The 72,089-nt window shown below is 39.8% G+C and overlaps 2 protein-coding genes across 2 annotated transcripts; both read left to right on the top strand.

Annotated features, from left to right (window-relative positions):
- Positions 1-10,426: 10,426 nt before the first annotated feature.
- On the top strand, positions 10,427-10,774 carry LOC138883664 (uncharacterized mitochondrial protein AtMg00820-like). Its single transcript, XM_070164364.1, has one exon. It carries the CDS (start codon positions 10,427-10,429, stop codon positions 10,772-10,774), a length of 348 nt encoding a protein of 115 aa, XP_070020465.1.
- A 37,633-nt stretch (positions 10,775-48,407) lies between these two features.
- Positions 48,408-51,377, top strand: LOC104222444 (growth-regulating factor 3-like). Its single transcript, XM_009773677.1, has 4 exons — positions 48,408-48,633; positions 48,718-48,912; positions 49,643-49,952; positions 50,769-51,377. Exons 1-4 carry the CDS (start codon positions 48,447-48,449, stop codon positions 51,172-51,174), a joined length of 1,098 nt encoding a protein of 365 aa, XP_009771979.1. The 5' UTR covers positions 48,408-48,446; the 3' UTR covers positions 51,175-51,377.
- Positions 51,378-72,089: the final 20,712 nt, after the last annotated feature.

Raw genomic sequence — 72,089 nt, 5'->3', positions numbered from 1 at the left:
TTTGGGCTTCTGCACCAACGAGCTTCAACAAGCTCTATGGGTTTCTTGCATTAGCAAGCCCAAGTTCAGGTCTAAGCCAATGAGTTCACGAGAAAAAATTCACAATAAACCAATACTGAATTCTAGTAACATGAGACCTTATGACGAAGCAACATAAAAGAGAAGAAGTAAAAAGGAAAAAAGTGAATTAATAAGTGCCAGCAAAGAGTTCAATTGCCTCTGAAACTATTATTATAACTGAATTAAATGACTAAAAAAAACCTATGATTTCTAAACCCTAATTGAGATGAAGAGGAAAAGAGGGATACCGGTTAGATCGACGGCTCACAGGTGACATCCGGCGAGAAAAACTCAACCCATGGTGTGAGCTGTAGCATGAGCACTGACCAGAATGGCTTGTGCTCTTTGTCACAGCCCTCAACACGGGTCAAGAACGAAGAAAAACCACAACTAATGGCCTCTCAGATATTTGCTCGACCAAACTCGGCCATCATGTACTGATCGAACCCTAAACCAATTGGCTTTTTTCACTTAAAACTGGTCGATTCAAAAGTGTTATTATCAAAGAGATGCCAAGTGAGGGAGGAATCAGAAGAGGGGAAACACATTGGGCTTTTTGCCCTCTCAGATTTGGGATTCGGAGAGATTGGGTAATTTTTTGGGGAAATCAACGGTGGATTTGGAATTTGGGGGGGGGGGGCAAAGGAGGTTGTATGGTCAATTTTTGGTGGGGTTTGGAGCTCCACCACCGCCGATGGCGAAATCCGGTGGGTGGCAGGCGGTGGTGAGAGATAAGATGTAAGAGACGATAGAACAGGGAACTTGGGTTATTTTTTAGGGTGTTTGCTTAATTTTAAGCAAAATGGGGGAAGTCTTCAGGGTCGTTAGATGAGATAAAATGAAGGGCCAGGATTAACTTAACACTACTGAACTCAAAACGACGTAGTATTCCCCCATACTACGTCGTTTCAGGGGTCTCACGGACTGAAGGCTTCGGACCGGGTATGGATTGGGCCTGTGCGAAATTGCTTAGGGTTTCACTGAACTGGCCCAATTTCGGGCTTTAAAACAAATTCTCAACTTTCCTTCTCTTTTATTTTATAATTATTTTCTTTTTCTTTTCAATTTTTTTTCTCTTTCTTCTTTCTAAATTAATAAAAATCCTAAATTACCCCAAATTAGTCCAAGTTTTAAAATTAAACTAATTATCAAATTACAAAATTTATAAAAAGATTATTTGATCCTAAATCAAAAGAGAAATATCAATAATCTAAAATTAAAGATAATAATTGTAAAAATGAGCCAATTTTGTGATTTTCATTTTTAACAAAACAAATAACTAACTAATTAATCCTGAAATTGTAGGATAAAACCTAAATGCGATGCATGATATTTTATATTTTTTCATGATTTAAATAGAAATAAACATGCACAGAAATGACAACAATTAGCACAAATTCCACAAAATCCTATAAAATTGCAAATAATGGAAAAATTTTATTTTCTTGAATTTTATAGGGGTAATTCATATAGCGGAAAAATCACGTGCTCACAGCTGCCCCTCTTTGCTTGGAAACACGAAGAGTTTTCGTGCAAAGATAAAGTGAGCGGATACGAGCGATTTTTGCCTGTTTGAATACTCCGTGGGAAGCATTTTTGAAAGATTTGACCGCACCCTACTTCCGAGGTTGCCTACATATCCTTGGCTATAAAGGAATCAGGTTAGTGTAGGTCGGGAAATTTTAGTAGCTGGGACTACCAGGAAGCTGTGATTTCACTGTTGTTACTGCTGCTACTGCTTGTTGAACTCCTTATTACACCAGGACAAAATAAAAAGAAGCTAGACTAAACTATGATCTATGAATTACAAGAACCCTATCTAATCTTCAACTTGATCTTGCAGTCTCTGTTGCTCTGTTGACTTGTACTCTCCAGGTGAAATTCCTTTGTTGCTGACCTGAATTGTATTCTGAGGTGCTTTCCCTTTGTTCTCCAGGCGGGCGCCTAATTGCTAAACTTGAACCGTCTTCCTTTGAATTTCCCTTTGTTCTCCAGGTGGGCTCCTGATTACCAACATTTACACAGTTTTCCTCGAAACTTGAACTGCTTCTATTTGTTCTCTAGGTAGGCTCCTGATTACCAACACTTGAATTGTTTTCCCTTTGTTCTCCAGGAGGGTGCCTGATTACCAACATTTGCAATATTTTTTCTCTAAACTTGAACTACTTCCCTTTGTTCTCCAGGTGGGCTCCTGATTATCAACACTTGAATTGCTTTCCCTGAAACTGCTGCTTTCCCTTCGTTTTCCAGGTGGGTGCCTGATTTCCAACACTTGAATTACTTTCCCTTTGTTCTCCAGGTGGGCTCCTGATTACCAACACTTGAATTGCTTTCCCTCTGTTCTCGGGTGGATGCCTGATTGCCGAACTCGAACTGACTCCTCTGAAACTGCTGCTTTCCCTTCGTTCTCTAGGTAGGTGCCTGATTTCCAACACTTGAACTGTCTTTCCTTTGTTCTCCAGGTGGGCGCCTGATTGCCAAAACTTTAACTGTATTCCCTTACTCTCCAGGTTGGCACCTGATTGCCGATACTTTCAACTGTTTTTCCTTGAGACTTGAACTGCTTCCCTTCTTGTTGCTTGAAACTATTTCTCCTTAAAAAAACTTGCACCATTTTCCCTTTTTCTCCAAGTGGGTGTCTGATTGCTGAACCTGAACTGCTTTCTCTTGAGACTTCTTTTCTTTGGAACTGTCTTCCCTTTGAACTATCTTACATTGTTTCTCTAGGTGGGTGCTTGATTACAACAAAACAAATAAAACAAAAGAAACTTTTCTGCCCCAGTTTGGTAGCTGGGCACATCTGTGAGTGTTAATTGAATCATGTTACCCAATATCTCTAAGAATTTAAAATCTAGATCCCAATATCCAGGAAGGTCCTGAAAATTAAAATCAAATCTCATCTTACGAGTGACAACTTTAAGGCTAAATTATATTTCCCTACGGCAGAACTTACGCGAAATCTTGTTATCTAATGGAGGTCTTAAAGCTAAGTCCCATCATTCAGGAGGGTCCTAAAAGTTTTCAATTGAATCTCATCCTAAGAATGAAAACTTCAAAACCACCTTATATTTCCTCAAATTAGAACTTATGCTAGATCTTGTTACTAATGAATGTTTTGAATTTTAACTAGGTCCCATTGTCTAGGAGGGTTCTGAGAACTTCAAATTAAATCCCATTATTCAGGTGGGTCCTGAGAGTTTACGGTCGAACCTATCCAGTACATGCTTTCCCCACAGAGGATTCCCTGGGATAAACGATTTTTCCTGCCCCTGTTTTAATCAAAGAAAATTTTATCAGCTTAAAAATGTGGTGGTTAGCTTGCAGCATTCTTGCTGAAGGTGGCCTTCCCCACTGTCGCGCTTTGTTCTAACTGGCTGCTTTGAACTGGACAAGAATTTGTTTGACTTTCTGACTGGATCTCAACCGCAGGACCCTGAATGTACCGAGTGCTCTACACCCAACCCGTTGTTTTATGTTTCTATCCTTTCTACCTGAACCTCTATATCTCCCACAAGATTCCCAAAACAGTCGCTCAATGGATCTTTCACTAACACCTTATTTTTCACTTTGCATCATGTTATCTCTGGTATGTTTTGGCCGCACTTTGATTTGTGCAATTTGGAAGTTGGTAGCAAGCTTTGAAATCCTTTATTTCTTGCTTAAACGAAGCTGACATTCGGAAAAACCTTAGAGAAATAAACCCAAAAGAAATGAAATGCAATGACTTCGAGAGTTAGGAATAAAGAAGAAAATTCAAAACTGGATGATTGTTCGAGGGAGAAAAGGGAAAGAGACTTATCTGAGTGGAGCAGCTGGTACCAATGATCATGACATGCATTTCAGATTAATCAGCCCAGACTATTCAACCAATCAATTTTCAGCTATCATATTTAATGCCCCGGGATTTCCATAACCCAATCTCTTCACCAAGTCACTGACCTTGTTCGGCCTACGGTGCCCTGAAGGGTTTTCACCACCAAACCTCTCTCATTTGTTCATCTCTCAACTCACTGTCGCCTTACAGTTCCTGTGAGGGTTTTCATTAATAAGACTCTCTCATTTTTTAATTTCTCTCCGCTTTCATCGCCTTACGGTGCCCGTGAGGGTTTTCACCAACAAGACTCTCTCATTTTTCATTTTTCCTGCTTAGACTGGGGTGTTGCCCCTGATATGAATCACACCTCTACTTTCTCGACTTGGCATCTCTCGAAGACTGATCGAAAGGTCTTTCTTTGGACTATAATGTGGGCTTTTGGATAGATTTAGAAAGAAAGGGTATCATGAAGGCTCAAAACAGCTTGAATGGGTTCAAAATTATAACTTTTAGAATTATATCTCTTATGGTAACCACAACTTCTGCCCCAGTTTCTTTGCTCGGGGACTTTGGATTTTGTTTTGATGGGACCGAACCGTGAGCCTGCCTACGTATCCTTAAAAGGAATCAGGTCGAACGTAGTTGATGTCATAGGAATTACTTTGTTGTTGCAATTTTCTCTTTCTCTCCTTTCCTTTTCTCTTCTTCTTTTTCTTTCTTTTCTTCTTTTTTTTTCACTCTGTCCCATTCTTTTCTTTCTCTTTTCTCTTCTCTTTCTCTCTTTTCTTCTTTACTTACTTTTTACGTTTGTGTTCCTGAATTTTACTACTGATTTTAAAAGAGGGGTATGAAAGGAAATAAACAAGGCTCAAAGGGGTAACAAAGGATAAAGTGTTTAGATGGCGGAATAAAATACCTTCGTAATTTCAATCTTCAAAATATGCTCAATACAAGCAACAACCATTTAAACCAAAGAAATCATACATAATATCTTTTGACTACATCAGAATTGATAGTCATATCTACACATTTGCCTTTTATATCTGTTAAATACAAAGCACCATTGGACAACACTCTCGTTATGATGAACGACCCTTGTCAATTTTGGGCGAACTTGCCTTTTGCTTCAGCCTGATGTGGAAGGATGTGTTTCAATACTTGCTGACCCACTTCAAATTTTCGGGGATGCACCTTCTTGTTGTATGCTCTTGCAATTCTCTTATGATACAACTGGCCATGACATACTGCTGCCAATCTCTTCTCATCAATCAAACTCAATTGCTCCAGACGGGTTTTGACCCACTCATCATCATCAATTTTGGCTTCAACGACAATTCGAAGGGATAGAATTTCAACTTCCGCGGGTATCACCGCTTCTGTGCCATATACCAACAAATAAGGAGTTGCACCTACTGAAGTGTGAACAGTAGTGCGATAACCAAACAATGCAAATGGCAACTTGTCATGCCATTGCCTGGAGCCTTGTACCATTTTCCGAAGTATCTTCTTTATGTTCTTGTTGGCTGCCTCGACTGCCCCATTTACCTTGGGCGGTATGGGGTGGAATTTCGATGTGTAATCTTAAACTGTTGACACACTTCTTCCATTAGATGACTGTTGAGATTGGCACCATTATCTGTGATGATCACCTTTGGGATCCCGAACCGACAAGTGATATTCGAATGAACAAAATCAAACATTGCTTTCTTGGTCACAGACTTGAAAGTTTTAGCTTTAACCCACTTAGTAAAATAGTCAATGGCCACCAAAATGAACCTATGTCCATTGGATGCTGCTAGCTCGATTGGTCTGATAACATCCATAACCCAAGCAACAAAGGGCCATGGTGAGGACATTGTGTGCAATTCAGACAGCGGAGAATGAATCAAATCTTCGTGTACTTGGCATTAATGAAATTTGTGCACAAAACTGATACAATCTCGCTCCATGGTGAGCCAAAAATAACCCGCTCGAAGAATCTTCTTTGCCAGAACATACCCACTCACATGTGGTCCGCAGACTCCGGAATGCACTTCAGTCATGATAGTCGATGCTTGTCTAGCATCTATGCATCTTAACAATCCAAGATCTGGAGTTCTTTTGTACAAAACTCCTCCACTGAAGAAAAACCCACTTGCCAAACGTTTAATTGTTCTCTTTTGATCCCTTGTGGCTTGTACTGGATATACCCTCATTCTGATGTACTCCCTGATATCGTGGAACCAAGGTTCACCGTCAAGTTCTCCTTCCACCATGTTATAGTAAGCATGCTGATCGCAGACCTGAATATGCAAAGGGTCAACATAAGCCTTATCTGGGTGATGTAACATCGACGCCAGAGTATCCAAAGCGTCAACAACCTCATTGTGGATCCTAGGAATATGCCTAAATTCCACTGATCTGAACCGTTGACAAAGATCATGCAGACATTGCCGATATGGTATAAGTTTTAAATCCCATGTCTCCTATTCTCCTTGATTCTGGTGCACCAGAAGGTCCGAGTCCCCTAAGACCAAGACTTCCTGGATTCCCATGTCTACTGCTAACTTCAAACCCAAAATGCACGCTTCAACTCAGCCATATTGTTGGTACAATAGAAACGAAGCTGAGCTGTGACTAGGTAGTGGTGCCCTATTTCAGAAATAAGTACAGCTCATATCCCGACAACTTTCATGTTGGCAGCCCCATCAAATAAAAGTTTCCAACTGGGCTTTTCATCCTTCTCAACCTCATCGATATGCATAACCTCTTCATCAGGGAAGTAAGTATTCAAAGGTTCATATTCTTCATCCACCAGGTTCTCAGCCAAGTGATCGGCTAAAGCTTGGGCTTTCATTGCTTTCCGAGTCACATATACGATGTCAAACTCTATGAGCAAGATCTTCCACTCTGCAAGCCTTCCTGTGGGCATGGGCTTCTGAAAGATATACTTCAAATGATCCAAGCGAGAGATGAGGTAAGTAGTTGATAGGTTTTTAATATCTTTGCTTTGTGTTTTGATGATCTAACAAACTTAATGTCAAGAACCAGATAGGGAACCAGTCTTACTTGGATTACACTACATCTAACGGATTCCAGCCAAATGTGAACTTGCGATAGCTTCATGAGGTAGGAACCTAGACAAGGAACTGATACTCTTGTGGGTTTCTCACGGCAGCACAAAGTCAATTGGACACAACTGGATACGAAGATTCTACCGCACTACACTATTTCTAGCGCCCACTCATTCTCTGATCAACTAAAGTACAATGCTTCAAGTTACTCAACTCAAGAAAATCTGGGCAGTGTGTACAAGTACCAGATCAGGAACCTGATCCCTTGGTGCTCCCCTAACAGAAGTACGAGTCAACTATACAGCTGGATCACAACTGCAGAAAGTGATTGTCCGCAATTATACAAAGAGGAACACAATAGGGACCTAATCCCTTAGGGTTCTCTGATAGAAGTACAAATCAACTATACAGTTGGAACACAACTGAGTGACTGTTCGTAACTGTACAAAGAGGAACGCAACAGGGACTTGGTCCCTTAGGGTTCTATGACAGAAGTACAAAGTCAACTACAGCTGGAAAGCAACTGCAGAAAGTGACTGCCTGCAACAGTACAACAGACAGAGCAACAGATGGTGCAACAGACACTTTCCATTGACATTGGACATCACCATTGTGAATTGACATCACTAAGGTAATGTCTTGTGTAGTATAAACCTTATGCAAGGCATAAGATTCAGGTACAACACTTGCAAATATAGAAAACGAAAATTCTCTCAAGTGCTCAAGAACCTCTCTCAAGAACAAAGTTGTTGCAACCTCAAGGACCTGATCCAAAATCGAAGATATTTTAAGTCCTTAGGTTTGTGGAGTCTTTGTAATTTGTTCTTCATTGTAACTCTTATACGGCTTTCTTAGAAGCATTGATTAGGTTGAGTCATAAGCAAAAGCCTTTGTAACCGTAGTGTGACAAAGGGGCTTATGGTGGAAACATCACAAGTTAGTCAAAACCTTTGTAACCACAGTGTGACAAAGTGGCTTGTGGTGGAAATACCACAAGTTAGTCAAATTCTTTGTAACTAGGATAGTTATAGAGTGGCTTGTGATGAGAGCATCACAAGTTAGTTGAAGTCTTTGCAATAGGGTTATTATAAAGTGGCTTGTAATAGGGAGATTGCAAGTTAGTAAAGTTAAAAGCCTACAGGTGTAGGTCGTGATTTTTTGATCCCCTTGTGTGGGATTTTTCCACGTAAAAATCCTCGGCCTTATTTACATACAGCTTTACTAGCATTTACAACAGAATCCTATAAAGGACCAGGTACTCTACTAATCGGTGGACTCACACAAACTTAACACTGTACCAAACTGATATAGGACCAGATCGCTATACAGTTTAGTTCATCAGTATTTTCAGAGGAAACACATACAGAACCCGGTTCTCTATACAGTCTGGTGGACGCACAATTTTAACAAGTTGTATTAAAGCAGGTTCTTCCTATCAGGCTAACACCTAGGAAGGATACTCATGGCTGCTCCACCAACTTTTGAAAGGAGAAAACCAAAGAAGGAAAAGTACCGGGTACTTAAACTGCTAACAATGATTCAAGTGAGGAAGACAGTTATATGGCTTACTTAACCAAAAGGTTTCAGAAGATGGTCAGAAGAAATGGAGAAGTGCTAGAAAGGGACAGCTCTAACAGATTAAAGAACAATGATCTTTGTTACAAGTGCAGAAAGGGTGGACACTTCATGAAAAATTGTCCTCTCTTGAAGCAAGAATTCTCCAAGAACTTCAAGAGAAAAAGATCAGCTGAATATGACTCAACCTTTGTGTTGATGGCCCAACCAGATGATGATGATGAAGACAATGACAACAAAGAGGTAAATTTCAGGGATGTTCAGAGAAATCTGAAATCCTATTTTATAAGAAAACTCATGTCTTTAGCTAATGTATTAATCAATGCCTTTCATAATTTTGTGGAGGATAGGGATTATTTGACCTTAGAGTTAGCAGAATCTGAACAAACTAGAGTCAACTTAGTGTCTGTAGTTACTGACCATAAGAAAACCATTGAAATTTTCAAAAAAGAAAAGAATGATCTTTTGGCAGAAATTACAGACCTAAGGGAAACAATAGTGAAACCTTTGACTAAGTTAAACCTGAAAAATCTGGAAAAGGAAAGGAGATAGCCAGTGAGGAACACATTAGGCTTGAAAATGAGTTGAAAGCTGCTAGAACTAGGATATATGGTGAACTCGAGAAAAATAGGCAGCTTCAAGCTGAATTGAAGAGAGTAAAAAGTGATCTTGAGAAATCTCTCAAGTGGACCTGGTCCTCAGATGCTGTCACTGCCATGTACTTCAACAATAGTGGAAACAGGCAGGGAATCGGGTTCCAAAAGGAGAAAATTCCTTACAACCCTTACAGCAAGTACGTCACAGTTCCTGATAACTGGTTGTGTACCCACTATGGGAACAATGGGCATTTCAAAGAAAATTGCCAGGCCAGGGCTCAATCTGTTCAGAAAAACAAAGTGCTTACTGACAAAGTGACTAATAACAGGGGACCAGGTACCGCTCGCAAGAAACCAATGTTGCCTGCATGAACTAGAAAAGCCCTTATCCATCCCTTCTATCATAGCAGGGACCCAAACTAGTTTGGGTTCCTAAATCTAACCCATAATTTAGATGTGCAGGGAACAATGGGAGGAAGAGGACTATAATGGTTCATGGACAGTAGATGCTCAAAGCACATGACTGGAAATACCATGGATTTTCTCTCACTGAAAGCCCTGCAAGGAAGGGATGTACCCTTTAGAAAATGGAAAGAAGCGGTATATTCTGGTCTAAGCTGGTGATATGAGTTGCTTGAATACAGTTGATAATGATTCGAAGACATGGCATAAAGGATTGGGGGGATACAAGTTTCTCACTTCTGGATATATTGATGAAGAAGGACTTGGTCCATGGTCTATCAAACTCAAAGTTCAAAGAACAAGGAGCATGCAATTCCTATGGGACTACTGAGCAGGAGTGAAAAGAGGTGCATGATCAGACCTCTCCTAAACAAAACCCCCTATGAGTTTCTCAATGAAAGAAAACCAAAGTTAACTCATCTGAGAACCTTTGGATGAAAATGCTATATTCTCAACAATGGGAAGGACCAGCTTGGAAAGTGTGATGCAAAAAGCGATGAAGGAATTCTTCTGGGATACTCCCCTCAAAGCGAAGCCCACAAAGTCTACAACAAAATGGCATACTGTGTGGAAGGAAGTGTTCATGTGCTATTCAACGAGACATCCTCCTCTAAAAGGAGGAAACGGTGATGATTGAGATAATGAACCAATTTTGGTCCCTGGGAAATATCTGGAGTTTCAAATGGGAAGGCTGATTTGATGAGTAAGATGAAGGAGATAGGTCAGAGACAATGCAACATCCTCTTCTACTTCTCAAGAGGAACCTGGTACTTCCATTACTATCCCTAGCCTTCTCAGCATTTATATCCCAAATAAAACCAAAAAATATCAAGGAAGCCTTGTAGGATGCAGACTGGAGTACTGAAATGCAAGAGGAACTACATCAATTTGAAAGAAACAAGGTAGGGCACCTGGTACCTAGACCCTCAAACAGAACCATCATAGGGACCAGGTGGGTATTCAGGAATGAGCTGGATGAACATGGAAATGCTACAAGGAATAAAGCAAGGCTTGCTGTCCAAGGATTCAATCAGGAGGAAGGGATCGAACATGATGAGACTTTTGTCCCAGTAACTCACATGGAAGCTATTAGGATCCACATTGCCTTTGTTTCACATATGGAATTCACCTTATTCCAAATGGATGTGAAGAGTGCCTTCCGGAATAATTTTCTCAAAGAAGAAGTCTATATCAAGCTACCTCCAGGCTTTTGAACGTCATGTACATCCTGAACACGTATTCAAATTGGATAAGGCACTGTATGTATTGAAGCAGGCCCCTAGAACCTGGTACGAGAGACTATCCAAGTTTTCTCTTGGAAAATGGCTTCACAAGAGGAAAGATTGACAATACATTGTCTTTGAAAAAATAGGGAAGCAACCTGCTCATTGATCAGATTTATGTGGATGACATCATATTGGAGCTACAACTAACTCATTATGTGAGGAATTTGCTAAACTCATGGGAAGTGAGTTTGAAATGAGTACGATGGGGGAACTGAATGTCTTCCTGGGTCTTCAAGTGAAGCAGTCCATAAAGGGAACGTGTACCAGTCAGAAATGCATCAAAAAACTCTTGAAAAGGACTGATATGGCAACATGGGAATCATTGGATCTCTACTCTACCTTACTGCCAGCAGGCCAGACATTGTATTTAGTGTGGGATTACATGCAAGGTTCCAATCAAATCCAGAGGAATCTCATATGAAGGCTGCTAAGAGAATTCTGAGATATTTTAAGGGCATACAGAACCTGGTTCTGTACTATCCTTCAGCTGAAGAAGAATATGATGCAGCTGCCTAATTGAGATTCCTATTTCTGCTGACATGACTGTGATAGTCACACTAAGGTAATATTAGCTAAAGTGTTTTCTGACTAGGCCTAACTCAGATCTATATCGTTGCAGGCAAACAGGTATGATGATCATAGAAGGTAAAGGTACAGTGTTGAACTTCAGAAGAGAGCTGCAAAAACCCTTTTACAAAAACAGGTCAGGAACCTGGTTCCTGCACCACAGGTTAGTAGTAATATATTTTTCGCATGCTTGTTCAAAGAAAAAGGATAGCAAAATTAATTCAACTGCCACATCATCCGATTTTTCAGACCAGCAGTTCTAAACCATTGACTCCCTCTGCATCACTTTAATTTTTCCTTCAGAACTCTCTACCACTTCTCTCACCATGGCCAACAAATAATCGTCTTTTGCTCTTGCCATCAACATCACTCCCACATATCCTCCTCCCTTAACACCATCACAGGAAACCCACTTCTTCACTATCCCCGATACTACTGTACCCATACTGGTTTCCTCCTTATCTCCAGTCACCTCATCTCTAGTCTCACTTCCATGTGTCGCAAACCCTACTTCTCCTCTGTTCCTGAATCTCAGGGGGAAGAAACTCCATTATTAGGGGATGAAAGGACACTAGTGCTTTTTGAGTCTCCGGTTCATGACACCATCACAGAAGAACCTGTTGAAGAACCTGATTCTCTTTCAGCTGAATCAAACCAGGTGGTTGTAGAAGAAAGAGGGTTTTGAGTCCTCCTTGCAGAAGAGTAAGCAGAGTATTAAAAAAAAGATTGATGAAATAGGGGAATGCTATGGCTGATAAACACATTCCAGCGGTTGAGGTTGATAAAGATGCTGTGGAGGAACCTAGTTCCTTAGTGCAAAGATCCACAAAAGGTTGTGGGTGACAAAGATTTGTTTGAGGGTGACATTATGGTTGTTGCAAGCAGAAATGGGAAGTTTATTGAAATATATAGAAAACAAAAGTGGGAAACTGTGGGAGGACCTGGTTCAATGAAGACCATTCTAAAGTGACAGTGGCCTTGGGCAGGAGAGTTAACTCAGAAAAGGTCTTGTAGGGTCGCGCGCTTGCCCGACAATCTTGGAGATGACAGGTATGAGATAAGTTCTGGACTTAGGCAACTAGTGGAGAACCTGCGGGAGAAACTACTTAACTAACAGTTATCTACAACTACCCGCATGGACTTAGCTCTCAAAACCATTGCTGCCTCCTCTTCCAAGCCTCCATCTTCTAATGCCCCCTAGAATCCTCTCAGTGGCCAGTTATCTTTTGCTCTAATGATTTTGTGGCTATTGTTTTTCTTTTTTGCTTGTCTTTTTGTGATGGCATGTTGGATTTTGCCGTGCTGCTCCTGTTGAAACAGTCAAATTTCTTGTCAATAAAACAGCTCTTCTTTTGCTTGTACAATGCTTGTTTTCCCTTTTGCTTCTCTTTTCTATCATGATTGTGTGCACATATGTGGCATGAGTTAGCCTTGTTGGACTTCTTTATGCCTTTTTGTCTGAAAAAGGGGGAAGACTAGAACAGGGGGAACATATGCAGTTGCTGGTACCTTATCTGGTTAAGTCAAATAGTCATCAATGTTAAAAGTTTGTCATCATCAAAAAGGGGGAAATTGATGGACTTAAGGTCTTTTAATCTATGTTTAGATGATTTAACAAACTTTCTGTATGGAACCAGATAAAAGACCAAGAATGATAGTAAAACGTCAGGGGGAACATATGGGGAAACATGTGTAAATAAGGGCATAAAGTCAGGGGGAACCTGTGGTCTCCTGTTATTCAATTTGGTTCTCTGAACTCTAACTCCTCGTTTTCAATGCTAATTTTGTCATCATTAAAAAGGGGGAAATTGATAGATTTTCAATATTTTTGCTTTGTATTTTGATGATCTAACAAACTTAATGTCAAGAACCAGATATGGAACCTGACTCACTTAGATTACACTGCATCTAACGGATTCCAGCCAAATGTGAACTTGCTACAGCTTCAGGAGGTAGGAACCCAGACAAGGACCTGATACTCTTGTGGGTTCCTCACGGTAGTACAAAGTCAATTGGACACAACTGGATACGAAGATTCTGCTACACTGCACTGTTTCTAACGCCCACTCATTCTCTAATCAACTAAAGTACAATGATTCAAGTTACTCAACTCAAGACAATCTGGGCAGTGTGTACAAGTACCAGATCAGGAACCTGATCCCTTGGTGATCCCCTAACAGAAGTACAAGTCAACTATACAGCTGGATCACAACTGCAAAAAGTGACTGTCCGCAATTATACAAAGAGGAACACAACAGGGACCTAATCCCTTAGGGTTCTCTGATAGAAGTACAAGTCAACTATACAGCTAGAACACAACTGAGTGACTGTTCGTAACTGTACAAAGAGGAACACAATAGGGACTTGGTCCCTTAGGGTTCTCTAACAAAAGTACAAAGTCAACTAAAGCTGGAAAGCAACTGCAGAAAGTGACTGCCTGCAACAGTACAACGAACAGAGCAATAGATGGTGCAGCAGTCACTTTCCATTGACATTGGACATCACCATTGTGAATTGACATCACTAAGGTAATGTCTTGTGTAGTATAAACCTTATGCAAGGCATAAGATTCAGGTTCAACACTTGCAAATATAGAAAACGAAAATTCTCTCAAGTGCTCAAGAACCTCTCTCAAGAACAAAGTTGTTGCAACCTCAAGGACCTGATCCAAAATCGAAGATATTTTAAGTCCTTAGGTTTGTGTAGTCTTTATAATTTGTTCTTCATTGTAACTCCTATACGGCTTTCTTAGAAGCGTTGATTAGGTTGAGTCATAAGCAAAAGCCTTTGTAACCGTAGTGTGATAAAATGACTTATGGTGGAAACATCACAAGTTAGTCAAAGCCTTTGTAACCACAGTGTGACAAAGTGTCTTGTGGTGGAAATACCACAAGTTAGTCAAATTCTTTGTAACTAGGATAGTTATAGAGTGGCTTGTGATGAGAGCATCACAAGATAGTTAAAGTCTTTGCAATAAGGTTATTGTAAAGTGGCTTGTAATAAGGAGATTGCAAGTTAATGAAGTTAAAATCATACAGGTGTAGGTCGTGGTTTTTTTATCCCCTTGTGTGGGATTTTTCCACGTAAAAATCCTCAGCCTTTTTTACATACAGTTTTACTAGCATTTACAGCAAACTCCCATAAAGGACCAGGTACTCTACTAATCGGTGGACTCACAAAAACTTAGCATTGTACCAAACTGATATAGGACTAGATCGCTATACAGTTTGGTTCATCAGTATTTTCAGAGGAAACACATAGAGAACCTGGTTCTCTACACAGTCTGGTGGACGCACAGTTTTAACAGTAGTGTATGATGATAGATAATGTTTCAACTTTTGGGCCACCCAAGTCAGGGCACAACATGTCCTTTCAAGGGGAGTGTACTTAACCTCATAGGATGTAAACTTCTTGCTGAGATAATAGATGGCTTGCTTTTTCCTGCCAGTGATGTCATTCTGACCCAACACACAACCAAATGAGTTATCCAAGATTGTCAAATACAGAATCAAAGGTCTTCGGGGTTCCGGCGGGACCAACACAGGTGGGTTTGACAAGTAACCCTTTATCTTATCAAATGTTTGCTGACACTCATCAGTCCACTTGACCGCAGCATCCTTCTTCGGCAACTTAAAGATAGGCTCACAAGTTGTCGTGAGTTGAGAAATAAACCTGCTGATGTAGTTCAATCGCCCGAGCAAGCTCATCACCTCAGTCTTGTTCCTTGGAGGTGACATTTCTTGGATAGTTTTGATCTTTGACGGGTCCAACTCAATGCCTCGACGACTGACTATGAATCCCAACAATTTCCCTGATGGAACACCAAACGCACACTTTGCAGGATTGAGCTTAAGATTGTACCTGCGGAGCCTCTGGAAAAACTTTCTCAAATCTCTAATGTGGTCAGACTGCTTCTTGGACTTTATGATCATATCATCCACGTAAACCTCGATCTCCTTATGTATCATGTCATGGAATATGGTCGTCATTTCCCTCATGTAAATTTCCCCAGTATTTTTCAAACCAAAAGGCATGACCCTGTAGCAATATGTTCCCCACGGTGTAATGAATGTCGTCTTTTCCGCATCTTCCTCATCTATTAAAATCTGATGATACCCCGCATAGCAATCCACAAAAGACCCAATCTCATGCTTGGCACAATTATCAATCAAGATGTGGATATTCATCAGTGGGAAATTGTCCTTTGGACTTGCTTTCTTGAGGTCACGGTAATCAATACACGCTCTAGTCTTACCATCTTTCTTTGGCACATGCACAACATTGGCTAACCACGTAGGATATCACGTGACTCGAATGACCTTTGCATCAAGCTGCTTTGTGACTTCCTCTTTAATCTTCACGCACATGTCAGTTTTAAATTTTCTCAACTTCTGCTTGATGGGGGGAATGCTGGATCAATTGGCAATTTATGGATCACCAAATCGGTACTCAAGCCGGGCATATCATCATACGACCATGCAAAAATATCCTTATACTCAAACAATGCTTTAATTATTTCTTCCCTAATTTGCAGTTCAAGATGGACATTTATCTTAGTTTCTCTGACATTATGTGGATCCTCTAGATTGATTACTTCTGTTTCATTCAGATTAGGCTTGGGTTTTTCTTCGAAATGACTTAGTTCCTTACTAATCTCTTCAAAGGCCTCATCCTCATCATATTCTGATTCATCATCACACTCTATTTCTTGGATTACTATTTCAGAATTAGATTGACTTTTAAGACTGGGCCAAAGATTCCTCATGCATGTCATGTTATTGAAACCAGCATAAAAAGAACTGTACAGAGAAGAAAAGAAAAACAAAAATAAAACTATCAGGAATGATGGAAAAGGGAAATTGCATTTCGTTGAAAATAAAGGATAACAGGGTTTGTATATCAACAAGTGGAAAATAAAAGTTTGGGTCACAACCCTAGAATGACACAGCTAGAAAGGAAAACAAAACAAACTACCAAGACTCCTTCCGGGTAGGGATAGGAGTAGCCTTCCAATTGTTAAGCTTTAAATTCGGCCCGACGAACTACACATCCGCTTTGCTAGAACCTTCTCCAACTTCTACCATGTTCACATCATCAAACAACCTCTGGAACCTTTCAATTAACTCCTCATCAATGTCAACCACAGAACTTGGAACTGTCGTCACTGGGCGTTTCCTGGCACTCGGCTTGACAAAAGACCTGGAGAGATGTGGAACAGGCTTTGGAAGTGCCCACGCTTTCTATTTCAACCTTTTAGCCCTTTTCACATCTGTCGCTGTAGGTTTGAATCCAAGATCGAAAGTACCCAAATTTTCAGGGAGGGACACTGGCTGTATGATACCCTGCAGAGATGCACCCAGACCTTTACCGGGCATAAAGCCATTTTTCAGCATTTCAAAAGCCACCATGACTGATGCGGAGGTTATCTTTGGAGTTGGAATACATTTCCCTTCTGGAACCTTCTCGACCAGCACTGTTTCAAAAACTTGATAGAGCCAAGGCCTTTTGTCATCTTCAGCCTCAATAAATGGGACAAAGGCATCACTGTGAGCACACAAATTCTCCTCACCATGCATGACGATCTCCTGCCTATCCCACTCGAACTTGACCATCTAATGCAGAGTGGACGGGACAACTTTGGCGGCATGAATCCAAGGTCGTCCTAATAGGAAATTGTAGGAGACGGCCACGTCCAGTACCTAGAATTCCATGGTGAATTCCACCAGTAGTATTGTCAATTCAAGCACTATGTCACCAACTGAATCTTTCCCTCTACCGTCAAATCCCCGGACGCATATGTTATTCTTGTGAATCCTCTCATCATCAACTTTCAACTTGTTCAGAGTAGAGAGAGGGTAGATGTTTGCACTGGAGCCATTGTCAACTAATACTGGTAACCACAGAATCTTCACATTTTACCGTAAGATAGAGAGCTTTGTTGTGTTCAGTACCTTCCACAAACAACTCATCATCAGAGAAGGTGACCCTGTTCACCTCAAATAATTTGTTAGCGATCTTTTCCAGATGGTTCACTGATATTTTGTCGGGAACATGAGCCTCGTTCAGAATTTTCATCAGGGCCCGACGATGCTCGTCTGAATGGATCAGCAATGATAGCAAGGAAATCTGAGCAGGCATCTTTTTTAACTGCTCCATGATGGAATAATCTCGTACCTTCATTTTCCTCAAGAACTCCTCTGCCTCTTCTTAAGTCACTTCTTTCTTTACTAGGACTGGATTATCTCTGGATATTTTAGCTTTCCTTAACTCTTCCGGGGCAAAGCATCTCCCCGAACGAGTTAATCCCTGAGCCTCATTGACTTCTTCTTTAACTTCCTTTTCCTTATAGGTCATTATCACCTGTTCATAGTTCCATGGTATAGCCTTGTTGTTGATTACCGATAACTGGGTTACAGGCTTGATGATGACATGATCCGTACGGGCACCCTCTACAATTATGATAGGCTTGTTTGTCAACCCTGGCACGACCACTTTTGACTTTTCTTACTTTGATACAACATCACTTGGAAATCTTTTCTTAACTACCATAGATGGCTCACCGTTTGTCATGCTCAAGTTGTTCACTGATCCTTCAACCGTTGTTTTTTTACTGAATTGACCTCAGTGGATCGAATCATCATGACGGACTGTGAAGGCTTCTTGGGCTCCCCGCCCCTGTGTACTATCTCCATCATGTTCGTTTCCTGATGGGTTGGCAATGGGTTCTGGTTGATGCTGGGTGCCTCTAGGGTTTGGACTTCAATCCAGGTTGTGTCAATGAGCTCCTGGATGGCATTTTTCAAGTGCCAACACTTCTCCATATCATGCCCCAGAGTACCAGAACAATATTCACAGCTTACGGAGTAATCAAGATTCTTTGGAGGAGAGTTTGGCAATTTCGACTCAATTGGCCTCAGCATATCCAATTGCCTCAATCTATGGAACAAACTGGTATAAAACTCCCCCAACGGGATGAAAGTTTTCTTCCGCTATAATTTTTCAGTTTTTGAATGCTGGATTGGGCTGGAAACCTAGGCCGGTAGGGTTTTGTAGGCTCGTGGCGGTGGGTAAGCATTTTGTGGAGCTAGGTAGGTGTTTTGTGGGGCTGGGGCATGCCATTGTGCGTAGGCAGGAGGTTAAGTATATGTCTGGTCGTGGTGGACAGAAATATAAGGGTCTAGTGATGGGAAGTAGTGTTGGGATGGGTTATATGGGGTTTGGGTATAGGTTCAGTGAGGGGGTCGAGGTTGGGTATAATGGTGTGACGGGCCCCTGGGTTTGAGCCATGATCCTGAATCAACTGTTGCCACATCTTCTTTCTTCTTCTTTCCAATCACTCCCCTAGTACCGTTCTAAATGGCTTGGGTAGTTGTTTGATAGCCGAGTAACTCATGATTTTGCTTGATTTAAGCCCTTCCTCCACCATGCCACCCATCTTCACTACCTCGTTGAACGATTTGCCTATGGCTGATATCAGATGGCCAAAATAAGTAGGCTCCAAAGCCTGCAGAAAGTACTCCACCATTTCACTCTCCTTCATCGAGGGGTTAACTCTTGCCGCTTGTTCTCTCCGGAGAAAACCATATTCTCTGAAGCTTTCACTAGGCTTCTTCTCAATCTTAGTCAAAGACAAACGATCTGGAACAATCTCGATATTGTACTGGAAATGACGAGCGAATGCTTAGGCCAAATCATCCCAGGTATACCATCTGTTGTGATCCTGACGAGTGTACCACTCCAATGCCGAGCCACTCAGACTCTGGCTAAAGTATGTCATCAATAGCTCATCCTTCCCGTCGGCTCCTCTCATTTTATTGCAGAATCCCCTTAACTAGGCCACCGGGTCTCCGTGCCCATCATACAGATCAAACTTCGGCATCTTAAATCCCACAGGCAACTGAACATCGAGAAATAGACACAAATCTTTGTAGCCTACGCTTACTTGGCCTCCCAATCCCTGCATGTTTCTGAATGACTGTTCCAGGCTTCTCTTCCTGAACATCTCCTCCTACTCTGGGTTTTTAGGTGATTTCTCAGTCTCAGCTGGGAGGTCTAAACGAGGAGTGTAGGAGTAATGTTCTGGAGCCTTAAAAGTAGGCTCCGGGGGATAGTATTGGTTATCTTGGGTCTGGAATAAGGACTCATTGGAGGATCGATGGAGTGTAGCGGGTGGGGGTGCTACGAAAATAGGGGTGGCTGGTGGAGGAGGGTATGAGACTGGTTTGGGTGATGGTGCTTGTGGGGTTTGGGAAGTGGTGCCTTGGTAGTGGTGGTAAATGGGGAAGCCTGGAGATAAATCAATAGTGAGAGGTTCTTGGGATTGAGCCAGTGGAGGGATGAAAGCAGGGTTGGCGGGGTATGATGGTGGTGGATGCCCCTTCACCCATGCTTGGTACATCTCTACCATCTGGTGTTTCAACTTATAGAACTCCACTTTCAGATTAACATCAGATTCTTCCCCCTCCCTTGACGGATCAATAACACTTGCATCCAGTTCTTGATTAGCCATGACCAACTTGTCTTTGGACCTGGTGTTGTACGGGTGAGTTGCCATAATGCCAAACAAACTAACCACCTGCCTGGGCTTGATGACAACAAGCAAACTCGTTAGCGATTAGAGCTTAACAGATAGGCAACCGCACGTTGGTGATGCAATGCACCTAAGCAGTTAACCATTTCTATTATGCGTTTGATCGGCTACTTGCGTCATCCCGGTTTTCCCTAATTTCCATTTTGCAACGTCTCTCTTTTTCATTCCTGCCTTTCTCTGCTTGATTCTCGTTGTTTTTATTCTCTCATTTTTTTTCTCTCTTGTTTTGCCATTATGTCTTTCCACAGTTTTTCTTGTTTTCTCTCTCTCTCTCTTTTTTCTTTCATTTCACGGTTATGATCGAATCCTATGGGGATTGCCTACATATCATGACGCCGCATGTATCAGACCAAGCATAGTTCTGGGGGATAAGTGTAAAATAAAATAAATAAAACAAACATTTTTGGGGTTTTCAAATTTTCATAAAATAAAAAGCATCTTAATTACAACGACTTCTCCTACGGATTTTAATCATAAAACTAACAGACTCGAAAAGGGGGACCAACAGACTCCAACAGAAAATGAAAATATAGACTTGAAAATGGACTAACAGACTCGGGAAGAAAGATGAAAATACAGACTCGAAAGAAAATCATGAATACATAAGTGCCTCAACTGCTCCAGGGACCGCGGGACATCAGTCGGTCTCACCGCGGGCCTATGCGCCATATCTTCTTGAAGTCGGAATAGGTCATCTATGATCTATTGGAAAAAAATCATAACGGAAGCGAAAAACATGGACCTGGTCATGTCTTCACACTCGTTGCACTTCATCACAATGTAGTCCACAATGCTCCTAACTCTTTCTCTGACAATACCCTTCTCTTGTAGCAACCGTCCGATATATTGAGACCTAGCCCCCAAAACTTGTTCAGCTGTATGATTTTGCTCTTAAAGCTGTTGTAGGTCTTTTTCTAACTGCGACATCAGGGCGTAGCAATGTTCTCTTTCTTTGAAGCTCTTTGTTTGTTTGGCCATCTCAGGGCATAGCAATGTTCTCTTTCTTTAAAGCTCTTTGTTTGTTTGGCCATCTCGTTCTCAATGATAGTTAGTTTTTTCTTCAAATTGGCGGCTTCTCCCTCATATCTCCTTTTTAGTTTCCGGACAAACTCTGTTCGTCCCTCTGCGTTCTTCGCTAACTGTGCCCGGGCCCATGCCAGATTACCCTCAAATTTTTCCAAATCATCCTCACACTCAACTATTTTCCTCCTAAGACCGCTTATGAGTCTTTCATCCTTTCGGCTCCTTTCCTGATTCTCAGCAGCTATTTTCATTTTTTGTATTTGTGCTCGAAGGGCCTTGTTCACTTGAGCCAATTTCTTCTTCTCCCCTTCACCAGCAGCGGCATGTACACTTTTGTCAAATTTAAGATCTTGGATTTGTCCCTCCAATTTACTTATATGGCTATGTAGCTTGCCTCTTTTGCCAACCAATCTCATTGCTCCTGTACTCCATTAGTGAATTGTTGGACATGGGGCCTTTTTGCTTGCTATTCGGGCTCTTGATGGACTTGAGACCTTTTACCGTACCAAGTTGTGTAACTAGGCTCCAACTCACCTCTGGACAGATCCCGTACCTGAGTCTTTGGCTCTAAGAACCTACATTGTTGCACAAATCCGACGCACCCTTTCTTCCGGAAAAGCAGCTGTTGGTCCCAGTTCGATGACCTGTTGGCTTAAATCCTCATCATGCGGGATAGTCTGGTACCTGCCTAGCTGGTGTAGAACTCTGTGCAATGCATAAGGCTGAATGCTCCGGAGACCTATCAATAGAAGAAAATATACTTCGGCCGACATATAAATGACTTCACTAATCGAGACCCATCCGAATGTCCATTCAGTCTTGTTTGTAGTCAGGGAGCTCAAATGTGCAAACCATGCTTCCGTACCCTCCGGAAACTCATAGCCATCCACCCGTTGTTCATGTTTTTCAATGCATTTAAGACCAGTCATACCGAGGTTCATGGACCCCGGACGGTGGCATAGGTGTTCCTCCATCCAAAGTTGTAGAAGCATATTGCATCCCTCAAAAAACTTTGCTCCTTCTCGGCAAACAGTCAGGGCTCAGTAAATCTCTGCCAAGATCATCGGTACAATGTTGCCATTCACCTTTTTAGTCATGAAGTCGGCTATTCCCACAAGCCCCAATTCTATATTTCTGTCCTTTCTTGGGCAAATCAAAACACCCAAGAATGCCACTATAAAAACCAGTCCGCGCGGAGCTTCCCACTTATCTTTGTTCTCCGAATAAGTAAGACCGGTATTTGGCATCTCAAAACTGCGGGGATTCTCATAACGTCGGTACAAGAAGTAGAATGTGCAGAATACCTTAGCCAAATTTCCATCTTGAACTTCCCGACTGATGCTTAGAAGATCCAGAAACCTATGAGGAGTCACTGTTCTAGGTGCCACCGGGTATTGATTTCGGAGATTCCCGCTAAAACCAGCGTGGCCCGCTATTTCCTCAAGCGTAGGGGTTAGCTCAAAATCAGCAAAATGGAATACATTATGTGCTGGGTCCAAAAAGGGTATCAAAGCCTCAATTATATCCTTCCTCGGCTTAATCTTCAAAAAACCAATAAGACCGCCCAAAGCTTTTATCACAGTTTCTCTACTGACTTCCCCCAAATCATTCCACCACATATGGAGTTTTAACGGGATTTCCTCGAGGACTGTAAAAGGTTCATTTTCAATCGTGTTCATCCTGCACATTTATTTTAAAGTGGTTGGTTAAAAGTCTGTAATTTATTTTGACTCAAGAGAAATAAACCAATTTTCACAAAATTTAAAACAAAAACACGTTTGCGAATACAGCCCTTTAGCACCTTAAGAAAGAAAATTTTAGGGTTGTGTTGTTAATCAACAAAAATTTGAAAAAGAACCCTAGGTGGCTATTCTTGCAAAAACAGCCTTCCGGCGCCCTTTTGGGGCATTTCAGCTATTTTGGACGAGAACGGCCTCACCTAATTTATTTATGACAAAATAGCGACACTTCATATTTTTTTTTGGGTTATTTTTTGCAAAAATGGAGTTGGACCCGATGAGGGTTGCCTACGTATCCCACATCCGGTGAGAATCAAACTTGCGTAGTAGTTCGGTCAATTTTGATGCAACAGAAAACACAAACTTTTAAAATAGCTTTTTTTTCCTTTTTTTTGAAAATTTCAGCAGAGTTTCGTGGTATTTTGGACACCAGGTTTTTCACTGGCAGGTAATTTCCTTATTTTAGAAGCTGGTCAACATGCAACCCGAGTCAAATAACTGCGCAAGTAGCAAGTAAAATTCATCAGGAGGGCCTTTTGATTTTGGGTGCACCTGTCCTAGACGGACCCAACCCCTGTGTTGAGTCCCCAAAGTCGAAATGCATGTGATGCAATTAAGCGTTCCTACTAGGGATCCGGCATGAGGCTATGTTATACTAGGTTTGAAATCTTGAATTTATTTGTTCTAGACCTGGCTTACCTGAGCGGACAGCTCGAGCCGGGGGGGCAGCGTACCGGGAATACAAAAGCTTCACCGGCTTTGCAACAAGTCCGAACCTCATTCTAAAATTGGGATATGACTCTAATAGAAGAGAAGCTACACGAAGTGCACCCTTCTCAAATGATTTAGAAGACTTAGAGAGGGGAGGGATTCGTAACAATTTATATACAATTTACCAATATCAAAGCGGTAAAAAGCAACATTTAGCACATTAGGCCCAAACATGTGAATAAAACCGGATAATAAATAAAGCCAAATATAACAATTATTCTAAGCTCGAATTCTTGAACCCTGAACCAAAAGTTCTGGCTTCTTATCCCCAGCAGAGTCACTAGAGCTGTCACACCTCCTTTTTACCACCCCCGAAAGGGTATACGGGAGTTTTTCTAATTTAAGTGATAGTTGAGACGGGATTATTTATTTAAGATCAGAGTCGCCACTTGGGATAACTTATGGTGTCCCAAGTTACCGGTTTTAAATCCTGAATCGAGGAAAGATTGACTCTGTTTTATAGTCCGCGAACACAGAAATCCGGGTAAGGAAATCTGTTAACCCGAAAAAAGGTGTTAGGCATTCCTGAGTTCCGTGGTTCTAGCACGGTCGTTCAACTATTATTATTGGCCTAATTTTCTGATTTTAAAACATTTTTAAATCTATGTGCATTTTTTAACACTTTAAAACCGCTTTTATTTATTTAAAGAATTAATTCAAGGTTATTTAAAACACATCGTAAACCACGCTACATGAAATGCACCCGTGAGCACGACACGTTCTATTTAACCTTGTTAGAAAATTAAAATCGGGCCACATGAAATGTAGCCCTAGCTTTTAGTAACCGTGATAATTATATAATTAACGCACCTAAAGCAAACTACGAAGTTCATTTTAATATCTAAATTAACATTTGTGAGGTCCATAGATGATTTAATTTGCTTATGGCACGCCTCAAATCTATTTCCTCAAATGATGTCTTGATCTAGTTTTTGAGGGCCATACATTATAGGTTTTGTAGATATGGCACACCTCAATATAATTACAAAGATCATATTTAACTAGGCCTAAAGACACTTGCATTTGCAAATGGTTTGAAATTAAAGGAAGTTATTGATTGTGAGCACAATTGGGCCATGGATCGTTTCAAAGAAATGGCCCACCGTATAAACTCCTTAGGCTATTAAGGTTAGGCGACCGAATTACTAAAAATGGGACAAGGGAATTTTGGGCCCTGGGGGGCGAATCAGGAAATGAAAGGAAGAGGCTTTGAGACACAAGCCCAGCTCGGGCCAGGCAACCTCACTTGGGCCAGTTACAGACCAAGCCATTTTTAAGGGGTTTCCTTAAGCACACTTACCCCTTTTGGGCTACTTTGTTCGGCAGCCCTTTAATTATTAATTGTCTTGAATCCAAACAGCATTATATTGAACTAATTTCACCCAAGCAAGTAAAAGATGTCCATTTATTTAATTTAGATGTAAACTACAAAAATTGAAACACTACATGACTAATGAACTACAGACCCCCCACCCGTTTGAATATTGAAACTACCACTAAGCTGCCATTGGAATCATACATGTAGTGACTCTAATAATAGATATACATCAGGGCATTTAAATCAGATATCACAATGCAAAAATAGTTCTTAAACTCATTCAGATACCCAAAACCAACATCCAAAACAACAAAATCATGATGAGAATCAACCTGGAACTTAACATTACTACTAACATGAAACAATTCAGTCAAAATCCAACCAAAAGGGTGCTACTTATCTAAATTAAACCCATGCTACAACAGTCCAAGAACCAAATATATGACTGTTAGATTGTATGGATCCACCAAATCGTAGAGTACCTGGTCCTCTACAAGATTCTGCTGAGAGCACTTAGTATAGCAGTAAGTAAATGAGGCAGAGGATTTTTACGTGGAAAAATCTCACACAAGGGGATCAAAAAACCACGACCTACCTTGTAGGCTTTTAACTTCACTAACTTATAATCTTACCTATTACAAGCCACTTTACAATACTTTATATTGTAAAGAATTTACTCAACTAACTTGTGGTACCTTTACCACAAGCCACTTTGTGACTATCCTAGTTACAAAGGCTTTTTCTAACTTGTGATGCTATCACCACAAGCCATTTTGTCATTCTACGATTACAAAAATTTTTCCTTATGACTAAATCTAGTCACAACATAAACTCAACGAGTTTACGGATTTACAAGAGGATTCCTAATCAGTATGCTTCTAGATAAGGATTTAGGAGATATGGTAAATACAATAACAAGGTTACAACTCAACTAGGACAGCAAGCATCAATCTTTTAGGAATTGGTCCGTAGTGGCGTTCAACCTTGTTCTTCAAGCTTGAGAGGATGATTTTTTTGTTTTTGCAAGAGACTTTGAATGAGAAATAGAAACCTTCTAGTGATGTTTTTGTATAAAGCACATTTGGTACATCTTGATCACATGACTTGAAATGATGTGAGTACTTTGTTTGGTTAGAGAGTGGGTGGGCTGACAGTATGGTGCAGTGCGGCAGAAAAGGTGCCGTCAGTCACTTCATTTCCAGCTGTGTCCAAATGACTTTGTACTGCTATGAGAAAACCACAAAAGCATCAGGTCCTTGTTTGGTTCCTAGTTCCTAAAGCTGTAGCAATTCATCTTTAGCTGAAATCTGTTAACGCTTGCAGTAATCCAAGTAGGTCAGGTTCCCTATCTGGTTCTTAGCCATAAGTTTGTTAGATCATCAAAATATCAGGCAAGAGCATTTAAGATCTATCAATTTCCCTTTTTTTGATGATGACAAACTTCGACAATTATAAATCGGAATTGGGGTAGTAGAAACCAAATAACTAGTTTCAAAGAGTTCCCTCTGAGACTATGCCTTGTCTTAAAGAATAATAAAGCATAAGAACTAGTTCCCTAATGTGTTTCCCCCTGAGTCCTATATTAGTTTCCTCTAAGAACCAGTTCCCCAATGTGTAATTTCCCCCTTTTGGCATCATTAAAAAGAACAACAGCACAAAGAAGTCCAGCTAAGCTAACTCATGCTACATATATGCACACAATCATGAGAAAGAATAGAACACAGAGAGACAGTACGAGACATAAGAAAAATGATTCATATTAATAATTTTTAATATGCCTCATCCTTTGAAAAAAAGGAAGAGGCTACATTGGACTTGTTCACATGAGCAGTAATAGTAGTACATCCCACCCATAAAAAAGCAAAAAAAACATCCATCAACCATCAACAAAGAGACAAAGAAGAAGAGACATATCCAGAAAACTTGTCACTGAAGGGGTTCATAGGGGGGACTAGGAGGAAAAGGCTTGGAAGTTGCAGCAAGTGTCTGGAGAACAAGGTCTATTCGGGCGTTTCCCGACTTTTGCTCGTTGAGCAGTTCAGCCTTCAGGTTCTCGACTTGCGCCCTGAGATCAGCATTTTGTTGGGTCAAACGGATCACCTCATCATTTGACATGGGAACCGCTCAGGCTTGCTGACCTTCCAGGATAGCATTCCTGGCCTTCAATCGACGTATTTCCTCTGCTGCATTGTTCTGAGCATTGATAAGATGAGACACAGTTGAAGTACTTCCTACACCCCCATACTTCTCAATACACTCGCACTCTTCCAAGGTTGTCTAAGAGAATGTCTGCTTACGGGTCCCCACTTTACATGTTCCCAATGGAACCTCAAAGAATTTGAACACCTGAGTGTGCAAGAATCCATAGGGAAGCCCATGATTACCATCCTTGAAATTGGCCACCTTCTACATGTGTTCAATCATTATGGCAGGTAGACTCACAGGGTTGAAACAGTCCAGTTGCTTCATTACGTAGAGAACAGATTTTGAAGTTACAGACCTCCTTTCTGCTCGAGGCAACAGGACTTTGTTAACCAGCTCAAATAGCAGTTGGTAGACAGGAAGTAGTGCTTTCTTATGGATCTGGTCCCCTTTCTGATTAGAATTATCTTTCACCACTGCATTTCTGAAGTTGTACTGACAGACATCTCGTAACTCGACACCCCAATTGTAGAAACTTGCAAAATTTCTCCAAGCAATTTCACGTCAAAGACAATATCAACCCCATTGACCAACGCACAAACATGGTCAGTATCAACTGGAAAAAGACTGGCGAAGAAACTCTGTACCTCCTCCTCATACACTTTAGGGGCATCAATGTAGAATAGATGCATCCATTGTTGAAACTCCACCATTTCAAGAATTTGGCGCATTCCGGCCATCTCCGAAATTGTTAGGCCAAACGTACGACCTAGCAGAACTTTTTGATGCCTTAGGCGCTCAGAGCCAAGGCAGACCTCACTTCTTGTAGAATTGATGCACCCATATGAGAAAGGTTTGATTACTGTAGAATTGTGTGCTACTGACAAGCAAATAACTGACATCTTCACAAAAGCTCTAAGCAGAGATTACTTTGAAAGGAACATGTTAGAGTTAGTGATGACTAAGGCCTCATTTGTTTTTTTTAAAGATTAAGACGTCTGAATCTGAATACACATCTTAATATTCAAATGTGTATTCAGATTCAGATGTCTTAATCTTAATACACATCTTGATATTCAGATGTGTATTCAGATTCAGACATCTTAATCTTTTAAAAAACAAATGAGGCCATAGTCATCCCTAATTCTAACATGTTCCTTTCAAAGTAATCTCTACTTAGAGCTTTTGTGAAGATGTCAGTTATTTGCTTGTCAGTAGCACACAATTCTATAGTAATCAAACCTTTCTCATAGTTGTTCCTCAAAAAAGTGATGCCTAACATCTATGTGCTTAGTTCTTTTGTGATAAAGTGAGTTCTTGGTCATACTAATTGTACTAGTGTTATCACAAAAGATCGAGGATACAACCTACGTCAATTCCAAAGTCCATTAATTACTGTTTAATTCACAACAATTGAGCACAACATGAGGCAGCAGACACATACTCAGTTTCAGTAGTAGACAAGGCCACATTGTTCGATGAGGCTTGCTTGGTGAAGGTCCATTTTTTTAAAAATTTGGGATAGAATAATTTTGATATTTGCAAAATCTAATGCAAATACTCCTTGTATAATTCCTACAGTTGATAATTATAGAAAACCTTAATAAAAAGGGGCAAAGTCTAAGACTGAAAGCTTCTTTATTGTTATTATTATTATTATTATTATTATCATTATCATTATCATTATCATCCTCTTTGTCGTTCTTTTGATCTTTGGATGTGGCTATATTTGTTCATAGCTGAAGCACCAAGGAAAATATGGAGGAAAAAAATAAAAAGTATACATACAACAAAAGAGGTAGAGGTAAAGAGAGTATTTTGAAAATCAATGTGAATTTAAAAATATGTGATTAGCGCAAGCAAATTAACTGTTAAAAGATTTTTTTTAGTGTGCTTGAGTTTTTGCTGATTGAAAAGATAGTTTCTTGAATCTTTTTTTTTTTCAAACTTAACTTCCAAGTCAGCAAAAAAAATATTATTTTATGTGAGCTATAAAGTTTATTAACAAGGAGGAGCAAATATGATCATGTTTCTAACGATAAGGGTAAATTTATACCAAAAACAAATAAAAGGACATAATTGCTCAATTTCAGAACTTAAGAGTATTTTTTTGGAACTTTTTCCCTTACAGAAAAAAGAACAGTGACTTAGAAAACGTTAGTTGGTCACATCAACTGAATCCACGCGAACATAAAGAGAAAAAGACAATAACCTGCAATTTCTGCTTCCCACCACCTGCTTTTCTGACATTTCTCTCATATGTTTGGATCAATAAATATTTTCACTTATGGCGGAATACATAAGTTACCCCCTGAACTATGGACCAAATCCCCTTGACACATTTTTTGCGGACGAAAATTATTTTACACACTTAATCTTTTCAAAGTATAGCGAATACACACCACTTTTATTCTGACCACTTTTTTAAAGAAGGTGCATATCACACACCAATAAGATTGCAACACATGTAATTATTTTTCTTAAAAATTAAAAATGCCTAAAAGTACAATTCTACCCCCTAATTACCAAAAAAAATCCATTTCTCCAACTTCATCGTCTCTCTGGACCATGGGTGACGCCGCCACCAACACTACCAAGACCTTTAAAAGCACTAATTTATCCTAGCAATTCACATATGTACCAAATACAAGTTGATCTCCATTAGCCAAAACTGCAATGAAGACCCAATGAACCACCACAAAAAGCTATGAACAAAAACTCATAAAAATACGGAGAAAATAACCCAGAAATTCACACAACTCATAGGGGGTATAACAGGACTATATGATAGAGCAATAAACAAACACACAACAATAATTTTTGTAAAAATAGAAACTTTATCACAAAGATGTCAAAATCACAATTCAAAATTCAAGAATTTCAGCTAATTGCCAAAACAAAATCAACAAAATCATTATTCAACTTCTGCCACCCCTGATTACGATTCCATTTTAACTACTAAAATCATTGTTAACGTCTAATTTAAGAAAAATTTAGTGAGGAGTAGGTGGTAACAGTGGAATCACTGGTGTATAATGTGGCTATGGAGTAGCTATTGGGAAAAACGAAAAAGAAGGGGATTTGAGTAGAAGACTAGGGGAGGTAAAAGAAGGGAAAATTAAGTAAGGAAGAGTAAGACATGAGGGTTGTGGCGGAGGCCGGCCGGGAATGATAGTGTTTCGGTGAGGGACATGATGGCAGAGTTTCTTTCTCTTTTATTTTTATTTATTAAAAAATAAAAAAGAAAAAGAAAATAGAATAATATCTTGACACGTCAGCTTACATAAGGAATTGGACAGAATATACCTAGGTTTTACGCGCTCAATCGTTTTTGTTTAACATGCGCGGACCATTTGGCAAAAGTGGTGTGTCTTAGACACACTTTGAAAAGGTTGGGTGTGTAAAGTAATTTTTGTTCGCAAAAAGTGTGTAATAGGGATTTGGTCCATGGATCCGGGGGTAAACTATGTATTTTACCTTCCACTTATTGGCATTTTTTCAATTACTTCCTTACCCTTTCTAATTAATTTGTAATTGGATTTAATTATTCCAGATAAAATTTTGCACAAGTCAATACAATTTTTGTTCGACCACATAACTAATGTTATAGAGTCCAGAACCAAAATGGGGTTCTTTTGGACATAAGAGACCGAAATTGTCAAATCCGGAATTTCCACCCTCGGGAGTCGTGATGGCGCATACTCGTAGAAGTTAGGCAAGCCACGAACTTAGAAATCTTTAACTCTTCTGTTTTTACAACTTATATTAACAAGTAATAAACATCTAAATGACAGCGGAATATGAGATTTAAGCGTAAGTCTTAAATAAATATAAAACCAAAATGTTTCGAAAGTCAACACATGCCTCTACCCAGAAACTGGTGTCACAATTGTAGACGTGTAGTTTTTGACCCTCTCCAATATTTTTTCATATTTTAGCGTGTAAATATTTAATTTATGCCTAATATAGCTATTTCAACTCATTTTAACTCTTTTATTTTATTTTCTTACAAGAAAAATAAAATTACAAACAAGTATTTTAGTTTATGTACTTTTCATAAAAAATAATTTAAAAAAAAATAGTACCTTATTTTTATCTTTATAGAATTTTGAAAACACAAAAATAGTTTATATTTAGTTTATTTAATTAGGATTAGCTTTGGTATTGTGAAATATTTCTATCTTATTTTAAAATGCATTATGTAGTATTTCAGATTATGAAAAAATACAAATTATGTAGTATTTCAGATTATGAAAAAATACAAAAAAAATATATATTGCATCTGCATTTTGGATTTTATTTTACATTTTTAGATTAATTAAGTAAGTTGTTGTTGAAAAAATAGAAAAAGATCATAAAAAATAGTCATGTTACATTTTACTCTTTAATTTTCAAATTTTGGCAATTTTCTTTTAATTTGGTTTTTAATTAGTTGTAAAAATTATTAGGGTTAATTAATTTAATTGTCTAAGATAATTTGGGGATAGAAATTAATTTAGGTTTTATTTAAAAAAATGAAAAAAGAGTCTTACCTAACTAATTAGGAAGCTTCTATATTGGTAGGGTAAAACTAACACTAATGAAAATTAAATAATAACACTAACTAGTGGATAATTAAAGAAGTTAAAAGTATAATTTGTAATGGAAGATGCACTAATTTGATGTCTATTTAGAGATTAGAGAGCTGGAGAAAGAGGGAGAGGGAAGTTCAAAAGATAGAGAGGAAAACAAGATGGCTTCTTCTTAACGGAGTCACGGGGTATACACTAGATATACAGTCAGTATACATTTTATATACACTAGAGATACTCTCGATATACACTAGATATACACGGACAACCAACGAAAAGAGGGTCTTCTTCCTCCTAAAAATTCTACATCTAGAGCTTAACATCCACCATGAAAGAGCCATAAGAGCTCATCTTCTCCACCTGAAAAACACCTCATAAAACGCCCCAAATAGTCCACTTCCAAAACTGTTCCGGCGAGTTTCGAGGTTGTCGAAGAACGTAGTTCTGAGGTTTCCGGTTCGAGGTCTCGATTTTGCTTGCGGTTCCTGTTTGACTTTGCCGCTATTGTTTTGTTTGAATTTGGAAGATAAGGTCAGCTCCTATTTTCTAGCACTTTGATAGTACTACTGTATCAGTGTTGATCTTCTCAGCTAGTTTGGTTATTGTCGATTTTGCATCCCTGTATTTGTTTGACGTAAAATATTTTATTATCTTTGGTTAGTTGGAAACGTGAGTTTAAGTTGAAGGCCTTTTGATTTATTTGAAGGTTGCTGAAGAAGTACATGATTTCCCTTTGAATTTAAAACTCATTATTTAGAAAGTAAACAACAAAAGCTATGGAAATTGTTAGCTAAAGTTGAAAAGTATTGCTATTTATATCATGTGTCCTTTAGATGTGTTTTAACGATGTGTTGTATGTAGTTGTCAAATAAGTGCCTTTATTTATTATATTAGCGGTTAACTTTAAAGATGCCTGAATGATGTGATGTATCGTATATCTACTTGTGAAATGGTCATGTTTCATATTATTAAATCCTATGAATATTCTCACGATATTTTATCAATAAAGAATTTAATACTTTTTGATCTCTTCTATTTTGGTTTGTCAAACAATTTTGATATGCTTGTTTTTTGCACATATTGGAGCAAATGTTTACTTTAGCAGTAATGTACCGCAGATGTATCCACAATAGTTCTCCTATTAAAGATGGTTTTCCACAATATATTTTGTTCATAATCCATAGCCTGCATATAACTAATTTTAATCCTTTAGAAATCGAGGCGTGCCATTAGTTGAATTTTTCATGGCCCTCGCAAATTTGAAAGTGCGTAGTTGCTTTAGGCGCGTTATTTTAATAATTTATCTTCCTAAACTCGGGTGCGCATTTATGTGACCCAAATGTAAATCTCAACAATGTTGGATAAAATACGTCACGGACCGCGGGTGCATTTATGTGACGGGGTTCAAGACGTGTTTTAGATGACGTTGAATTTTTCTTAAAAAATTAAATAAAGAAAAGCGGTTTAAGTTAAAATTTGCACATAGGTTTAAACATGTACTAAAATCAGATAATAGGCCAATTATAACAGTTGAGCGACCGTGCTAGAATCACGGAACTCGGGAATGCCTAACACCTTCTCCCGGGTTAACAGAATTCCTTACCCGGATTTCTGTGTTCGCAGACTGTAATACAGAGTCAATCTTTTCCTCGATTCAGGATTTGAACCGGTGACTTGGGACACCATTAATTATCCCAAGTGGCGACTCTGAATTTTAATTAAAATAATCCCGTTTCGATTGTCACTTAAATTAGAAAAAACTCCCTTTATTATACCCTCCCCGGGGTGTAGGTGAAAAAGGAGGTCTGACAACAATATCCACTGACTACTAAGAGTACTACATACAATAGTTTGAAGGAAAAATAACACTTTTTGTCTCGGATACATGAGATAACAGAACATAACAAAAGATAGAGGAGACGCAGGGCCTGCGGACGCCTGCAAGGCTACCTCAGTGTCTCGGTGGACTGAAGGCTGGCTCCCCTACTGCTGCTGATCAAGTGCTGCTCCGGTATTGGCACAGAGTGCAGAGTGTAGTATCAGCACAACCGACCTCATGAGCTGGTAAGTGTCCGGCCTAACCCCGGCGAGGTAGTGACGAGGATAGGACCAGACTCCAGATAAACCTGTGCAGTTATATAATATATGGCGAAAAATAAACAGAAATAAGCAATTTAAAATGGAAGGAGGTACATGCTTCGGGGAAACATATCAATACCAACATAAACTTAATGAAATATGAAAGGACAGCTCAATATCTACAACAATACAATAACAATACGGTTGCGGTGCGCAACCCGATCCCTCATCATTTAACATTGTTGCGGCGTGCAACCCGATCCACATATATATAGTTGTTGCGGTGTGCAACCCGATCCAATATAATATTTGTTGCGGCGTGCAACCCAATCCAATATAATATCTGTTGCGACGTGCAACCCAATCCAATATAATATTTGTTACGGCGTGCAACCCGATCCAACATAATATCTGTTGCGGCGTGCAACCCGTTCCAACTATACAGTCAACAATAATCATAATTAACCGTCCCGGCAAAGGATCAACAATAGACTACACTATCCCGGCAAGGGAACTCAGCAGTACAAGTATATACATCCCGAAAAGGGAGAATCAGCTATAACCAATCTTAACTCAACTCCTACTCGTCTCAATTACCACCATTTCTCAATCATAAATAGATTCCACGATAAACAAACTAAGTCTTTGCTCAATATCAAGGTTTTACTCACCATTTCAACCATAGTAATATTCAAGAATACAACAAGTATCAATTTCAGACTCACAGTCATGCTTGACACCAACGTATAGATACTCGTCACCATGTCTATACGTCGTGCTCAACAAGAAGCAAATACCAAATAGGACTCAACTCCTAATCCCTCAAGCTAAGGTTAGATCGAACACTTACCTCGATGTCACGAACGCAATTCAAGCCTCAACTATCGCTTTACCCCTTGATTCATCCACCAACTCACTCGTATATTGCCACAAATTACTTAATCATATTAATAAATGCTAAATGGATCAATTTGAATGCATGAAAATGGATTTTCCAAAGTTTTACCCAAATGTCAAAATCGCCCCCGGGCCCACATGGTCAAAACCCGAGGTTCGAACCAAAACCGATCACCCATTCCCCCACGAACTCAAATATATTATTTATTTTGAAATCGGGCCTCAAATAGAGGTCCAAATCCCCAATTTAAAAAACCTAGTTTCTACCCAAAATACACAATTTCCCCTATGAAAATCATTGATTTGAAGTTGAAATCATGTTAAAAGATGTTAATGATTGAAGAAAACTAGTTAAAAATGACTTACAATTGATTTGGAGAAGAAAGGTTGTTTGAAAAATCGCCTCTTATGTTTTTGGGGTTTTGAAAAATGAAAAATGACTGAAAATCCCGTCTATTTATGCCTCTCTCAGACCCACTATGCGGACCGCACAAAATGGACTGCGGCCGCACAGGCCTCCCTAAGGGTATTGCGGTCCAGTGCCCTCTGCGGACCGCACAAAGTCGAGTGCGGTCCGGGTGCGGTCCGCACAGCTGCAGCCACACAGCCTCCACCGCGCACCGCACAAGGTCGACCGCAGACCGCACTGGTGGGTTCAGAGACCTGCAACTTCTGGTTTAAGCCTAAAACATCCCGAAACTCACCCGAGCCGTCGGAAACTCCAAACCAAGTGTGCATACTAACGCATAAACATCATATGGACCTACTCGTACGATCACATCATCAAAATAACATATAAAATCATGAATTAAACCTCAAAACTTAACATTTTCATCAAGAACTCTCAAAGTCCATAACTCATCAACCGGAAGTCCAATTCACGTCAAATAAACTCTGTTTTTCACCAAATTTCACAGAAACGTCTTAAAACATATATAAGGCATGTATTGGGTGCCGGAACCAAAATACGGGCTCGATACCATCATGTTCTAAGAAAATTTCATTTCAATTTTCCTTAAACAATTTCAGAAAATAATTTCTTTTAAAAATTCATTTCTCAGGCTTGGGACCTCGGAATTCGATTCCGGGCATACGCCCAAGTCCCATATTTTTCTACGGACCCTCCGGGACCGTCAAATTACGGGTCCGGGTCCGTTTACCCAAAACGTTGACCGAAGTCAAATTAACTTATTTTATAACCAAATTTTTATCATTTTTCACAGAATTTCATATTTAAGCTTTTCGACTACGCGTCCGGACTACGCACGCAAATCGAGGTGACTCTAAATGAGGTTTTCAAGGCCTCAGAATACAGAAATAGGTGGGAAAAAAATTAATAACCTTTTTATATATAACGCCATTTTAAAGAGCGCTATATTTTAATGTCAGTTTTGTCTGTTAAGTTATAGCGCGGTAAATAACCGCGCTACAACCAGTCTTTGCATTTTAAGGCATAACGCTTTAAACAAAAGCGCTATACATCTACCTCTTCTGTTCTTTCTCATTATTTATTGATCTCACCTTTTATCCTTCTCTTTCTTTTCAATTTCTTTCTCTATTTTTATTAGTTCTTTTCTCTCTACTTTGAAAATTACATTTTCTAAAAATATTTTTCAAAAAAATACTTTTGATGATAAATAATTTGTGCTAATTAATTTAAAATAACTTTTGAGCAGTAATTAGTGTTTGACCTAATTTTTAAAAGTTATATTAAGTGTATTTTTGTTAAAATAATTTTCAAAATTTATTTTTGGGATTTCCACTTATCAAAAATTCCTTCTACTTCTACTCAAAACTATTTCTTTGTTCCTTCTAACAGCTTGTTTGGATAGTTGTTAAATAGGTTCACATAAATTGAAGCGGAGGGAGTAATATTTATATCAATAATAAAATTCAATACAATAATATATTCTATCATAAGATTAGTATCTTTATCCTGATAATCAAATATGAAAGTTTTTTTATCTTAATATATCACCAACAATTTCTTTTTTCTTTTTGAATTATTTATTGGTCAAAGTTTAACTTGAAAAGCCAAATATAGCAGGAATACACTACTATTTGCAAGAAAAAGGAAAAATAATAGCATAAGAAGATGTATTCAAATTTTTGTAATAAAAAGTCAAGAAATTATTTTATGTAAGCACTATCTTAGGACCCGTTTGGCCATAGAATTATTTAATAATAATGAAGGGTGAACTAAGAGAAAAGACAAGGTAACAACGCGATCATATCAAATCGATCATTACGTAAAGCGGCACATTTCATCATATGTAACACCCATCCAAACAAGCTGTTAGAAGGAACAAAAAAAATAGTTTTGAGTAGAAGCAGAAGGAATTTTTGATAAGCGGAAAAAAGTAGCTTCTTCCCAAAAATACAGTTTTGAAAATCATTTTAACAAAAATACACTTAGAAATAACTTTTAAAAACTTGGTCAAACACTAATTACTGCTCAAACGTTATTTTAAATTAATTAGTACAAATTATTTATCATCAAAAGTATTTATTTTTTTTTAAAAACATTTTTAGAAAATGTAATTTTCAAAGTAGAGATAAAAGAACTAATGAAAATAGAGAAAGAAATTGAAAAGAAAGAGAAGGATAAAATGTGAGATCAATAAATAGAGGCAGATGTATAGCGCTTTTGTTTAAAGCGTTATGCCTTAAAATGCAAAGATTGGTTGTAGCGCGGTTATTTACCGCAATATACCCTAACAGACAAAACTGACGTTAAAATATACCGCCCTTTAAAAGGGCGTTAAATATAAAAAGGTTACCAATTTTTTTTCCACCTACTTCGGTCTCTTGTGTCCAAAAGAATCACATTTTGGTTCTGGACTCTAACATTTATTTGATTGTATCAAATAACATATTATATATATATATATATATATATATATATATATATATATTTATGAGGAAAAAATTGAAGTTATATGGAATATCAATGCATTTTTTTTTACTATAATTTAATTCGTAATACCAGGTTAGTTACTATAAGCAGCCAATTACCGCTTCTAATTTTTTTTATAAATTACTTGGCTTAATACAGTCAGACATCTTTATAACAGCATCCCTGTATAATAATATTTCGTTATAAAAGTCAAGATTTTTCGGAATCAATTTTTAAGTTATGTTACAATATATATTCTCTATAACAAACGAGGTTGTTATAGAGAGGTTCTACGGTATATACTTTGCCGTGTGCTTGTATAAAACATAATCGTTAGAAATTGGCACGCTTGCCAATGCCATTATCATGTCATATATTTGGAGGATTGAAATATCCTAGTTTGAGTGGCCCAAAGCTTATGAATCTTATCTCTGATAAGCAACACCTAGAGAAACATTTAACTTTGCGAGACTTGGGAATATCTTGATAAATGTGATCTAATTTATTAATTAATTAAGAACATCATTTTCTTTTCTTAATTCTACTTTAAATTAATATTAATATGGAGAGTTGCTGGGAAGCTGGAGAAAAGTTGAAACAAACTTAAGATCTCTTCCATCGAAAAGACAGTCTTTCTCTCCTTCTACTTGTAACATAAGCTTATTTTATAATTACTTAACAAATTTGATATAGTACTGCTTTTAAACTGATAATTACTGAAAAAATATGGTCTTAAACTAAAAGTAAAAGTTCCTATGAACTGCTTATGTTAAATATTTCACAAATGATTCTTGAATGTCTTTACCACAAAAAGATAAAGTAAAAATGGAGTGAGGTCAGAGCAGAGAAAAAATAGAAGAGTTTTCCCGTAACGTTTCCACGAATTTTGGAGTATTATGCCAATTATTTAACAAAAATTGTAACATACTATTTTTGAAAACAGTAAGAAAGAATAAGTAGAAAAGAGAAAAACTGAAAAGATTATTCTAAAATACAACCAAAATGTAACGTTCCCTAATTAAATAAACCACATTTCTGAACCTATAAGTAGGGGTGTCAATGGTTCGGTTCGGCCGGACATTTTATAAAATTTGTACCATACCAATTTTTCCGTTATTCTATTATACATAACCAAAATTAGACTTTTCGAAACCGTCCCAATCATGTCGGTTTCACTTCGATATCGGTATGGTTCGATTAATTTTCGGTATTTTTTTAAATGTCATGTAAAATTCACCAGTAAAAGTAGAATGCAATAACATGCGTTCTTTTATAGGGCTTAGCAAAACTCTCTAAACATTTTTACTGTTTAAATGGTGATGAATTAAAAAACATGAAAGATGGTTAGAGTATAGATACATCAATTATTCGACAACAACGTAAAAGAAACCAAGTAAAAGCAAAGAAAATATAAATCACACAAGTGGAAAGATATTAACCAAGTTGGGACTCAAGAATAAAGTCTATATTAAATATTAAAAAAGATAAATCTAAATTATACGAAGGAAACATATTCAATACATTATAGTTTGCTGCTCATAATCGCTGGAATACTGTGTCTTGCTAATAAAGATACTTGAAATAACTTAGTTTAAGTATAAGTAGGATAATATGTTTTAGGAACTAGTATTTTGAATTTAATTACTTGTTGGCTTGTAACAGTTTTTATAATTCCAAGGCCCAATGAAAAATTTAATGCTTTATTAGTTTTAAGCTTACTATATAAATATATTTTTCATATGTAAAATTTATTTGGTACGGTTCAGTATTTTTTCGGTTTATTTTTATAAAATAAAAAACCTACCCTAATTATCGGTACAATTATAAATTAATATAAAAACCTACGGTTTCTTTAAAAGAAACCTAAAAATCGGTTCGGTGCGATACGATTCGATCGGTTTAGTCGGTTTTCAAATATCCATTGACACCCCTACCTATAAGTATTAATCCAAACTCCATATCTTCTTCCTTTTTCTTATTATGGCAAGGTACCTAATATAACCATTTGAATTTTAATATTATTTTATATTAAATAAATCAAAGTATCAGTGTTTAGACATTAAAATTTTGAGAATTCCTTTTCGTGACAGCAAATATTACACAAATATGTTAAATTAAGCAAGTAATATAACACATTCTTTTTTAGTTGCATGTGAATAAAGGTTCCATTCAATTGAACAAAAATATTTTTCCCTCATTTTACTATTACTCCCTCCATAATAAGTGACTTTTGGACCTTTGGCATACCGCTTACGAAAATACTAACTCCTAAAGAAAAAAAATATTTTGACTAAATTAATCTTAATTAAAATTTACTTATTTTTAACTTGACACATTGGGATATGTAAGTAAGAACAAATTTTGGAAAAAAAAAATTAATTCCTTCTTGATAGAATGTAGAGTGTACGCAGTAGAATTCGCTCTTGGGGTCTGAGGAAGATAGAGTATACGCAGACCTTACCCCTATCCCTGTATTGGTCAAAATTTGATCGTTGCTGTCAAGATAACCAACGTCCCGTCCAGGCGGCAAGACAGTGAAAGACGACATGGCCTATTCCACATCTATCATTCCCGATACCCATCGAGCCAGAAGAAACGACGACGACCAAGACAGACATAATGCAAGAGAGCGTCGGACCAAGTAAGATAGAAAAGGTCCCATGACTATATATAGGAAGGGAAAACCTTCGGTTAAGGTGGCTCTGGACTTTTTCCCCTCTTTAAGTTCTCTCTTCTGTAATCTTCATAATAAAAAGAAGAACAAAGCATTCTCGAGAAAAAGACATGTAAAGCAACCTCCCCATTGATTAATGGGAGCCACAGTGAAGAGTTTCAATAAGATAGATTACCTCTATTTCATCTTATATACTATTTTTTTCGATTAGCTCATTGATCTAGGATTTATTATGTCTAACTAAGATTTACCCCTTCATTTTCTTTAATTGATTTATTCAAAAAGGTTCCAATATCTTTTGAGTCAAACAATTTGGCGCCGTCTGTGGGGATTTCTTAGTGAAATTTCCTAGTCTCTTCCAGATCAAAGATAAGAAATACGATTACCCATCGAAAAGAGCGCTAAGGCAAAGCCCAACCCACGCAGGGCAAAGGCACAACATAGGAAGGGAAAGAGAGCTGAGTACAATCACCGAATTTAGGAATCATCGCCCCATCAACCATCGAAATGCCAGACAAAACGAGCAACGTCACAAACCTACTCCCACTCACCGATCCATCGAATAGGGGTAAGGAAAGTATCATTCTAACTCACCTTCTGCTCTTTGCTCAAGCAGGAACACAAGTGCCGCGCGGGAGAGCGAGCAAATAAACATCTCAATCAGAGAATGGGAAACTACCATAAGACAACCGAAACATCGCCCGCCGATGACACCTCCACGCCGGAAGGCAGGAATCAAACAAGAAAACTCCAATGCGTGCACAAAACGAACACAAGCAAAACAGCCACATTTCATACTCTCTGACATTACACTCTCCGATGCAAACAATATCAAGCGAACTGGGACTCCCCCAGAAGATACCTGATTCTCCAAAAACTGGGACTGATGAAGGGTTAATATTTCGACAAGTTCGAAGTAACACCCTTTAAGGCCAAGGGCCTTCGCCAAAAAGAAGAATTCGACCTCGATCGAATGACGATGGGTCACTATTTTGACAAGTTCAAAATAACACCCTTTAAGGACAAGGGCCTTCGCCAAAAAGAAGAATTCGACCGCGATCGAACGACAACGGGTTATTATTTCGACAAGTTCGAAATAACACCCTTTAAGGCCAAGGGCCTTCACCAAAAAGAAGAATTCGACCTCTATCGAATGACGACGGGTCATTATTTCGACAAGTTCGAAATAACACCTTTTAAGGCCAAGGGCCTTCGCCAAAAAGGAGAATTCGACCTCGATCGAACAACGACGGGTTATTATTTCGATAAATTTGAAATAACACCCTTTAAGGCCAAGGGCCTTCACCAAAAAGGAGGATTCGACCCCGATCGAATGATGACGGGTTAATATTTCGACAAGTTCAAAATAACACCCTTTAAGGTCAAGGGCCTTCGCCAAAAAGAAGAATTCGACCTCGATCGAGCGACGACGGTCACTATTTCGACAACTTTGAAAATAACACCCTTTAAGGCCAAGGGCCTTCGCCAAAAAGAAGAATTCGACCTCGATCGAATGACGACGGGTCACTATTTCGACAAGTTCGAAATAACACCCTTTAAGGCCAGGGGCCTTCGCCAAAAAGAAGAATTCGACCTCGATCGAATGACGACGGGCTACTATTTCGACAAGTTCGAAATAACACCCTTTAAGGTCAAGGGCCTTCGCTAAAGGCCTTCGCCAAAGGGAAGAATTCGACCTTGATCGAACGATGATGGGTTACTATTTCGACAAGTTCGAAATAACACCCTTTAAGGCCAAGGGCCTTCACCAAAAAGAAGAATTCGACATCGATCGAACAACGACGGGTTATTATTTTGATAAGTTCGAAATAACACCCTTTAAGGCCAAGGGTCTTCGCCAAAAAGAAGAATTCGACCTAGATCGAATGACGACAGGTCACTATTTTGACATGTTTGAAATAACACCCTTTAAGGCCAAGGGCCTTCGCCAAAAAGAATAATTTGACCTCGATCGATTGACGACGGGCTACTATTTCGACAAGTTCGAAATAACACCTTTTAAGGCCAAGGGCCTTCGCCAAAGGGAAGAATTCGACCTCGATCGAACGATGATGGGTTACTATTTCGACAAGTTCGAAATAACACCCTTTAAGGCCAAGGGCCTTCGCCAAAAAGAAGAATTCGACCTCGATCGAGCGACGACGGGTTATTATTTTGACAAGTTTGAAATAACACCCTTTAAGGCCAAGGCTCTTCGCAAAAAGAAGAATTCGACCTTGTTCGAATGACGACGGGTCACTGTTTCGACAAGTTCAAAATAACACCCTTTAAGGCCAAGGGCCTTTGCCAAAAAGAATAATTCGACCTCGATCGATTGACGACGGGATACTATTTCGACAAGTTCGAAATAACACCCTTTAAGGCCAAGGGCCTTCGCCAAAGGGAAGAATTCGACCTCGATCGAACGATGATGGGTTACTATTTCGACAAGTTCGAAATAACACTCTTTAAGTCCAAGGGCCTTCGCTAAAAAGAGGAATTCGACCTCGATCGAACAACGACGGGTTACTATTTCGACAAGTTCGAAAACACACCCTCAAGGCCACGAGCCATCGCCAAAGAGAAAAGTCAAAATATTCCTTAGGCCAAGAACCGTCAGACAATATAAAGGGAAAGAAAGATCGAGACTCGCCATATAGGAATCTACCTCGCACCAAAGTCACGAAAAGCAAAAACAAAAATGAAATACAAGGCAAATAACAACGAAAAATTCTTCTTTATACAAAGTCACTGTGTAAACAGTCGCGGATTACATACAGCCCAAGACAACAATAAAAAAAAGAGAAGAAAGAAGAGAAAGATAGAAGAGGAAAAGAAAAAAAAATGATAACCGACGATGAACAAATAAAAAAACTGAAAACAGACAAAGACAACATTTTTCACTCGGCGTCATCATCGCCACCATCATCACTACCATTTCTGGGAATCCCTCCCTCATCATCTGCGCCCTCATCGGCTTCTAGCGTCGCAGAGTCATATCCACAGTTGATACGAACCTCTCGTGCCTTCGCCCGAGCTCCTTCATACACATCATCAATAACGTTGCTCGCCTCCCACAAACTCTTATATATGCCCCGCTGAGCTTCGGCATGAACCCAAAGCTCATGCAATTGATGGGGAACACCAGCGGAGGAAGATTCCACTTGAGCCAACAGTTGCGCCTTTTCGGCCTCAAGTGCAGCGACCCGATCTCCTAAAGATGACACATTCCGGTCGATCTCACTTATACGCTCCTCGAGCCTCACTTCCATCAGCATGGTCGTTGCCCTCTTCGACTCCTGCTCTGATCGGAGGACGCAAATAGTTGTTTCCAAAGCCGCCACCTTTGCTGAAGCCGCAGACCAAGCACTCTCGACACTCTCCAACCCGACAACCTTTCTCTCCAACTCGGCCAATTTTTCCATCCACTCCGCACTCATCGCCTCGACCTTGATAAGATTCTGATCCATCTCGGCCTGCATCGACCTCAGTCTCCCCTGCAGATGTTCACACTCTGCGGCTACCCCCTTGCCTAACTCTAGCTCTTCATCCTTCGCGCGAAGCTGCTCCTCGAGCACACTCTTTCTGCGAACGGCCTCCATCAATGGCTAGTCTCTCTTCTCCAATTCCTCGCTGAGGGATCGAGCACTGGGATTCTCCCTCAGCCGCTCGTGCATCTCACGGCACCTGTTGCGATAGCGTCGATACTTCTCCAACATCTTCAAGAAAATCTTGCCCGAATGTCGGCCCTGTGCATACTCTCCGCTTCCACCATGTATGTCTGATAAGCGAGAAGATGGGTTAAAGCCATATCACCAAGAAAAACGAGAGAAATACAAAAGGGAAAAGTGTAATGTACCCTCAGGCCAATAGCGGCTACTTCATTCATCAAGTTGCTATTAGGAACGTTTCAGAGAGCCTCTTTCTTGGCAGCGGAGCACAAATGTCGAACTGCGGTGCCAAATCCTCCGTGTCCCGAGGAGATTAAGATTCGAAGAGATCTCAAGAATACGGGCCGGGCCTCCTGCACGAACCACTGAGTGGGTAATACCCCCCTCAAACATCTTAACGTCATCAGGATTGAGGTCCGACTCGGATTCATAGTCGTCGACCACAACGCCCTTTCCTCTTTCAGCAGCTGAGGAGGAAGCACGACTAAGAACGGAGGACGAAGGTACGTCCGAAACCCTAACAGCGGCCTCTGAAATCTAGCCCCCCATCACGGTAGGTTACTGATCAAAGGCAGTGGCAGGAATCTCCGTCGACGGGGCAGATACGACGGCTGGCTCCATCTCTATGGGCGGAGTGGTGTCAATCCCCGCCCCAGATCCTGTCAAGGGAGAGTCGTCTAGGTGTATTACAGTTGGAGGGGCTGTCTCGAATTCCACTCGTCGCCTCTTGGACGGCCCTTTTTTTTCCTCAGCACAGGGAGATTCACCCGTCAGACGAGCGACACGAGTCGGGACCTCAATCTGAGAAGTGGCCTCCGCAGGAATAACCACAACTGCAAACTCAACTGGAGCAGCCCTCGATGAAGACCGAGCGGTAAATGCTGCAACAGGGCGAGCAAACGATGCAAGCTGACGAAAAGCTAACGGAGGAGCCCTCGCTCTCCGCACTCTCCCTGGCATCGACGAACAATACATAAGAAACTAAGTAAAAAGAGAGGAAAAACAACAAATAGAAACGACATCTCACCTGTAAGGGGCTTGCGTCCAAATTTCTCATAAAAGATCAACTATGTGCGAATCCCCACCGTATGGGGAAGGATGACACTCACCCACTCGCAGATACCTTCGACAGATGGAGGGAGCGATTTCTCAGTTGCAAAGACATAATAAGGTTTAATACTGTAAAAGAAAGTGATCGGGCATCTCACCGACTAAAAACATAAGAAACTTACGTGCAAAGTTCCACTTCTCAGGAATCCCGTTGGATCTGCCACAATGTGCTCGGTCCGCACATAGAAATAATTCTCGTAGAAACGACGGTTAGTCCTGTCGTCCATCTTCACCACCAGACTCTTCGACCCTCGAGGACGCCTGTGGATCATCGTGCCACGAATAAGTTGAGGGGCGAAGATACTGAGCATGTGATCCAAAGTGATCTCACGACCGGCGAGTTCCGCGAACTTGAGCAATATAAGAAACAACTTTTACGGTGAAAGTTGGGCGGGACATACCTCGTAAAAATGACAGAAATCCACCACCAACAGAGGGAGAGGAAGCATGTATCCGATGAGAAACGAGTAGGCATAGAACACGCAGTACCAGGGGGGTCAAAATGGACTATGCCGTTCCCTACCGCCGACCGCATGTCAACATAATTGGGGATTCCCTACCTAGCTTTCAACTCTACAATGTCTTCCTCTTTTATAACAGAGGGGACAGGTTCTGGCTCCACCCCGGCACGATTGTAGAAGTCGGTCAATTCTCTCCCAGGACGAGGCAAGATCTCAACTACCGACAGGACCTCATCGTCTTCCACCACTTCTGCCCTCCAGTGGTCGGAACAACATTTTTCGATGCCGGAAATGTGACAGGGAGAACAGTGCGAGAGGAATCACCAGCCATTTTGTCAAGGTGGTGTGGCAAAAAGACAATGGAAAGAAAGGATGAAAGTTTTCAGTCAACTGAGGGCGAATGAAAATTCAAAGTATCCGGAAGAAAGTACATTTGTAGAATTCTTTCAAGCAAAGGGCAAAGAAGTGTGTCAATCGAATGATGTGTTCCTTCTATTTAAAGGAGACATAAGCCTCCCAAGCACGAAAACCAAGAGTCGCCAATCGAATCTGATAGGGCACGAAACATTTCGGTTCTCCAAGAACGTGTGTCATAATGGCGGCAACCACGAAACAACGCTTTAATGCCAAACGACATTTCGGTTCTGAAACTGCCGCAACGGTCCAAAGATATCGAAAGAACGTCATCATCTCACTTGAAACCTAAAAAAGCATAACCAAGGAACAAGCAGTCAGATTTCTCTCGAATTCGTAGCAATCATGATCCGTCTGCCTGGCCCGACAGGGGACGACCCCGACAGACGAAGGGAGTAACTGTATTGGTCAAAATTTGACCGCTGCTGTCAAGATGACCAACGTCCCGTCCAGGAAGCAAGGCAGTGAAAGACGACATGGCCTATTCCACATTCAGCATTCCGGATACCCGTCGAGCCAGAAGAAACGACGACGACCAAGACAGACATAATATAAGAGAACGTCGGACCAAGTAAGATAGAAAAGTCCCATGACTATGTATAGGAAGGGAAAACCTTCGGTTAAGGTGGCTTTGGACTTTTTCCCCTCTCTGAGTTCTCTCTTCTGTAATCTTCGTAATAAAAAGAAGAACGAAGCATTCTCAAGAAAAAAACATGTAAAGCAACCTCCCCCATTGATTAATGAGAGCCACAATGAAGAGTTTCAATAAGATAGATTACCTCTATTTCATCTCATATACTATTTTTTTCGATTAATTCATTGATCTGGAATTTATTATGTTTAACTAAGATTTACTCCTTCATTTTTTTTAATTAATTTATTCAAAAGGTTCCAATATCTTTTGAGTCAAACAACCACGAGAGGTAGGGAGGTTATTTCCGGGAGACCCTAAACTCCAAACTCCAAACTCCAAAGTGAAAAATTAAATTTGTAAATGAAATTTGAGCTCCTCTCCTCGTCTTCCTCCATCTGACCAAAACTTTGCTACTGCTTATGAAATTTAGACGAAGTCTGAATATATGGCTGAAATAGAACTTGCAATTGTCAGCTCCTTAATATTTTCTCTTTCTGTCTTTCACATTCTCTCATGTTTCAGTTCTTGACTCGTAGCCAAAATAAAATGGTGAAAAAGTTGGCGTTGTTGAGCCCCAAACAGAAGGCCCCAGAACTCAGCCTCGAAATTCTATTCATTAGTCATAACTGCTTTTTTAGAGTTCACTTTCCAATACTTACAGCTACCGACAGAGATGCACAAAGAGTCTGCAGAAGCTTACAACCTAAATATTTTTTTAATTTATTTTTTGTGTGTCGTGTTCTTTAATCTTCTTTTCTCTCAACTGTCTTGTCTGTCTTTCTCTCAAGTGCCTATAGCTTACCCTTTTTCATTTCTTTTACTTTTCTCAAGTGCTTACTGGCTCAAGATTTTCTTTTTTGCTTTATGTATCCGTTTTAAATTCCAAGTAATTTCAGTTTTTGTCGGTAACAAACAATAACAATAACAATAACAATAATAATAACAATAACAACAACCACATATTCAGTATAATTTTACAAGTTAGGTATGAAGGAATAATGAATATGCAACTTTAAACTTGAGGCGGAGCTAGCTTATGAGGTATGAGTTCGGTCGATCCCGTCACTTTTGCTGAAATATTGTATTTATATTAAAAAATTTCTTAAATATATACAATTATTTAAATGTAAATCCAGTAACTAGTACGAGTTAAATTCAGAACCCATAAATTTTAACTTACGGCTTCGCCTTTATTTTAACCCTATCTTATAGTATAAAGGCTGTTTCAGATAGACTCTCAGCTCAAGACGAATACGCATGGAGGAAGACATGCAAAAGCAAAAGAGTCATAGAAAATTTTTGATAGTAAAATTAATTAAAAGAAAAATCTCTCCTTTACATGTGTTTTTTCCGAGGATTCAAACTCAAATTTTTAATTAAGATCGATCGCTATACTTTTTGACTTACTTAAGGGAAATTATTTCTAATAAGGGGTTTGTTAATCCAGCATAATTGTCTCGAATTTTAATTTTTCTTATGGTTCGGCCATTCATCAGAACGCACTAGCTGGATTATTTGAATTTGTATTGTAGAATGTTTATTATGTGTTAATACTCAATATCAAAGAAAATTTCACGTTGAAAGTTGGGGCATGATGTTCTTCATTCAGTTTTTTTTTTATACTGTACATAACTTCAATTTTAGAAGAAAAGCTTAATTAATTACCAAAAAAAATTTAAAGTCAAGACTGCTGATTACTAGCGGTTTTTTATATTTACAATTTCATGGTAAAAAGATAGCTTGATGCACAAGTTATTGTGCATTGACGCAAAATCAGAAAAAAGACCACATTTCAAGAGGTTAAAGTAGATTAGTAGTATCCGTAAAACTAGATACCGATAAATGCATGTGGTTAATGGTATATTAAAGGCATAATTCCACTTTTGCAGGGTTTCGTCACTGCAAAAAGCTTCTCCAAACTTTCTCTTCAAAGTTCGCTTTCACTCCCTCACATTAATATGCATCTTATCTTCATACCACTAATAAAACCATAACAATAAAAGCCAAAACAAAAAAATCCCATCTCTCTCTCTCTCTCTCTCTATGGACTTCAATCTGAAGCAATGGAGAAACAAGCAACATGAGTCAGAAGAAGAAGAAACACCAACTTCTTCTGCAAAAATACCAAGAGACTTCGACTCTGTTTCTGATTCTGCTCTTCCATTGTTTGTATCTCAACCAACTACTAAATTGTCAGATTCAACAACCACTACTCCTACCAAATTTCCCAGTAAGAATTAATAAAGTTTCTTTTTTTTCTTGCTTACAAGTTCAGTTTTGAGTATTTTTTTTGTTTTTGCTTTTGTTGGAATAGGGATGGAGAGTAGTTACTTCAGTTTGGGCCAGTGGCAGGAGCTTGAACTACAGGCTTTGATATATAGACATTTTATAGCGGGTGCACCTGTTCCTCCTGAACTCCTACATCTTGTTAAGAAAAGCATTATCACTTCTCCTTCTTCATATTATTTCTCTCATCCCTTTCAACACTATCCTCATTACCAGCAAGCCTGTAAGTTATTAACTGTTTTCTTTTTCAGTTTAGTTCAAGTGTTATACTTGGGAAAATTATGATCTTGTCTTCTCTTCATTTTGGTTTTTGTGTGTGTTGCAATTTTCTTGGTTTTTAAACTTTGGAAAATGTAAATGCTTCCTAAATTTCTGTTCTTGATGTATGTCTTCAAAACCTTATTACTTTGAATTATTAACACAATATAAAAGCCTTTAGTAACATAAAATTCTTTTTCAGAAGTATTTTCTTTACATACTTTTTGGACCAATTTTTTCCCTTAAAGAAACAAATCCAAATCCAAATGCCTTCATGTGGTTGATATGAAATTATTCTTAATATACAGGTATAAGCTTAGGTTAATGAGCTCAACCGATCTGTACTTCTACTGCATTCCAAGAATATTTCTGGCATATTTTTGTTGTAAATGATGTTTTCATTCAAAGTTTAACTTTAGACTATTTCACCTATAATATAATTATATTGAACTACGAATGGCAGTCTTGGATGTAACTCTTCCCCGGAACCTGCGTTGAACTCAGAATGAGCTGCCCTTTAATATAACTAACTATATTTATCTGTCCATAAAAAAGTAGGATTATTAACCTGGAAAATAAGACTAGATTAGCTGCTACTATATATTAATTAAATCATTTCATTTATATTTTCTACTTGAGCTCAAAGAAAAGAAAGAAGCGACTAATCAAAACTTTTTATGTAAATTTCATTGAAGTGATGCAATCGGGAAGAGCAGCAATGGATCCAGAACCAGGGAGGTGTCGTAGAACAGATGGGAAGAAATGGAGGTGTTCAAGGGATGTAGTGGCTGGCCAGAAATACTGCGAGCGCCACGTTCATCGTGGCCGCAGCCGTTCAAGAAAGCCTGTGGAAATTCCCACACCTGCCATTAATGGTGGTAAACTCAACACTAGTACTAATGTTTCTCATCAAAACTTGCCAGGCCATTCTGCTGCTACGTCTACTCCTCATTTTTCTCTATCTCTACCTTCACCTTCCATTCATACTCTTCATCTCAATCAAAGGTATACATATCTTTTGTTCATTATTTCTGCAGTTTATTAGGGCTTTTTTATTACTTATTATTCGTCCTATTCATTGTTTTTTCAGTACTAACTCATTTTCTCAGTGCAAAGTGTTACTTTGTGCAGATTCTCTTTACTGGTTTTTGCAAAAGAGAGATGACAAGAAGTTCAATTATGCATTAAAGCATTGAACTTTACTTTTTTCTTAAAAGGACCAATAAATATCCTCCATTATCTCTTCTTCCCCATCCTCTCTTTTTTTCCCTACCACCTCCAAAGAGACATATTTGTATATATAACTGTTAAGTGTTACTTGTCTCCCAACAGGGAGAAAATCTATGTTAAACCTTGATCAAATAATTCCATTTTCTCTAAGTTCCTTTATCCTATTTTTTTCCTTTTTGACTTATTGATTGAAAGGGTCCACTTTTCTTGGATTTTTAGAATCTGTTTAAGATTGTTTTGGCCCACTTTCATTTTCTTTCTAGGTACCCCACAGGGTGCTGCTTTTTTGTTGTGGGTAATAGGATTTCACCCTATCCAATTATTATGCTCATCGAGAAAAACACTGGTTTTTAAACTAATAGTCGAAAAATATATTATATTTTTTGTATTATATTTTTGTATTATATACAAAAAAAATATTCAAATTTTATTCATTTTTTGCCGCTACCGGATATGAATAACATTGATCTTTGCCTATCTTTCTTTGTGCATTAAAAAGGTCCCCCTATGTACTAGATGTTTGTTGCAGCTTTTTACTTCAATTTGTCCCGTGCTTGATTTGGGCTGGGATGTCATGATGTTGATTTGTAGGCCAACTGAGTCCAAAAAGGGTCCACTAGAAGCCCAAAAAGATGTATCTGCTGATGGTAAATCTAGTGGCCAAATCCTACGCCAATTTTTTGATGATTGGCCTAGCCAACTTCAAGAAGTTGACAATGTTGGAAGCAACTCAAGCTCAGTAGCTTCTGCTACCAGCCTTTCCATTTCAATGCCCGGAAACCCATCGTCCGACTTCTCGTTGAAGCTCTCGACCGGGAACGGCTATGAATCCAGCCCTCAAGTCAGTAATGTTGAACGATCTACATGGCGAACATCAATGGGTGGTGGGCCACTAGCCGAGGCCTTAAGGTCATCGACGACTAACTCGTCCCCAACCAGCGTTTTGCATCAGTTGTCACGAGGTAGCACGTCGGAGGCCAGCTATATTAGCACTTGATATTGCTAGTGTCGTGTTGATTTTTCATGACAAAGGACGTGTTTTTTTGGACTTTGTTGGTTTTTTGTTTCCTTGCTTGTGCTGTTGTTTATTGTTCATTTGCATTTGAGTATTCACTAACTATCAGCTGTACAAATTCTCAAGGAATGTGGTGTGTGTTATTGGTTTGAGTTGGTTTTATATCATGAATGCTTTGGCTATTTTATAGACCAAAGATGTGCATTTTGGTTAACTTTACTGTCAATTTGATGTATAAATGGCTGATCTTTAATTATTATTCTAGTTTTGGAAAGTATTTAGAAAATGAGCTTCGACCCTTGTAGCTCTTCAGGGATTTTTCTATCAGATTGGTTGAGCTTATGCTGTATTCTACCTATATTGTTAAGGAAACTACCACCTATGTCCATTTATAAGTAGCTCATTATAAAAGTTGGCCAATTCATAAAATATTACTAATATAAGCCAAATATTACTAATATTAGCCAATTAGCTATTTGTAGCAAAAAAAATATTAAATTTTTGCTTTGTTTTTAGTGGATGTTATTAGAATAGATTGGGGACAATTTAAGGAGCTTGAATCTCGGTTTTGGGATGATTTGGTGAAGTTTTGAGGTGGTTTGAATTACAAATTCGAAGTAAAAACTGAACACGAAAAAAAATGATATGTGTATCACATGTATCATTTGTCTATCACATATGTATCATATTTGTATCAATTGTGTATCACATGTATATCCATGTATACCTGTGTGTGAGATACATGCATGATACATGTTTGATACATGTGTCGCAGAAGAATTTTTTTGAACTCGATTTAATTACGAATTTTGATACAAAACTAGTCCAAATCACCTCCAATCTTCCTCAAATTGTTTATATTGACTTATCTATATATTTTCAATGAATTTCAACTATACACATTGAAAAAGTTCCTTTTTTGCTTAGATTTTTGGAATATTGTATACACCTTCTATAGTTTGATACATGTTCCATAAAATTTTCTTTCTGTCTTGCATCTAATGTTGCTAATCACACTTAAAAATATAGAAGGTGATTTTTGCATGTAATTCATTGAGAGAAAGAACCCTGTTTATTAGATTTTTTAATTTTTATATGTACTTGGCTAGTTTTGGTAAGTCTATAACTAATGGCTAGAGGTTGATAAGTTGAGACTTATTTGTGACATTTGTGTAAGTTTCCCTATTGTTAATTATTCACAAATTCTACCCAATTGACATGATTTGTGCTTGTTCAATTGTTCATCAAACTCTACTAGATTGGCGTAACTTTGTATTATCTGCAATCAACTTATCTGTTAAATTATTTATCAAACTCTACTTGAATGTCATAATTTTAGTACTTGTTCAATAAAATGTTCTTCAAAATTGTAATTCTGAAATGAACTCAAAGTTGAAAGAAACCCTCCAAATACCAACACAAATTATTCACATTCACCAATTTGATCAAATAATACCAAATTCAGAAGACATACTTTGTCTTCTTCAACACTTTCTAAAGATGAATAATGGAATTTTGAGATTTTTAAAGTAATCATTAAATCATTGTTTAAATTAACAGTTTAAGCATATATAATCAAGACTCAGACGGTTTTAACGGTAATTAATCATTATCAAAATTGTAACCCCAAACAAGAATTTTAAGCTTCCAAAATTGGTATTCTTGGTGAAGAAGAAGAAGAGATGGAGAAGAAGGAGCTAAAGGAGCAAAGAATCAGAATCTATTTATTGAATACCGTCAATTATAAGGACATTCAACTAAGACCAGTCTCATTTAAGGATACACCGTACAATTTTCTGGTTCCCATAATAAATTAGGTCCCCCTCGAACCTCCCTCATGGCCCAAATTAATGGACAAGACTACGGCTTCTTTTACCTTCAAATTATCTGTCACGCCCCGAACCTGGGGGACGAGACCGACACCCAGTGCCTCACCTATTCTTGCGTAGCAACTTGCAACTAAGGGACTCTGAACATATGATGTCATACTTTGGCCATGGGCCACATTGCAAGACAACTGCGAATGCTGACTAAATCTCAATATAAAACTAAGCCGACAAGGCCGTCATAATTATTACAGCTGACAAACCAATCAAATATACATACAAGGCCTGCAAGCATGACATACTGTACTAAACTGACATGATATGTCTACAAGCCTCTACTGATGGATATACTATGATCGGAACAGCTCCCCGACCTACTCATAACATATATACATATATATACAAGATGTACATAAGGCTCTAGACCTGGCAACTCCGAAAGGCATGGAGCTTACCGATCAAGCTGGACTCGGGCAACACATAATGAGGAGGTATACCCGTCTGTCTGTCTCAACCTGCACGCATGAAATGCAGCGCCCCTAAAGAAGGGACGTTAGTACAAAATGATGTACCGAGTATGTAAGGCAATATACTGAAAGCTGAAACTGAACTGATAATATAAGAACTGAATGTAACTAGAAGTCAAAGATAATCTGAAGATATGCTCATCTGCTGATACTGACTCTATTCTCTCAATATAGTAAGTAAAATAGTTGTCCGGCCTTATAATATATATATATATATATATATATATATATATATATATATATATATATATATATATATATATATATATATATATATATATATATATAACTGCTCTGCCGTAGTAGGCTCGCTCATAGGCGCTCGGCCATATTAGGCTCTATATCTCGACCAACTGGCATCGCTCATAGGTGCTCGGCCATGGCATGCTCGGTATGTAACTTACTATCTGATCAGAGGTTGTCCAATAGGGGACTGCCCATCGATTATAGCTCGATAATAATAAAAATACTTTAATACTGTATATATAAACTCTCTGCTCTCTTGACTGTGAGAAGAAAATACTCAATTGAATATGAAATCCCGATGAGGAGAATATTGTAACTTACAAAACTAGAAAAATATACGTAACTTGCGAGACTAACAAAATATACGTAAATTCCGGGATATGAATTGTTCTTTATGCCTCGTTATCAAACTTGTATAATGACGAGATCATGCAAAATGAAATAAGGTCTTAGCCTTAACATACCTGGAGTAGGAAAAAGTCAGTATGATATTCCTGGAAAAGATTGTATCGTACTCCCTTAGAATCGCAAAATCTCACGTTGCTAATATGCTAATAATTCTCGTTGGAATTATTTGGTGTAGGAATTGGTTGAATAATCATGTTGCTACTATTTTGTAGTAATTTTCACGAAATTGGTAACAATTACTAACAAAGTCACCTTACAAATCTTCAAACTTCACATCTGATTGCCTATATGGTTTTGTATGGAAAGACTTAGAGTTGATGTGTCTTATATATAATGAATTAAGTTGCCACCTAATGAGAAATGACTAAGAGTCATTTGCTCAAGGAGTGGCTTGCTGCCACGTGGGGTTGGGGTTGGGGGTAAGGGTGGGAAATTATAATCTTTATCCATTTATTAAGTAATTAGGTAATGTCCCGTTACCCGGTAATTAACCAATTACCCGCATAATTAAGAATTGTCTAAAATTACTTAAAATTCTACTTATTTTTAATACCTTTTTATATAGCATACTATCATGGTCATATGGTACCTTATATGGTACTAGTCCATAAATATTGGGTATTAACGCTCGGCCCGTATTTTATCCCAACATGCCAAACTTGGACGAACATTCATTTTCTTTGACTTGCTTCCCCTCTCACCTTCATGAATTTACTCATCACTTGCTTGAAATAGCATAAACTTATAATCTCCAAATAATTTTTTCTTTGGACTGATGTCAATTACCTTACGACAAATTCAACGTACAATACTACAGGGTGAAATATCGTCGTAATTTAATACTGTGAAGCGTAATATTATCATAATGTAATACTGCAATGCGTAACATCATCGTAATATTGAAGGATGTAACATCATTCCCTCCTTTGGAAAATTCGTCCTCGAATGTTGACTGATGCTTTTATCATCTTCATAACTTATAGCTCTTGTGAATACCTTAATACTCTCCTTGCCATTTAAGTAGTTGTTCTGTGAATAACTCCAAAGGCCAGGGCATTCCCCCCTTTAGGCCTCTTTCTCACGCCATGACTTGTGATCGAATTCCTTCGAATCTCGTAATTGTTGCCTTCTGTCATGCAGCCTCTACGATACTGACCTTGTTAGTGTGCCTATGCGACTCTTCTCCCCTTTTTCCTCCAACTTTTAGCCAATCTCTAGGCCTTACTTTGTAAACATATACAAGGCTTAATAGGATGACTCTCTGGGCATCTATAGGTGTACTGAATTTCTTCGCTCGGTGCTTTGTAGAACTTACGAATATGGCTATATCTTATTTCATAGACCTGGTTATCCATTCGTATGACTCTACTGCATCTATGTAGGTCATACTATACCATAATTCTTACTTCGATTTATCGTTAGTGAGGTCTGCAACCAACTCCAGGTTACTTTCGTTGCTTATCCTTAAGACTGATGGTCTAGTTTCATCTCATACTGTTGAACTTTTATCCATCTATTGTTAATTCACCTTAATGTTGATTCATCATCTACCACTGATAACTTGATCTTTTATGTAACACCGCCGCCAGGGCTCGCGTCTCATCAGGGACATCTGGAGTACTTATATTGATCCACCTAGGGGTGATACTATACTTCCATAACCGTACTTTATAGCATACCAATATGACTCACCTTATATGGGTATTTTAGTCCCTTTCAATTCATGAAATCCTCTTCCCTCCCCCCCTTTTCCTTCAAGTAAGTAACAAGCGAAGGCCCAAAGGTCATCCTTTATTTATCACAATTACACCCTCATTCTGCTACCAGGGAAACATTCTATTTCTTCTAAATGCTACTAGTCTTGGACTCATTTGAGTTCATTCAGGCTATATTAAGCTTTCTATAACTTAGAGGAACCATCGGCTCCTTTGTTTTTATGGGCTTAATTCTGAGGACTTATCAATTTTTGTCACCTTCTCACTTGCCTTTTTCTTATCCTTATTCTCGTCTTTCTAAAACCTTGTCGTACTATCATACTTTAGCTTGCGATCGGTTCCCTTATGCTTTTCTGGAACATCAAGCGAGACATCATATCGTCTCTAACTCTCCTATTTCTTTCTTAACTAGACCCCTCGATACTTAGAAACCATAGGCTATAAGATATGCCACTGACGATGTCGCTATCATTCTTGGATATTGAATCCCCGCGCTTCTAGCCTTCTATCCGAAGTATGGACTATTCACAACCTTCTGCAATTGAGTATCTCGTACGTTGTTTACCTTTACCTAACTTACTTTAAAGTCTCGCATCGCATCTTCTATATCATTCATGACCTTCCTTCCATATAGGTAGAATTCACATCCACAACTTGAACTTCTATTATAATACTAGCACCTTTTTACAAGATTCGTTGAGAGCTTAATACTGACTTCTGATAAGGCTGGTATTCTTCTAACTGGACCTCTGATATTAAGAGTGACTCTGCAATATTCTCAATCCCTATGTCCATAATTTTCTGGGTTCAAAATCAAACTTCTGATTTACTTAGTTGATATAACTCTTTAGCTTCATCTTTCCTCTGATCAACCTTTATGTAGGCTTAAGCTATCTTCTGATCTGTGGCTCATGGTGTTAGTTATTACTTTTAGCCTTTCATGGCGTTATGAAATATCCATGATACAATTCTTTTAACAATTATATCCTTTGTTTATGACCCGGGCTCAATTCTTCCTTTTAACTTATACCGGAACCTTCTATGACTGTATGATTGTCAATATATATGCTGCATGGATAATACTCCAAACTCTTAAGTGCGTTCATAACATAACCAACTCTGGTTCATTGATCGAATGATTCCTTTCGTTCTATCTTAGCTTTCTTTAAACATAGGCTATTACTCTTCCTAGTCTTTCTGCCCCTTGTTGCATCCATACTTAGCTTATCTTAGTGACCACATATATTGGAATTTCCATACAACTCATATGATCCTGAATCTTACTTCTGATTTAACTCCCCTTTCATTAGCCCTAGTAGGTGCCACTTCCTTATGGAGTGCATACAATATTGTTTTGAGACTGTTGTTATAAGATTATTTACTCTTTAGGTCACTGAGTTTAGGTTGAAGCCTTCTTTCTTATTTTCTTTAGCTAGTCTTTCATTGTAGTACTTAGTGAGGACCCTATGACTCTTGTAAAGCTTCAAGCTTATTACATCATATACTTGACAGAATTTTTGATGCCCCTCCTCGCCTATAATTATCCGCGGTTACTTACCTCCACGCCCTTGTGCTTGTAGGGTTGCTTCTGAACTGATATTTTGACTGCCTTACCAGTGGCAATTTCTTTTATCCCCGTAATACTTATGCGGTACCTTTAACTACCCCAACTCCTATTTGAATATATCTTAAGTATTATAATGACATTACTGCGAGGCTGAATTCTCTATGTTGAGGTTTACTATATTTATCTTGCATGATCTGCTGATTTGTCTGTAACTTCTTGTCTAGTCATGACTAAGCTCTTCCTGAATCAACTACTAACTACTCGCCGGCCCATTCTCATATCCATATTCCGCGTAATCTTTCTTGGATTATTTCCTTGTATTAACTTACCTCACGTACTGGCTCCTTATCTATCAATAACATCCCGGGCAGGAACCCTTACTTCCTTTTCTTGACATCGTGCTTACATAACGTTCTGAAATCGTAGCATATATGTAGGATTTGGATAAGTGAAATCCCATCCTTTTTCATCATCAGTGACCCTTACTCGCCTTGCGGTAATCCTTTTGTACCAAAAATAACAAAATTCCTCACTCGCGATGGTGACACTTAGTGTAACTGGCACATACAGTCCCTTAAGCTTAACTTTACTCATTTTCCTTACTTTAGGGAAACGTCTACCTGAATGACCATTCTCTGAATTCATCATGGATCTTCTTCTATTGTCCATTCTATTGTTGCCGGAATGCAATATGAAATTCTCATGATGCTGACTATTATCAAATCACTCAGTTCCTAATTCATGTTTAGTTTATCTTGTTCACCAGTCCATACTGATTTCTATTACTCTAAGGTCTAACTTTTCCTTCTGTTAATCACGTTAGAGTCGCGAACCTATTCCTCGAAATGAGGATGTGACTGTATGACCTATACTCTTTTGTTGTCTTAAGGCCCATCACCTCTCGTCTCTTTCTTCATTTGACTATAGATTCTGTAACACTCTACCATTGCCATCCATGTATCACACCTCACTCATAATGCCTCATTATCCCTCTTCGTACTTCCCTGCTAATATTTCTATCTATCACATTATTCTGAAAATTCGAACAAAACATCCTTTTGCTTTTAATTCCCCTTGCTCCATCCATTGGCTCTTTGAATTTCCAAACATTCTTTCTCTACTAGGGACGGAGCCAAACCAAGGTAATATTTACCCCTTCCAGGATTCCAGTGCACGTCTTTATAGTACTCATATCTAGCTGTACTATTTTAGAGTGCACTATCTAGGTATCTCTCAAGGAGATATATTAGCACCTTTGTAATATCCTTCGGAAATGTCAATTAACGCAAATAGTCTATCCACCATTTTGGGTCACTCTAACCCCAGCCGGATCCTGATACCTGTCCCTCTCTTATACTTATTTTGTTATCTCATAGGACATAAATGAGATGGGTACAACCAATTGTACATACCTTTGTTACTATTGAAGATAACGCAAAATGCTTATATCTCCCCCTTGAGTTGAAAGTATCGATAATCTTCATTAACTGGGTACCTTATACCCTTTTTCACCTTGCTTCTTTTACATGCTGGAACTTATGTCTACTTTCTGATTCTCTTTTTCCTTTTTATCACGAAAGTGGATAGGAATTCTTGCTTTAGGGATCCTTATCAAGAAGCTTACACATCTTAGTATACACATAGTCTGCTGAAAACTTCATATTTATCCATCATAAGCATGATGCAAAAATCGAGTTGTTCTAACTCAACTCTTCCACAACTATATCTCTTACCAACTGTCTTTCTAGGTGTAGGCATCGTTGATAAGTTAGGATTTTAGCATGTTTTATGCCCCTACTTGCCTATGCTTTGATCATATATTGTTGCAAAATAGTCCTAAAAGGCTCACAAGTTGTGCTTGATCGTAGGTTTGATCGATAAAGTGACGAAATGTCAAAGATCGGCTCAAAAAGGAGTGAAACCTGCTCAAGTATCAAAGACCAAGAAATATTGAGAAAAGAAGGCCTAGTTCGGACCGCGCAAAGTGGAATGCGGCCGCACTAAGTAGTTCAGAGAGTTGGTGAATCAGGACTAGAAGAAGCGCGACCGCGGTACACATCTCGCGGTCTGCGGTGAAGGCTCTACGGCCGCACTACTCTTTTGTGCGGTCCGCGGTCATGAGGTTCAGAGAGATTAAGTTTGCAAAGTCAGTGCCATGCGATCCGCGGTCGTGGTTGCGCGGACCGCGCCAGCTCCCTCTGCGATCGCGGTCGTTGTTGCGCAGACCGCACCAGCTCCCTCCGCGGCCGCGATCTGTTCTATGCGGTCCGCAATGTCCAAGTTTAGAGAAGGAGAAGGAAGCCCAGTGCGGTAGCAGTCCATTTAACGCGGCCCGTACTGACCCCGCAGGGGTATTTTTGTCCAATTTTTCCAGCCTAGTATAAATAGAACATTTTACCATTTTTTAGGTATTGAGACATATCAGACAACAGCTGCGGTCTTATTTTGTAGCCAGCAACGTGATAGCGGGGGAGGAGGTAGAGGATCTAGAACAAGATGAGGTCTTATCTCAAGTTCCACGGAGAGGACCGAAATGCCAATGTAAATGCAAATGAGAACAACAATATTCCAGACCCTCTCTGGAACCGCCGAGAGTGGCTCCCAGAGTTTTACCAAATCAAGGATACGCCAGTGCTATTGTTCCTCCCCGAATTTGGGCGGGGAACTTTCAAATCACAAATGTTATGTTGACCTTGCTCGAGCAAAGAGGGTATTTCATGGGCATCTCCGATCAAAATGCCTACAAGCACTTGAAGGGGTTCGTGGATACATGCTGGGGTAATGAGCAGACAAACGTGTCCGAAGATGCGTTGAGATTGAGGCTTTTCCCGTTCTCTCTTCGGGGTAAAGCATTGGATTGGTTAGAAAGGCTTCCAAATCGTTCTATCACAACATGGGATGAATTGGCGTATAAATTTATTGCCAAGTTCTTTTTTCCAAGTCATATGGCGGCTCTTCGGGATGAAATTCTAGCCTTCAAGCAGGAGCCAACGGAACCTTTGCACGAGATATGGGAAAGATATAGAACAATGGTGAAAGAGTGCCCTGATAACGACATGACCGAGGCCATGATTCAACAAACCTTTTATCGGGGCATCAACACCACGAATCAATGCATTGTGAACCAATTGGACGGAGGGAACTTTATGAAACTTTCTTACCAAGAGGCATGTGATGTACTTGATGAAATGGCCGACACATCTTCGGCATGGCAAAGCTTAGCAAATGTGCCCCAAGGTGACCCTACGGTCATCCATTTGCACAAGGAATTGCACGATTATGTCCAAGCTCTTGTCGAGCTTACAACAACTATGAATCAATTGGCAAAGGCGCAATTGCAACAAGTCCAAAACCCGCGCCAAGTCAATGCAATGGAAGGTGTTTCTATGTTGAAAAGGAGGCAAAGAAGGTAACATCCTCAAGGTAATTGTGAAAAATATGACAACAACAACGATGGTGGTGGTTATTCAAATGAGTGCTATGATGATCAAAGCAAAGAGGTCCAATATGTCAATAACTACCAAGGGAATAGAGGCAACTCTTCGAATCAACAATGGCGTCCTCAAAGAAATTAGGGTAATCAACAACAAGGCGGAGGTAATTGGAATAACAACAATCAACAACAAGGTGGTGACAATTGGAATAACAACAACCAAAACAGCAATTGGGGTAATCAAAACAACCAAGAGAATTGGAATGGTAATAACAATAATTGGAGCAACGACAACAATCAAGGAGGGTGGAACAATAGCGGCAACCAAGGAAACCGGGGGCAAGGCTTTCAAAGGCCCCCATGTACCAACAACCGAACAATCCACCCCCCTTTCCTTCTCAAGATCCGAGTTCTTCCGGGAGTGAAATGGGGAGAATTGAAAGCATGTTCGAGCAAATGATGAAAAAGAACCAAGATTCCGATACCCAATTAGCTTCTCATAATACATCTATCCGGAACTTGGAGGTGTAATTAGGACAAATCTCTCAAGCATTAAATACTCATCCCAAGGGTGCGCTACCAAGTGATACGGTAGTGAATCCGAAGGGTGGGAATAATAATCATGTGATGGCGGTTACAACAAGAAGTGGGAGAGGCGGTGATGTGAATGCCTCAAAGCAAAAGCAAGTTATGGATGAAGATGTTGAGTTGCGGGATAATGATGTACCTTTGATTGTTGATGATATGGTTAACCAAAATGTGAACAATGATGTGCGGATTGATATTGATGATGAAGCAAAGTTAGAGACTCAATATGCTGTGAACCCATCTAGGGAGCACGTGATTGACATACCCGAGCCGGTTGTACCAAAGGCCAAGGCACATTTGCCTAGGCCACCTTCACCTTATCCTCAACGGTTAGCAGAGCAAAAGAGTGACAATCAATTCAAAAAGTTCATTGACATGATGAAGAGCCTCACAATCAATGTGCCTTTGGTAGAGGCGCTTGAGCAAATGCCGGGGTACGCTAAGTTCATGAAAGATTTGGTAACAAAGAAGAGGTCGATGAAGTGTGAAACAATTAAAATGACTCGTCAAGTGAGTGCCATAGTGCATTCAATAGCACCCAAGCTTGAGGACCCCTGAGCTTTTACTATCCCTTGTACTATCGGAAGTGCAGATTTTGCCAAGGCCCTTTGTGACTTGGGGGCTAGCATAAATTTGATGTCGTACTCGGTCTTCAAGACTTTGGGAATTGGAAAACCTCGACCTACCTCAATGAGACTTCAAATGGCGGATCGTTCGATGAAGCGACCTTTGGGCATAATCGATGATGTACTTGTCCGGGTGGATAAGTTTATATTGCCAGCCGACTTTGTCATATTGGATTGTGAGTTGGAATTTGAAGTGCCGATTATTCTTGGTAGACCCTTCCTAGCTACGGGAAGGCATTGGTCGATGTTGAAGCGGGTGAGTTGACTTTCCGAGTGGGGTATGAGAAGGTGGTATTTCATGTTTGCAAATCAATGAGACAACCTAATAGCACAAAAGTGTGTTCTTTTGTAGACATTGTCACAACTATGATAGTGGATGACACAAGTTCCATGATCCATGTTGAAGATCCCCTTGAGGTCGTGCTTCTTAATATGGATGTCAATGATAATGTTAGTAGAGTGGAGTGCGTGAATGCATTGCATGGTATGGGTTCATATTCATATGAGCCTAGGAGGCTATCTTTGATTCTTGAAAACCGCAAAACTCCACCAATAAAGCCATCGATTGAGGAGCCACCGGTGTTGGAATTGAAGCCACTTCCTCCACACCTCAGGTATGAATTCTTGGGTTCAAATTCTACTTTACATGTTATTCTTTCTTCTTGCCTTACAAACATGCAGGTTGAGTCCACATTGGCGGTTCTTCAAAAGCGGAAAAGGGCAATCGGATGGACTCTAGCTGATATTCGGGGAATAGCCCCGCATTTTGCATGCACAAAATCATCTTGGAGGAGGATGCAAAGTCTTCCTTGGAGCATCAAATAAGACTAAATGAGGCGATGCAAGAGGTGGTGAAGAAAGAGGTTATCAAGTGGTTAGATGTTGGGGTGGTTTACCCTATTTCTGATAGTTCGTGGACTTCTCCGGTGCAATGTGTGCCAAAAAAGGGTGGTATGACCGTGGTGACCAATGACAACAATAAGCTCATTCCCACTAGAATGGTCACTGGGTGGAGAGTTTGTATGGATTACCGGAAGCTGAACAAGGTGACTAGAAAAGATCATTTCGCATTGCCATTCCTTGACCAAATACTTGATCGTCTTGCAGGCCGGGCTTTCTATTATTTTCTGGATGGTTACTCGGGGTATAATCAAATTCTAATGAGGACCAAAAGAATACCACCTTTACATGTCCTTATGGCACATTTGCCTTCTCTAGAATGCCATTTGGATTGTGTAATGCTCCGGCGACCTTCCAACGTTGCATGATGGTTATTTTCACCGACATGGTGGAGAATATATCGGAGGTATTCATGGATGATTTCAATGTGGTTGGGGATTCTTTTGAGGAGTGCTTGGTAAACTTGGATAGAGTGTTGGCCCGATGTCAAGACACCAACCTTGTTCTTAATCGGAAAAGGTGCCATTTTATGGTAGAAGAAGGTATAGTGTTGGGTCACAAAATCTCGAAGCGAGGAATTGAAGTTGACAAGGCCAAGATTGAGGTTATTTCGAGGCTCCCTACCCCCATTTCTATCAAAGGGGTGAAGAGTTTCCTTAGGCACACAGGTTTCTACTGGAGGTTCATAAAAGATTTTTCTAAAGTGGTACATCCGTTGTGCAAGTTACTAGAGAAAGATGCGAAGTTCTTGTTCGATGAGAGTTGTATGCACGCATTCGATCTTCTTAAGCTCAAGTTGACTTCTACCCCCATCATTACCGCACCAAATTGGAGCTTTCCCTTTGAGCTCATGTGCGATGCTAGTGACGTTACGGTTGGGGTTGTTTTGGGCCAAAGAATCAACAAGATGTTTCATCCGGTGTACTACGCAAGCAATACCATGAATGAGGCTCAAAGAAACTATACAGTCACCGAGAAAGAATTGTTAGCTATTGTGTTTGCTATGGAAAAGTTTCGACCTTACCTTATGGGAAACAAAGTTATAGTGCACACCGATAGCATCGCCCTTAGGTATTTGATGACCAAGAAAGACTCCAAGGCGAGATTGATGAGATGGGTGTTACTTCTTCAAGAGTTTGATCTAGAAATTGTTGACCGGAAGGGTAGTGAGAATCAAGTGGCAGACCACTTGTCCCGTTTGGAGGAGGAGGGGAGGCCTTGTGACGGCCTTGAGATCAATGATTCATTTCCCGACGAACAACTCCTTGCGGTGTCAATGAAGGATATGCCATGGTTTGCCGATGTTGCCAATTACCTTGTGACCGGAATAATCCCATGTGAGCTCTCTTCTAACCAAAGGAAGAAGCTCAGGCGGGATAGTTTGGATTTCTATTGGGATGAGCCATACTTGTTCAAGATTTGCACGGATGGTATGATTCGACGATGTGTCTCGGAGGAGGAACAATTGGGTATTTTGGAGGCTTGCCATTCCTCTCCCTATGGTGGCCATCATGGCGGGGCGAGAACGGTTTCTAAAGTGCTTAGTTGGGGATTTTACTGGCCTACCTTGTTTAAAGATGCGGGCGATTTGGTGAAGAGATGTGATGAGTGCCAAAGAGCCGGCAGAATTTCTAAAAGGGATGAGATGCCCCTCAATACAATTCTTGAAGTGGATATCTTTGATGTTTGGGGCATCAATTTCATAGGTCCTTTTGTGAGCTCTTGTGGGAACACTTACATTCTCGTAGCGGTGGACTATATCTCAAAATGGGTTGAAGCCGTGGCTTTGCCCAACAATGAAGCCTGGAGTGTTGTGGCATTTTTGAAAAAGAGTATTTTCACAAGGTTTGGCACTCCTCGTGCTATTATTAGTGAAGGGGGGTCTCACTTTTGCAACAAGTCTTTCGACAAGTTGCTTTCTAAGTACAGTGTCAATTATAAGGTTTCAACCCCCTATCATCCTCAAGCTAGTGGCCAAGTGGAAGTCTCCACCATAGAAATTAAGAGTATCTTGTCTAAAACTGTCAATGCTAATAGGACCGATTGGTCGAAAAAGTTGGATGATGCTCTTTGGGCTTATCGGACGGCTTACAAAACTCCGATTGATATGTCACCGTACCGGTCAGTGTTTGGGAAAGCTTGTCATCTTCCGGTTGGTGGAATTAGAGCACAAGGCCATGTGGGCTTTGAGGAAGTTGAACTTAGAATGGGATATTGCGGAAAATCTGTAGGTTGAACAACTTAATGAGCTTGATGAGTTTAGATTCCATGCCTACTCCAGCTCGTCCTTGTACAAGGACAAAATAAAGTACTTTCACGACAAATATGCTCGGGGCAAGGAGTTCAAGGTTGGAGATATGGTTCTCTTGTTCAATTCCCGGTTACGTCTATTTCCGGGTAAGCTCAAGTCAAAGTGGAGTGAGCCGTTTGAAGTTGTGTTCGTAACCCCATTTGGTGCTCTTGATCTAAGGAACAAGAATGGTGAAGTATTCAGAGTCAATGGACATCGGGTCAAGCATTATCTTGGGAAATTTAATAATAGCCATGTGGTGGCACTTCTCCATCTAAAATGATGTGTTAGTAACATGCATTTCGCCGCGACGTTAAATCAGGCGTTGCTTGGGAGGCAACCCATGTCTTTTTATTTTTGTTATTTTCTGTGTTTTCTTGGTAGTGTAGGTTTGATTTTTGAGCTAACTGATTGTGAGATGTTGCACGGATAGAGTTGATGCAGTGCAAATAGTTTGAAAAAAAAGAGTTGAACAGTCTCTAAAGATTGCTAGTGCGACCGCGGTTGTTTTAGTGCGGTCCGCACTGGCGATGGTGAAAATTGGTACTCTCTGATGTTTGCCACCGCGGCCACATTCTATTTAGTGCGGACCACGGTGGACCTCCGCGGCCGCGGTCGTTTTGTGCGGACCGCGGTGGTTGCCTGCTCAAGCTTCATTCTAAACAAACCCAGCGCGGTCCGCGGTCAATTTTGTGCGGCCGTGCTGGTAGGTAAGGCTGGGTCCCACAGTTTTTCTATAAATAGAGCCCAAGAGTCACAACTTACACTTTTTGAAATTTTAACACTCAGACCCCTAAAAGCTACTGTTCACTCTCTCTTCTAATAGAAATTCATGTTTAGCCTGATTAATTGCATCTCATCATCACAATCTGGTAACATTTCATCATCTTTCTTTGTTTTATATTATAATTTCATTTTGTTTTCCATGCCCAGTAGCTAGAGTCTATTCTTCTTCTCGTTTTTATTTCATTTGTTAGCCTCGGAAAATGTAATGGTGGGATATTGTGTGTATAGAGACCTTTGTGAACTAGGTAAAATGAGTAGGGATAAGTTAGGTGGAAAACTTGAAAAAAAATAGCAAAAACTTAAACCCTGACTTAGTGCATGTTCAAAGTACTCTCTGTGTCCCACGATCGCCTTTGTGCGGTCCGCGATGCCCTGACGCGGTCCGCATTACCATTTTGTGCGCAGTGCCCATGTGATCGAAATTGAACCTATGCCCAGCTCGGCCGCATTGCACTTTATGCGGTCCGCGCTGGCCCACCACGGCCGCGGTGCTACTTTGTGCGGTCCGCGGTGGTTGGATTCAGAGAGGTGGTGTTTCAGTCCTTACATCAATATGGACCGCGGTCGCTTTTATGCGGTCCACGGTGCCCTAATGCGACCGCACTACTATTTGTGCAGTCCGTGGTGGGCAGAATGAGAGAGATGTTGTCCAGGGACTTGTCCCAATGCGGATCGCGGTTGCCTTTGCGCGGTCCGCGGTGCCCCCAGTGCGGCCGCACTCCTGTTTGTGCGGGCCGCGGTGCCATGTTCTGCAACTGTTTCTGCAACATTTAACCTGTTGTCTGCAATTCAATTTCAAGACTTGTTTCACTGCCTATGTTGATACTAACTATGTTAGATGTGTATGCTTGCAGATAATGGTCAAACAATGAGGTAAAGGTGCCAAACAACCCTGCCGAGGTAATTCCTCCCGGGGAAGGAAGCAAGGGATGGTAAAACTCACTCCCCAGGCTAGACAAAACATAAAGGACATGAGAAAATCAATCAAAGCGGCTGATAGATCCCTTGACACCTCGGGGAGTGAGTACGAGCCCTCCCGAGAGATCTCTTCAGATTTAGTCCCTCTTTACATCCCGTATCCGGAAAACGCCATACATAGAGACACTCTTTCATCTTCCCCCGATGCTCGAGCTTCAATCAACATTTCTTCTAGGTCATCTGAGGGCTCAGCGGTAGGTAGTGGGGATGAATACTCTACCTCCCCCATAGCATTAATATCTGGAGAGGGTGCTAGAGGTGATGAGGGAGATGGGGAGTTACCAGGGGGTGGTGTGCCGCAGGTTAGGGGTGTTGATCGAACTAGAAATCCCGCTGTTTGGGAGGATAGATTCGTCAGCCAGGTGGCGTTCCAAGAGTTTAGGGAATGGTAGCCAGCACGGAAATTGATTCTTGAGAGGAGTTTCATTGACAGAGACCTCCTACCCCTATACCCCAATGTACATAGACAGTTTCAGGCTCGGGTGGGTTGGGAGTTCTTTAAAGATAATTTTGTGAAGGCGAATGAGCATATGGTCAAGGAGTTCTATAGCAATGTGGCCCACATCTTAAAGGGTACTAAGGTGACCAAAGTGAGAAACAAAAATGTGGTATTTACCGGGAAGGTAATAAATGAATACCTGGGTTTCAATGATGAAGATGAGTCCCTTTACAATAAAAAGTTGGCAATGGGCGAGGAGGTTCGTCCGCGGTTAGCTTCATACCTGGCAATCCTGGGTACGGTTCCAGAGTGGTTACAAGCAGGGACCAAAATACTTCGGATAACCTTTAACTTTGAGGCAAGAGGGTGGTTGACTTTTGTGTGCAGTCGGCTCAACCCCACTACCCATGATCAGACTATTCCACTCGCCCAGGTTGTTCTTGTTGCTTCTATTATGGCAGGATATCCTATAAACGTGGGCAATGTGATGTCCCGCATCATTTCTGCAGTGGGGGTTGAGCATGACCGGAACTACCCTTTTCCCAGCACCCTCACTATGTATTTCCGGGACCTGGAGGTGGAGAAAAGACCTTTTGATGTAAAGGTCAAACCTGTGGCTCCATTTTCATGGTACAGTTTGAAGGGGTCAGACAACCCCAAGGAAAAAAATTACAAGCCGCCTGCTTCTGCCCCAACCGGCCAGTCTGAAGAGCCGGTTGCGGTAGAGCCCTCCACTGAGCCTACTTCCACAGTTGCTGACATGCCTCCCAGACCTTCCACTTCTGCTGGTCCCTTGACTTCAGCTGGCCCGGGGATTCCATCTTCCCGGGCCCATCCTATCCCGAGCTAGACATTTCATAGCTTGAACAACTAGATGGCGACTGCTTCATCCAAGTTGTCCACATTGGCTTCTACCATTGCGGCTCAGTCGGCACCACAGCCAGTGCAGGTGCCCTGGTCTATCGAGGATTCACTTAAGGAGATTCTTGCCAACCAGCAAAAGATCCTCGATTCTCAGGCTGTCTTGGCTAAGGCAGTGGATTCACATGGCAAGGCCCTAAAGGAGCTTTCCAGGGAGCACAAGAAGCTGCGCAAAACATGGGCTTCCAAGGAGTTTGTGAAGGCGCTGAGGAAGAATGTTGACAAACTGAAGGCAGACTAGCTGCCTTTAGACTTGCTATTTGAGGATCCAGCCCCAGTAGCAGCACCAGTAGCAGAGCCACAGCAGGAGCAGACACAGAGGCTTCCAAAGAAGAAGAGGAAGCTCCCTAGTGCAGATGAGGCGATCATCCAGTTGGCGGACCCACCGGAGGTTTTCTCCAGTCAGCCACAGGATGTTCCAAATATTCAGCTCATACAGGTCCAGACCCCAATCCCAGCAGCTGAGCAGCAGGAGACCGGGAACCAGTCTGAGGTTCCCTTACATACAGAGGACCAGGGGACCACTCATGTTCCCATGCAGACAGACGAGGCTTAGGGAGCTCCTATATCCTTTCTTTTTGATTTTTTGATGCTTATTTGTTTAGTTGGCATTGGGGACAATGCCAACTTTTATTTGTAGGGGTGCACCCTACTTTTTATCCGGATGATTGTATATATTAGTTTATTTGGTCTGTACATAACTTTACAATTAGTTACTTTTATCGCACTTTTTATCTTCTCTTTGTTCTGTATATAAAGTTACATTTTTGTATATATATTCATCCCCCGTTGTATATTCTAATTCCCTATAATAAATATTCATTCTATTTTCTATTTTCGTAAAAAAAATTCATTCTTAGCTTAGTAGATAGGCTTGCAGCCTTTTTGTTTCGGTTTTGGCGCTTTCAATAAACCCTAGGTTTTCTTAATGCCACGGTTCTTTCCAAGGGTGGAGTATTGTGCGAACCGGGTGGCTCTTCCCGATGATGGATGGCATGATAACCTTCTTAAGGGTTTGAGTCCATTTTTGATTTTTCTCTTGTTTTTAGTAGTTTATAGTTAAGGGTACCTCAAGCAAAGCTTCACTTGGGCCTAACACATTTTCCTTTGATCCCATGGTGAAAGACAAGGGGTTGTGTTTAGGATGGTGAAAGTAGTAACCTTGAGACTCTTGTGTTGACCAAACAAGCATCATGTGGTCTTTCGAGACTATTGTGTACTCAATCGTGTTTGTGATTGTTGTGGTCCTCCGACTCTATGTCTTTAGCAATCCTTGAGTGTGTGTGGTGAGGAATCGAATTGTGAGTCCAAGTCCCGAGGCAATGGTCTAAAACTTGCCCTGAATGTTTGTTGAGGCGAAATTTTGAGTGAAATTCGATTTGAGAAGTGATTATAGACTCTCCTTGATCTAAACAATAGTCGAACAATTACATAGCCTACCAATGATATAATCCTTAGCTAACCCTTTTGAGCCTTAAACCTTTTTCTTTCAAGAACCAATGCTACAAGCCTATACCCGTTCTAAATTATACCCTCTCTTGGCACCCAAATCGTCCCTTAAGTAATGGCAAAATTCTAAGTTTGGGGGAGAGAGACAAGAAAGGAAAAAAAGGGTAAAAGGAACAAAAGCAAAAGGAAAGGAAGGCGATGAAAAAGAAAGAAAAGAAAAAAACTAAAAGAAAGCCCAATGTGCAAAGAATAAAACAGGATTCAAGAAAAACAAAAGTGAAAAAGGTGTGGAAAAAAGTAGAAAAGGTGAAATGCTTTGAATTGCATAAGAAAGAGTGACAATGTGTCTCTCTAACCCCTTGAAAAGAAGTGGAATACTCAAAGAGAATTGTGCTAGAATAAATCAAAAGAAGTACTTAAGGGAAGATGGAACCCATATAAACCAACAACATTTCCTACCCTGAACCAAATGCCTTCACATTGACTCCATAAAAGCCCTATATGATCTTGAGTTGGATGACGCTCATATTAGTATATACTTACATGAGGGTCAAGCATATGGTACTTAGAGCCAGACATGTGACATTTCCTTGAGAGAGATGAGTGACTTCCCATTAACCTTGGTTTGCGTGCTTATACTTTAAAAAGGTAAGGTTTGCTTAGGGAGAGTTGAGGATGTGTGAGTTTGGGGTCCACAGCGACCAAAGTAATTGAGAGAGTTCTTTGATGTAATGAGTCAATTCTTGATGCTCTTGTGTCATACTTGATCCATAGTTTTTCAAAGTTTGAATTCTGTTAATGATCCATTCATATTGAGGGCAATTGTTAGTCTCAATAGTTGCTTGTTGAGGTTACTTTAGAACAGCTGGAATTACTTGGATTTTCTTTTAAGAGGTGGGTCTTATTTTGTTTGCTTGAGGACAAGCAAAGGTTTAAGTTTAGGGGAGTTGATAAGTTAGGATTTTAACATGTTTTATGCCCCTACTTGCCTATGCTTTGATCATATATTGTTACAAAATAGTCCTAAAAGGCTCACAAGTTGTGCTTGATCGCAGGTTTGATCGACAAAGTGACGAAATGTCAAAGATCGGCTAAAAAAGGAGTGAAACCTGCTCAAGTATCAAAGACCAAGAAATATTGAGAAAAGAAGGCCTAGTGCGGACCGCGCAAAGTGGAATGCGGCCGCACTAGGTGGTTTAGAGAGTTGGTGAATCAGGACTAGAAGAAGCGTGGCCGCGGTACACATCTCGCGATCCACCGTGAAGGCTCCGCGGACGCACTACTCTTTTGTGCGGTTCGCGATCATGAGGTCCAGAGAGATTGAGTTTGCAAAGCCAGTGCCATGTGGTCCGCGATCATGGTTGCACGGACCGCGCCAGCTCCCTCTGCGGCCGCGGGCGTGGTTGCGCAGACCATACCAGCTCCCTCCGCGGCCGCGGTCCGCGGTGTCCAAGTTCAGAGAAGCAGAAGGAAGCCCAATGCGGCCGTGGTCTATTTAATGTGGCCCGCACTGACCCCGCATGGATATTTTTGTCCAGTTTTTCCAGCCTAGTATAAATAGAACATTTTACCATTTTTTAGGTATTGAGACATATCAGACAACAGCTATGCTCGTGAGAACGAATTTTGTAGCAATTTTTGGCACTTTTGCTTTACATTTGCCATAGATTCTTGTATTTAATTTTAGCAATTAATTAATAATGCTTAGTTCTTCATCTATTTCTTCAATTTCTTTATCTATCATGAGTAGCTAAATCCATTAGCTAGGGTTGTGGCTCAATCCTAGTGTGGGTAATTGATGGGTGTTGTCATCTAGTGTTAGATTGACTATGGGTGTTTGCTATTTGGGTTGATTTTATGTTTAATTCTAGAATTGGTGGTTGCAAACACTGATTCAAGCTTTGTGGGTTTAACTCTTCTTGAGAAAGAGAGTCTATAACCCCAAAATTGACCAACAAGGAATTAGGATGGACTCATGAGAAATGATAGTCTCAATTAACGGGTTAAACCTCGAGAGAGTAATTACCCTACTTGAACCCTAGTTGATTGATCTAATTTGCCTACCCATTTGGTCTCGAGAGAGTCAATTGGGCAAAGTCACTTTCTCTACCGAGAGGTGTGAGAGTGGGTAAAATTGTGCAACGGTTATAGCATAAGCCCCAATTATGTCAATCAAACCTTAGTAACATCTACCCGTC

This window comes from Nicotiana sylvestris, chromosome 12, assembly GCF_000393655.2.
Source record: "Nicotiana sylvestris chromosome 12, ASM39365v2, whole genome shotgun sequence".
Classification (NCBI taxonomy): Eukaryota; Viridiplantae; Streptophyta; class Magnoliopsida; order Solanales; family Solanaceae; genus Nicotiana; species Nicotiana sylvestris.
The sequence above is the reverse complement of the archived record's forward strand: the minus strand, read 5'-3'. Positions and strand labels throughout refer to the sequence as shown.

Coding starts and splice junctions, on each gene's coding strand:
- LOC138883664 (XM_070164364.1), top strand. CDS start 10,427: ATGCAAGAGGAACTACATCAATTTGAAAGAAACAAGGTAGGGCACCTG.
- LOC104222444 (XM_009773677.1), top strand. CDS start 48,447: ATGGACTTCAATCTGAAGCAATGGAGAAACAAGCAACATGAGTCAGAA. Junction 48,634..48,717: donor TACTCCTACCAAATTTCCCA/GTAAGAATTAAT, acceptor TTGTTGGAATAG/GGATGGAGAGTAGTTACTTC. Junction 49,953..50,768: donor ACTCTTCATCTCAATCAAAG/GTATACATATCT, acceptor GTTGATTTGTAG/GCCAACTGAGTCCAAAAAGG.